The following is a 72,089-nucleotide window of genomic DNA, read 5'->3' as shown; positions in this document are numbered from 1 at the left end:
TAGATGACATAATTTAAGGAAATACCATTTTTGAGAGCACTGGAGTAAAGTCATTTTAAAAATTCAGTTTTCATTTTCTTAAGTAGGAAAGCAGAAGGTCTGTGATATCTAAATAGCTACTCATTTTGAAAATACTGGACCACACTACTGAATACTGATGCTATATATAGAATAGCTACAACATACACTTGCTATTGTGACAATAGACATGAGTATACAATTACAAAGTTTGGTCAAACAAAAAGAAATGTTCCTATATACAGATAATGCAGCTTATCCAGATTTAAAAAAAAAAAAAAAGGCAAAACAAATAAAACACAAATATTTTTGAGAGCAGAATTCTTTCTACCTATAGAAATTCCTTTTCCAGTATTTTTATCTTAATTTGGAAAAATTCCTTCTTTGCAGACCATATCTTTTCAGTCTTCTTTCACAAATGAAAATGTAAGAAAATTTCTAGATAATTTTCTGGCAAAAAAAAAAAAAATTGTGTGTGCCATAGGACAAATTTAGTCTCTAAGTTCAGTTATTTTCCACAAATTATCAGAATTCAAGCAAATGAGCATTTACTAGATTTGTAGATGTGTGTGAGTTGTAACAAAAAGAATATTTATGTTAGCAATTTGCCATAAATTGCTGTGTAGGCATTATGATACTTTTTAAAACTTAAAGTACTAGGGCTAAGGGAAGTTTTCCTTTGTGCCTTGTAATGCCTGTTTTGCTCTGGACTAGATTGACTCCTGCCCCAGAAGACTTGGCCTTTTCTCAAGAACAACTGAGCAAGCTCCACCGGAAGAAATATGTGAAATACACAGTTGTAGTGGGTTGATCTTGGTTGGATGCCAGACACCCACCAAAGCTGCTCTATCACTCCCCTTCTCAGCTGGACTGGGGAGAGAAAATATAACAAAGGTTCATGAGTTAAGGGCAGAGAGAGGTCACTCACCAAATATCATCACAGGCAAAACAGATTTGAACTGGGAATTGAATTTATTATCAAAAAAATCAGAGCAGGATATTGAGAAGTAAAATAAATCTCAAAAATATCTTCCCCCCACCTCTCCCTTCTTCACAGGTCTACATCCCCTACCCACAGTAGTGCAGGGAGATGGGGAATGGGAGTCACGGTCAGTTCATTACAGGTTTTTCCTGATACTGCTCGGGGAGAGAAGTCCTTCCCCTGCTCCAGCATGGGGTCCCTCCCACAAGAGACAGTCCTCTATGAACTTCTACAATGTGAGTCCATCCCATGGGCAACAGTTCTCCATGAAATGCTCCGACATGGGTTACTTTTCCACGGCATGCAGTCCTTCAGGCACAGGCTGCTCCAGCATGGGTCCTGCACAAGTCCTACCAGGAAACTGTGAGACACTGGATCAGTATTTAATTATTGCATCAGAACCAGCTCAAGTGTGTGTGAGTGCAGAAGGGCCAGGCTGTATCCTATATGGCAGCCCCGAGCCCACCTGGTAGGCTCTGCAGTAGCAACTGTCTGTCAATGGACCCCTCCCACACCATGGCCCCTGGAACATCCAACTGAGCCTCTGCTTGGCTACACCACCCTTCACTCTGGCCTGAAGGCACTGCATGGTCAGTGAGCCAGAAATCCCAGCTGGGAGGGGTGGTCACAGGTGGTCAAAGCACATAAATACAGGAACACATGGGTTCTATTTGTTTGTGCTCTCCTGAGACCTGCCTCCACTATGTGAAGCTGAACTTCCACAGTACTCTGTGGTGGTAGCTATTTAATAATCTATTTTTCTCTTATTCTCCTGTCTTATCAATCTCTCTTCTTCTCTTTCTTTACTCCTTTTTCTTCTCTTAATCTCTTTTCTTTATTTATTTTTTTAATCTCTTTTCTCACTTAATATTTTGGCTAACTTAAAAGCAGTGGGTTGGATTTCACTAAGTTGTGTGGGTTGGTGAGTCCTCTGTCAGTGCTTCATGGAATGCTCTACCTTGATTGTATGTTACCCCTTTTAAACTTCTGCCAAGATCTCTTATTTTCTCCCTAAAGTTAACAGTAAAATATCTCCCGGGAAAATGTGTGCAGCATTCTCTCTTTATGCTATCTCTAGGTATTAAAGAACCAAAAGCTCTGCACAGTTTCAGTTTTGGAGTCTTGAATATCTTTTAAAAGTAATACTCCCAGTTAAGCAGTTGGGCTTCAGGACTGGGGTCTTACAGAAACCTGTTCCAGCATGGGCTTCTTGCTCCACGGCTCAGCAGGTCCCTGCCAGGAGCCTGCTCCAACACAAGTTTCCCATATGTTCACAGCCTCCTTCTGGGCATCCACTGGCTCCAGTGTGGGTCTCCTCCATGAGCTGCAGGTAGATCTCTGCACTCCCGTTGACCTTCATGAACTGCAGGGACACAGTTGGCTCACCATAGTCTGTACCACAGGCTGCAGGGGAACCTCAGCTCCACCACGTGAAGCATCTCCTACCCTTCCTTCTCCACTGACCTTGGTATATGCATAGTTGTTCCTTTCACACATTCTCACTCTGCTCTTCTCTGGTTGCAATTACTTTTGCACAATACTGGGGTTTTTCCCTTCTTAAATATGTTATCACAGAAGCGTTACCATCATTCCTGACTGGCCTGGCCTTGGTCAGCAGTGGGTCCATCCTGGAGCTGGCTGGCATTGGCTCTATCAGCCATGGGGGAACCTTCTGGCAGCTTCTCACAGAAGCCACCCCTGTAGCCCCCCAACTACCAAAACCTGACCATGCAAACCCAATACAACAGTGACTCAGGCAGAGAAAGGCACACAAAATTTAGAATTTTAAATATGAATAGAGCCAAGAGACTTAAAAGAAAAATAAGGAACAAACTTAAAGTGGAGGCGAACAAGTAGGATCCAGACTGTATAGAAATTGCTCAGTTTTAGTGTTGCTGGCTGACAAGCAAGACCTCGTTTTCTAGTGTGATTTCATTTTGGCATTTTTTGTTTGTTATATTTCTTACAAAACAAAACTTTAAAGACTGAAAGATAAAAAGATTGACTATGCTTTGTTTTAGTTTGCTCTATAGAAAGAATGGACCAGTTCTATTCCATGGCCTTGGCTGCCTGTGGTCCTATCACTTTTGTAAGCTCTTTTTCCAGATACTAAAGCAAGCACAAAAGAAACTCTGCCATAATATCTGCGATCTGATTGTAGACTAAGAAAAAAAAATAGAAATTATCCACCAGAGAAAGAAAATTTGTACTGTTTCGTGATGGTATAAAGCCAAAGTTGATAATATGGGACAACTCAAAGATACCAAGTAAATGGAAAAAACTACACCTTGTACTAATTCTAGAATTTTGATAGGAAAATTATAAATATGGATATGTATTGTTGAATCATACAATTTAATCAAGAAATAAAATTTATTAGCTGATGAGAAATGTTGAAGAGGTGACAGAATAGCTCTCAGAATAGAACCTATGTCCTAATCAGATCAGAAACACATATTCTATCAAGCAAATGAGTCAAACTGTAATTCAATAGCTTTAAAACACCAAGCTAGATATTATGAATCACCCTCACAAAAAAAGGGACATTGTCTACCTCCACATAATAGCGTGGACATTCTCTTCAATAACTCTTTTTTTGTGTCATAAGCCATGTTATTGATGACCTGATGCAATAACAGACTTAAGTTCCTATCTAATGTAGATACATTGTAACATTTAATTTTATGCATGGTTCCCAGAATGAAATAAAAATCTCAGAGCTAAGCACATACAACCTATGTACAAGTCATGAAGATCATCTCAGAAGGGTAATAAAAATAAACCCATATGATGAAAAAGAAGCCAAAAATAAGACCCGAGGAAGTGCTGATCATTAAACTTGCCTGGAATTCAATGCTATGTCTGGAACTTGAGTCCCAGAAACCTAGGCATCATTCTTCATTTTGGATTCATGTCTGAAATTCATTCCTGGATTTAGACTGCAATAATTGCTTTTTCAAAGAATGAGATATCCTGGATAGGGTTTAAGGTACACTTACATTTTGGAAGAATGAACTGTGCTTTTCATGAGAAAAACATATGGTTAAACCCTCCTACCCCAACGAATTCTCTTTTCTTCATTCAGAATTTTTTGTGGGTTTGCCTCATGACTATTCCACTATTCAGCTGGTTTTGGCTGAGGTAGAGTTAATTTTTTTTACAGTGGTTAGTATGGGGCTGTGTTTTGGATTTGTGCTGAACACAGTAAGGATAATAGAGATGTTTTTGTTATCTCTGAGCAGTGCTTACACAGAACCAAGGTCTTTTCTGCTTTTGTACTGCCATGCTGGCAAGGAAGTTGGAGGTGCATGGGAAGCTGGGAAGAGACAGCTGGCCCCAGATGACCATGTGATATCATGCCCAGTATTTAAAGCTGAGGGAAGAAGGAGGAAGGATGGGATGTTTAGATTGATGACGCTTGTCTTCCCAAGTCAGCATTGTGCATGATGGGCCCTGCTCTCCTGGAAATGGCTGAACACCTGCCTGCCCATGGAAAGAAGTAAATTAATTCCTTGTTTTGCTTTGCTTGCATGCATGGCTTTTACTTTCCCAATTAAACTGTCTTTATATCAACCCACAAGTTTTCTAGATTTTACCCTTCCAATTCTCTCTCAGGGGAGTGAGTGAGTGGCCATGTGGGGATTAGTTGCCAGCTGGGCTTAAACCACAACATCCACACATAAACAAAAGCTGGCAGAAAATAATCACTTATGATCCCCTGGTAGGGGACTGGTTCAACAACTGTACTGTGGAGCTATTCTTCCTTAGAATGCTTTTTCTGATCCTGCACATCTCCTACAGTTCTGCAGTCAACAGGGCCACATCAACAGGATCTTGGATCTATATCTCCATATAACTCCACCTGACTCACCCTTTGCTGCTCACTCTGTAAATTGAGTTTTTAAGTGACATTCCCAGCAAGTGGCAATATTGGGTTTCATCTCCTTTATGTTAGAAAAATCAGAAAGACTGTGATCCTCTATTTTTTCAGTGATTGCCCTACCTACCAGAGAGAAACATGAGGTGGGAAGGAAAAAATTATTCCAGTCAGATTTTAAAAAGAAAGCAGATTCAGGAGCATTTTATTATATGCTTAATTCAACTTCATTGAATTCCTACATTCTAGATCCAAATAAGGTGTAGGTGGATGATCTTAGCCTGAGCAGTTCTGGGTATGCACAAAAAGAAAAATTATAATAATAAGGACATTTGAGGCTGGACATGAACACTGAATTTTAAACATTTTTACATATAGTCAGATACTAAGCAAAGATTTCTTTACATAGTAATACTGGCTGTAGTGTACAATTGCACTGCTCAGCAGAGAGCAGGTTCACAGGAAGGATAATGCATGTTCCTTGGAAAGCAGCCCATACAGTTTAAATCCATTACACTCTATATGACTTAAAATGAGTCCTAAAGTCCCTATTGATCAGTTCCATAAGCATCAAAGCCACCTGCAGCATATGGTATTCAGCTGTACAAAATAGCCCAAACAGACTTATCTGCTCCATATTCACCATAAGGCATCACCCCAAGAACCTTTTGGAATATACATATAAAACAGACTTGAAATTGACAAATTCAGGGCTGCGTCATCCCCAGGCCCATGACTGCTGCAAGAAGAGGAATGAAATGTCAAGAACGCTTCTACTGCTTTTCAGAATCACTCAAAAAATGGAATCGCGTACTTGGCGAAGGGCCTGGACCCACACTTAAAACTTTACACATATTTTTTTGAGACTTCCTGAGTCTTGTTTTGGGTCCCTAGTACCCTTGAAACTGACCTTTGAAAGGTTCTCATGGGCAAAAAAATCTCTAGCTAAACAGCCATTTAGAATTTACATATAAGCAACACTCAATTCTTAATTTCATATTCAAGTGGCATTGAAACATTGGTTGAAAAAGCCAGATAAAATTAAAATATTATTTTCATTTAAATGAAATCAGCAAAATTGATCTACAATTAACTGGATAAAAATGGTTTCACTGTGAAATTACATATTTTCAGTGTGTAGCAAATTTACACAGAGCAACAGAAAGGATTAAAAAATTTAAAAATATAATTTAAATGAAACAAATGCAATATAAGTAGATTCACATTCTGAATGATGACAATTATGTATCATTCAGAAAAAGAAACATTATTGGCATTACAAAACCGGGTAAAAAATAATTATCCTGGAAAAGTAAAAGAGTGAAGGAGATGTGGAGACTGTTAAGTAACATTCTGAAGTTCCTATTACACATAAAATATATTTAAAAATACCTTTACAAAATAATCACAAGCTCAGTGAAAGTGCATTTAATAAAATACTGTTAGTCACCTAGAATCTGCCTGCGGACATGAAATCTATTAATGTAGGAGATCTGTGACTGCTGAATCTCATCCCATGTGCTCACTCGCATTCCCCAAAAAAATCTGTTCTGATAATAGTTTATCCCTTTTCTGTATGGTTTTTATTTGACTATCATTTGTGTCAAACAACAGAGTATTGGGTCTTATAACTTCATCAGCTACAGATCATAACCCTTTTTCATTCAAATTAATCTGTTAGTTAGACTCAGGAAATGAATAGTGTAGAAATAAATTTCTTAAATACATCAGTACAATAGTAAGGTTTTGATGACAACTAAGGCCCCATTTTGTGTAAAAAGAAAATAGTAGTTTTATAAGTATAATGAGAAGAGAGAGGAATGATTCATTCTAGGATCCTTAGAAAGAAATGAAAAAGAATGATATCTTACCAGGCAAGGGAATTGTCCACCTCCATGTGATTACTAAGTTAAAAAAGGGAAGAGTAGGAAAAACTATTTTGGACAGAGAAATACCAATGCAAAGTAAAATGACAGATCATTAAATCTTATGGAATGTTTTTAAAGAATATTGAAATATTTTTAAATAATATTGAAATAGAATCATAAGTAGTATCATTTAAAGAAATTAGAAAATAAGCTTTGAATTTCATTACATATATGTATGTCTATATAAAGGCAAGATACATTAAAAAATAGTTATGACTATCTTATTCCTTAGTCAATCGTAAAAAAAATATCAAAATTGGTGAGTAAATACTACTATGTTACATACTCTATTACCTACCTCATTTGTCAGGAGTCAAACAGAAATGGTCTTCTATAGCAGTAGCAGCAGCCAAACTGTGTGTTTAATATTGAAGCAATCAGATGAGCAACCCACTGAATTAGCCCTGGGAGTCTCAAAACTCACAAGCAATGTTCCAGGTGGATTCATGCACTACTGCTTTATAAAACAGAAGAGGTAAAAATGGAATAGATAGGACTATTCCTACATGTATAAGGATCAACAGTCATTTTAGGAACCATTTTGAACTGTACTGTTAAGTCCCTTCTGTGCTTTAAACTGGGATAGGTCTGTTAATTCAATTCACTTATTTCATCTGCATTATGCAGGCATCAAAATGAAGAAAACCTGTAATGAGACAGGCAACTATTTCCAAAATTCTTTGGGGATCTCACATATCTATTTACTCTTCTTCCTGTTCCCTCTACTGAACAATCACTGTCATTGTCTTTGTTTTTACTCTTCTCCATCCATGCTTCTACTGCCTTTGACAAACTCCTTTGGAGTTATATTGCTTCCATTAAGGACAATGCAATGATTTCCACCCATTTTAATGGTCCAATACAAAGGTGCAATGTACTAACTATTTATAGAATCATAGAATGGTTTGGTTTGGACAGGAACTTAGAGATCATCTTGTTCCGATGTCCTGCTTCGGGCAGGGACAACTTCTTCTAGACAAGGTTTCTTGGAGGCCCATTCAGTCTGACCTTGAACATTTCTAGGGATGGGGCATCCATAACTTCTCTGGAAAATCTGTTCCAGTGTCTCACCACCCTCACAGTAAAGAATTTCTTCCTAATCTCATCTAAACCTACCCTCTGTCAGTTTAAAGTCATTACTCCTCATCCTACCACTACATACCTTTGTAAAAAGTTCCTCTCTAGATTTCTTGTAGGATCCCTTTAAGTACTTGGAAGGCTCCTATAAGGTCTCCCAGGATCCATCTCTTCTCTAGGCTGAACAACTAACTTTTTCAAACTGTCTTCATAGGAGAGGTGCTCAAGCTCTGTGATCAACTTAGTGGCCATCCTCTGGACCCGCTCTAACAGGTCCATGTTCATCCATGCAGGCCTCCTGGTAGTTTTGCCCAACTTTCTTATTATTGGGATGCATCTCTCCTGAGCTTGGAAGAGATTATTAACCAGTTTTCTTGGGCCTCTGCTTCCTCCAGGGCTTTATCCCATGGTAGATCAAGCAGATACCTGGGGAGGCCAAAGTCTGCTCTTCTGAAGTCCAGGCTAGTGAGCTTGCTCTGTACCCTCCTCGCTGCCCAAAGGATCTCAAACTCCACCACTTCATGGTCACGGCAGCCCAGGCTGCCCCTGAGCTTCACATTCCCCACCAGCACCTCCTGGTTGGGGAGAATAAGGCCCAGCATAGCACCTCTCCTTGTTGGGTCCTCTGTCACTTGAAGAAGGAAGTTATCATTTTTGGAGTAGAAGTTATCATCAATGCATTCCAGGAACCTCCTGGATTACATATGCCCTCTTGTGCTGTCCCTTCAACAGACGTGGTTGAAGTCCTCCATGAGGACCAGGACTTGTGAACATGCGGTTCACGTCTGTCCATAAAGCCCTCATTCACTCAGTCTTTCTTATAGGGCGGTCTGTAGCAGACCCCCACTATGTTGTCACCTGTCCCTGCCTTCCTTTTAATCCTGACTCAGAGGCTCTCAGTCAGCTCCTCATCGATCCCCAGGCAGAGCTCCATGCACTCTAGCTCATCATTGACATAGACAGCAACACTCCCACCTTTTCTCCCCTGTTCTTCCTAAAGAGCCTGTATCCTTCCATTCCAAAATTCAGGTTATAGGAGCCATCCCACCATGCCCTGCAAGTGTGTACATGTTCCCTGACTTCTCTTGTTTATTCCCTGTGCTGCATGTGTTTGCTTAGAGGCTTTTAAATTGGGTTCTGATGAAGCTGACTTACTGGCTGGAATGGCTGGAATTCCTTTTTTCTGCCCTTCATGTGCTCTGCTGACCTGTGATCCCTCTCCAGGCTCTGGGCATCTTTTGCTGGTCCTGGCATCAAACTGGTATAAGTGGAATGGTTTGATGTTCCCATCCCATGGCAACTTTAAAGCCCTCTTCACCCACTTGCCAAGTTTATGACTGAAGATGCTCTTCTCTGACAAATGGAACCCATCAGTCCCCGGCAGACCAGGTTTCTCAAACTGAGTCTCGTGGTCATCTTTCTCTGAATTTCTAATTTTTTTCACTTTTTGAAATAGCTTATGATTGCATTCTCTGTCTCCATTAGAAAATCTCTCTATTGCTACTGTATTTCACTTATACCCTATAACATTTATATTATTTAATTATGAGAATAGTTCTGGGAAATAGTATAATGAAAGGCATTATACAAAGTAAATGTACATCCTGTTATAATTTGGTTTGGTTACCGCACTGTGTTTATATGCTTCAAGTCTTTCTTCCCTAATAGTTAAATTCATTTATGTCACAGATGCTTGGTTATTGGTCTCCTGTCTCTTCTTAGAGGTACTGTAATTGAGCACCTGCGTGTGGGGACAGAGGGAATTGGGGGTTCTTGATTAATTTTCTCCAGCTATAAATTATTTATTGTCTTGTACCAATCTCTTGTCATCCTCTTTGGGACTCCTTTAAACTGTCAGAGATACCTATTTACTTCTAATTGATTGTTACTCTGTGCTCATTGAGTTTTCCTAGATGACAAACACGGAAGAAATATTAAAACTAACCATACCTATTTACAATAGGAAGAGGTGGCGTAGTATCATCATCATGGCTAGGCTTCGTGAACGAAGATTTGGGAAAGGCTCTATCCACATTTGTTACAAGCACGCTGGTGGCTAATAAGGCCAATACGAGATAGACATGTCCAATTGCAAAAGGCACAGCAGAAGGACTCCTTAGGTGGTATATTCTGCAAGACACGGTTCTTTCTGCATTGTCTTTTCTCCTCAAGAGTGATCCTGCGTGCGTTCTCAAAGGAAACAGCAACGTTATAGATGGTGTGTCTCCAAGCCTCCTGATTTGAGGCCAGAGTAGACCAGTTATGATGATCAATATGGCCGAGGCTGAGATGTTGTTTCAGGGAGTCCTTGTATCTTTTCTTTGGGGCTCCTTTCTTGCAGCAGCCGGTGGCAAGTTCACCATAGAGCAAGATCTTAGGGAGGCGGTGATCTTTCATCCTTGAGACGTGCCCTGCCCAACGCAGCTGTGTTCTCAGCAGCATGGCCTCAATACTTGTTACTGCTGCTTGTTCTAGAACAGATGCATTGGTCACATAATCTGACCAGTGGATGTTTAGGATTGTACAGAGGCAGCATTGATGGAAGCATTCTAAGAGACGCAGGTGGTGGCGGTAGATGACCCATGATTCGGAACATATAAAAGAGTGGACAGCACAATGGCTCTGTAAACACTGATCTTTGTACTTTTCTTCAAGTGTTTATGATGGCATACTCTTTTATGGAGTTTTCTGAAAGCACTATATGCCTTTGCTAACCTGTTGTCTATGTCTCCGTTGATCTTACCATCCGAGGACATGAGGCTGCCTAGGTAATGAACCTGCTGGACTGATTTGAGCTCTGATTGGTCAATGGTGATATGGGGATGATGGAAGACTTCCTGAGGTGCAGGTTGATAGAGAACTTGCTAACGGTGGAGTCTAATCTTTTGAAGTACTGAATTCCAGGCAGGAAGATCACACTAGTCTCAAAGAATGGCTAGTGAGTTTAAACTTCCTGGACAAATTGCTGCAGCTGACTCAATTTGAGCACAGGGATGTACTATCTGAACTCCAGAGGTCCCTTCCCACCCCAGAAATTCTGTGATTCTGTGACAGAGCTGTCTAAACATCAAGTTATCTTTCTCATGAAAAATTAGGAGAGTGAATTTGACTCCTTACCATCTCATGCACAAAACTGGGCAGTCCCACTACTTGTCTGATCTGTTTCTCTGCATGTAAAATGAACCTAATGGTACTTGCCTTCTTCAGTATGGCTCTTGCAAATATGTTTAAAAAAAGTTAAATTCTTACTACGTTTTATATTAATGTCATATTATAACTGTCTCTGTTTTAACATACTCTGTCTTCAGAATCTGCCAATCATTTATCTTACAAGATTAATGAGACACTGAAAAAAGAACCCCAGCTCTTCAGATGTTAATTTTGTCATTCTGGCTTACAAAGCCCTTGAATAAGAGGAGAAAATAATTATCTTGCCACAGGAAAATATTGTCCACTGTCATGTGGAAAAACACTCTACATGAAAATATCCAGAGAACAGCAGTAGTTGTTGCCTCATGAGAGCCAAATCGTTCCCAATCAATAGGAGGTCAAAGGTATGGCACCAGAAAAGTCAGGAAGATGATAACGACATTCGGAGGAGCCAGTGGAACTGTTAGCAACATAACATCAAACTGAAGGCTCAGTACACTTATAAATGGATTACTGTGAGCCAACATTACCTGTGGAAAACATCAGGATACAGGCAACTCATAACAGGCTATGTAAGTGACTTTAGAAATATTGTAGGGAGCCATGACAGAATCTATAAAAACCTACAGGAATATTTTAGTTGTATCAAGAGTGGGCATTTTTTTAAAGCATTCAAATCAATATAGCTACATTTTACTACATTGAAATTACCAGAGTTGAGAAAAATGTCACCATTCACCATATCATCTCTATTGGAAACTGTGGATCCTACGTCCTGAAAAAATGTTCTTGTTGGAAAGGGAAACTTTAAAAATTAGGACACTCATATCTGCCTAGAAAATATTTATTTATATAGTACAAGGGGACAGCATACTCAAAATGCACGTTGTCACACAGGATGAGTACAGGGGCTTATCAGCAGGGATCCAAAGCTATACCATCCCATTAGGTTTTAGTGGAAAGAAAAAATGATGATACATAACATACCGCTATATCTGAAGCCCCTGTCACAGTGCTGCTGGCATGTTGTTGCTCAGCTTTGATCAAATTATTTTACATCCATATTTTACACACATGATGAGAGATCCACAAGAAGATAATGGAACTCCTCTTTCCTGGACAGTCAAATAAATCCTTGCATCCCCTTTTCAGTTACTACTTGCGTGCATTTCAAATGGTCTATTGCAGCTAAAAGTGCTCACTGGAAAGTAAATTATGTAGTCCCTTCTCCGTATTAGTACCACACAGCATTAGCACCCTTTTCTGAAACCTATAGGCAAAGAACATGCGATGGAACACAAAACCTGCAACAATTACTTATAAATTACTTATCCTGACTATTTTTCCAATAGTATATTCATCTTAGAGTATTATTAACTCCATTCAAAAAGAATGAAGCTATTTAGTAGAACACAGTTTTACACATTTTAGTTCATAGGCATTTGTAATTACACTTGAATTAAAAAAAGATGTCTGCAATGGTATTTGTTCATTCCAATGTATATTCACTCTCTTTGAAGAACAGAACTCTTTCAGAGAGAGATGACTCTTAATGCCAAACATATTTTTTATATTTAAGCACAATTACACCAAAAATAAAACCAACATAACAGAGTACCCATGTATACATTGTAATTATTTAAAGGAAGAATAAGAAGATTCAGTCGTTTAAATATAATGCATGAAAGACTGGGGTTTTCATTTTCTAACCAAGTATATTGATAGTATTTTAACTAAGCCATCATCTTTACTGCACTTCTGCAAAGACCTAATCATAAACCAGTGGTGCTTAAGGCATACTAAAATTGTAAGCATTTTCTCTCTCAAAGAATTAGCACAGTGCCCCCATGGCACTGTTTCGAAATTCTTCATTTGCTCCATAAACATTAAAATGCTGGCAGAGCACAAGTGTAAAGAGAGAACACCAAATAAGCATTATTTAACAACATTCAAAATCAGCCTAATTGTTCTAAATGATTTATTGAAGGTTACTATCACGTAAGACAACTAATAATACAAAATAAAAGGACAAGAAGTTTTCAAAATTCAAACCAAACTAACAAAAATTGTAGATAGTAGTGCTTTTGCATCATGACATAACTACTTTTCATTAGCAGTGCTAAAGTAGTGCTATCACCCCTTCTAAAGCAACTACAATTCCTATGGATCAGCCCTGCCTTTTTCTCTTCTTCATTTTTCAATTAGTCTGTGTAGGTAGACAACATGAGTGATCTTACACCAAGCTGTGTTTGAATCAATGTTGAAGTAAAAAGCATGCCACTTTTCTTCTTATTCAAGTCAGTTTTAGTAATTTCACACCCGTCCTTAGAAGGCAGCTTGGAGCTTTTTCAGCAACTTGATCAAAGGGTATCGACCTCTTGTTCCAGCTGACTCCCAACTAGGGAGGTTCACACACCATTCAACAGGAAGATGGAGATCCCAATATAAGTACTGAATCTAGAGTAGATCTCAAAGGGACAGCATTTTGCACATATGGGAGCAAGCAAATGTGGACCAACTATTCCAGCTCAATGGAGACCTCAACCTGGTTGGAACTCCTGAAGATGGATGCAGCTCTGCAGAACTGGGGACATGATCTTCATAAAATTTTCTTCCCTCTGGCCAATACAAGTCTACCCTCCTCCCTCTGGAACCACTCTAAGAGTATTTTTCCTCTGCTGAGGACTCCAGAGCTGGATGCAGTACTCCAGGTGGAGTCTCACAAGAGCAGAACAGAGGAGGAGAATCACCTCCCTCAACCTACTGGCCACGTTTCTTTTGATGCAGCCCAGGATACGGTTAGCTTTCTGGGATGCGAACAAACATTGTCAGCTCATAACCAATTTTTTTTTCACCGATCCTTATCCTCAGGACTTCTCTCAATCCATTCATCTTCAGTTCATGCTTGTACTAGGGATTGCCCTGACCCAGATGCAGGACCCTTCACTTGGACTTGTTGAGCTTCACAAAGTTCACATGGACCCAGTCCTCAGTAATGTCAAGGTCTCTCTGGATGGCGTTCCTTATGTATCAACTGCACCGCTCATCTGAGTGTCATCTGTAAACTTGTTGAGAGTGCACTCGACTGCAGTGTATGACTGCATTGATGAAGATATACTTCATTTGTCCCAGTACAAACCCTTGAGGGACTCCACTCATTTCTGGTTTCCATTTGGACATTGAGCCCATGATTTTAATTCTTTGCATATGAGTGTCCATGCAATTCCTTATGCATATGACAGTTCATCCTTTAAATCCTTATCTTCAATTTAGTGGCAAGAATATTGTGGGAGACCATATCAAAGGCCTTACAAAAGTCTAGATAAATGACATCTATAGATGACTTCCCTTGTCTACAGATGCAAGGGAACTGCATCTACAGATGCAGTTACTCCATCGTAGAAGGCCATTATATTTGTCAGGCGAAATTTGCCCTTGGTGAAGCCAAACTGGCTGTTTCTAATGATCTCTTTGACTTCCTTATTTTGACATAACTTCCATGTTTTGACATATCTTCCAGGAGACTGTCTTTCAATATCTTAGTAGATATTGAGGTGAGGTTGAGAGGCCAGTAATTCCCAGTGTCCTCCTTTTAACCCTTTTTAAAAATAGGTGTGATATTTCCTTTTTTCCGGTCACTGAGGTCTTTGCCTTTGTAGGATGCACCTGCTACAAATTCTGAGGAAACTGTCTGATGTCATCATGATGACAATCTCAATTACTTTCGAAAGGTCATGATGATCAGTGGAGGTTCCTTAGGGGCTTGAAGAAGGCAAAGGTCACCCCTGCCTTCAAGAAAGGCAAGTAGGGTCCAGAGAACTACAATTCAGTCAGCTGCACCTAAGCCTTGGAGAATGCAATGGAGCAAATAGCCCTGGAAACCTTTTCGAAACGTTAAATGAAAGAAAGTGACTGGACTGGTCAGCATGGATTTACAAAGGAGAAGTTATGCCTGATCAACCTTATAGCCTTCACAACAAAAGGACTAGTTCAGCGGGGTGGGAGTGAGAGAAGTGGCTGTTGCTTATATCTGCTTTGGTAAGGCTCTCAAGACTGTCTCCCATAATATCTTCATAGGCAAACTGAGGAAGTACTGATCAGTGGAAATTAGTGTGGAATGAAAACTAACTGAACCACTAGACTCAGAGGGATCTGACCAGTGCCACGAAGTCCAGGTGCAAGCCATTCTGCAGTGTGTCCCTAGCTGAATGAAATTTCTAATGCCTGAGACACTGGTATGTTTGTGATAAAATAATTTCTAATCACAGGTTTCAAACACAAGTGTCTCCAAAATCCCTTTAGAAAGAAAAGCACTAGTGCCAAGCAAACACCCATTCAAAACAGTGTAGTTATTTATATATGGTATTTCTCAGACATTCCTTCAAGCATTTTTTTTCAGTTAAAGGTATCTTCATAATAGCATGTGAAAATGAAACTTACACAAAGAGACAGGCATCAGACTTAGTCTTAAGATTTTCTGTGATTCAGTCTGAAAATAAATGCCATTAGAGAGTTCATATATTTAGAAGTGAGCTTTAACCTTATCTTTTTTATTTGGTTTATCACAAATGGCATAATCCCAAAGGAGGTCTATCTATTATGCTACCCCCAACAGCGTAAATATATGGTTAGTTATAGGAGTTTACACCTACGCATAGCTTTCATACATTCTTAAGACCTGCAAAGTAAAATAAATTTTAATTTTGAAATATAGAGGGTCAAATATGGACCTCTGAGTGAGATGGTCTAGTGAAAGGTGATCCTATCCACAGCAGGGAGGTTGGAACTACGTGATCCTTAAGGTGCCTTCCAACCCAGGCCATTCTATGATTACAATTCTATGAAATAAACCAAATGCCACTCCCTAGTAACTCCCAACAAAAGCAGAGTGCATGCTTATGCAAGGCAACTGCAAAATGTAGTTCATTCAAACATTTTCTTTTTTTTAGATACAATTAGGGCAAAAAATGAGACAAATGCAATCGTAAGGAAAAGCAATGCAAAGAATAAGAAGGGTAACACAGCTGAGATGCTAAGCTGATGAGATCATAAAGACAGGTGGAAAGGAGGAAAAAAGACAGAAAAAGAAAGGGGAAGATGATCTGCATGGGGATTCTGTGAACCAACAGTGTAGAACGAACAGCAAACCTAGCAGCTCTGGGCCACCGTCTCTGAGCTCAGCTGTGTCATTCTTCATTAAGGGATTCTGAGATCTGAGTTTCTGCTACAAGTAATTGCTATATATTTCCAAAATTATGCCAGCCAGTGCTAATTCTCTATGTGGTGAAGATAGCTATTGCCCTTGAGCATGGAATGCTCTGGGAAATGAGTTATCATCATCAGAAGAGGGGATATGACTCTAGTGGAGGAACAGACACTGGTGTATGCAGCAGTCATGGATAATGCTTCATTTACTTCAATAGCTCTCTTTTTCCCTCTCCTTCTAAACTCCTTCCCAGTTACTGATTATTGCTGCACTGAGGTGAATTAGTGGTGCTTCGAAAAGAAGGGGGAAATGGCATAATAAAAGAAGACCTGGAACGTAAAATACGTGACAAACATACTGCATTGAAAAATAAAATTGTTAAATTAATAAATAAAAAGCATGAACCTACAATCTTACCACTTACTCTTCAGTTACATCTATGACTAGCAGCAGCACATAGCACAGTCCTTGTTTCAAATGAATAATTTAATTAATTACTAATTTAAAAGAATGCATTGAAACTGTATATGCATATATATAAATAAATTAAGATAGGTAAATTAAAAAAAAATTAACATAACCCAAATTAAAGTTTACATTTATGAAATACTTTTGTATCAGTGTGTCATCCCTGCCTACATCAGTGGAATTGGAACTAGATGATCTTTAAGGTCCCTTGTAATCCAAACCATTCTATGATTCTATAAATGTTTGCATTTATGTAATACCTGTTTTGTTTCGGGTAGAGTAGTCACATAAGGGAAATTTGAATATGTAGTGTAAGTCTTAGCCCTGGTAAACAATCTCTTCAAATGGAACTTGACTGCCTTTTCATTTGTTCAAGCATAATTAGGAATAAATTCATTGAAGTTGCAGTTATAATGTTACATACACCTTGTGATATATGAAGAATCTACTCTATTGCTATCAACAACAGATTTATTAATTTTTATGAATTTATTAAATATTAAACAATGATTTTATCTAGTGCCTTGTTCTAGAGCAAAATATGTGATTCAGCCCAGGGTAGTTTCAGTCATCTCAAAGCTGATATCTTTAACAGGTATCTAAACAGGTATCTAAGTAAAGTGTGACTTCATGTATGCATCAAATGTGTCTTCATGTCATGATAGACAAAAGGATATGAAACACTGACTTGTCCTTTTGACTGCTTTGAGCCACACAGAGCAAAGATGTTCAGTCAAGGAAATCATGTAAAATCCAGTGCAAAGCTAAAACTCCAGACTTCATGTATGGCAGACATAAATGCCAACATGACCTGCTTTGATCTGTTGATCCTTCCCCACTGGATTGCATTACTTATTAATGTAAATTTAGTCCATAACTTCTGGTACTTTACATTCAAATTCCTGCCCTTAATGAGTTTTATATAACTATAAAAAGGACTGCTCCACACTAAAATTCTTTCTATCCACAAATTACCCTTCCTCCTACCTCCCCCAAATCACTTGATTAACATCTCAGATCCACTTTAGAATTTATCTCTGAAAGAATACATCTCTTGATTTTTTGTGGCAACAGGCACTAAACTCTTTGCAATCCTCTGAATGCCAATGTTACATGTCAATGTTCACCTCAATGTATCTTCACTGATCCAAGCTGGTTTTGATCAGTCTCACTCTTCAGTGTGTTCTCGGAGATATATCCATTTTTTATACTACATGGTTGTGCAGTGAATTAATTCCTTAATTTTGACACAACATCCTTGACAGCAGACCCCTTCTGTGTGAGGGAATAAGAGAACCTGGGCAGCAGGATCCGGTGCAGTACACTGCAGAGGAATATTGTCCCCAGTTTAGACAGCTTTAGAAATCTTAACTTTTATTTCTTTGCTCTATTAAGTCTCGTACAACCATCAGGCTGAATTTGCTGTGTCTGTATGCTTCTCCCTAATCTTCTTTGACACAATTCTCTTTCTCTTCCTATCTATTCAATGTTATTCCTCCATTCTCGCTCATATTGTCACCAACAGGTGGGCAAATCAAGTAAACCTAAGAAACATGTTCAGTGTAGCAGAAAACAAAAGCATCCTCATCAAAAAAAGAAAAGCAGAAAAGAAAAAAAATGTACACTGGCTCACAGTTTCATTAATGCACTCAGCCTTTAGCTGAGATTTCATGAGGTAAATGGCCCAAATCAGGCTACAAAGACATTTGAAAATGCATATATATCTTAAGGCTCTATATGGTATTTGGCTTTAGAACAATTATTGGAGAATTCAATTAATTTTGCAGAGTACTTTATGCTGATCTGTACATGTCACAAAAGAGAACTTCAGGCAAAAATAGTGCTGTCTTTTGGCATGAACATTGCAAAGCAAAGCAACTCTCCTGGGACACTCTCTATTGCTAGCATTTCCTGTAGGCAGCTTGGGAGATTGGAGAGCAGGCAAAGGAGGGACAGAGTGTGCTGTTAGCACTGAACACCTTTCAGCTTCACAATTACCTTTGGTAATGACTCTTAAGTAGCCATTTTGGGGGGGTGGATCCTTCAGCATAAAGGCAATTTGTGCGCGGTCAGTCTGAAGAAACAAAGAACTGTGTGGGTGCATTCACAAGTCAAAACCATCAAGGTTTTCAATTAAATATTGCAATTTTCTGTATTAGACAAAGTAAAACAACTTTATATAAAATTCCTTTCTGTATGACCTCAGACAAAGGTCATACAGTGCTATTCAAGTAATCTGAAGAGAGAGATAACGTAACTGATATTTCTAAATTACTTTGGTTTGTTCCAGTGAATGCAGTGAAGGAGCAGGGGGTTTGGATCTCAGATTAAAGATATTCTTAAACCTCACTTGTACCCACTGAGTAGAATATAGAGAAGTCCAAGAGCATCAGTAAATCTGCCCAGTGGGTAAGAGCCTTAACAAGTCCATTCTGCAGCTGGAGGAAGCCATGTCAAAGCAAACCACTAGAACCCAATAATGTCCCTCTTTAAATTAAAATAACTGCTTGCTTTTCATAAAAAGTAAACCTACAAGGCGTTAGTGAGGAGACAAGTCTGACTTCATGTTTTTGTGTCTTTCTATTCGATGTGAGGAGGCATGAGAAAGAAACACTTTGCTGCACAGTTATAAGCATCCCTGATATATGCCTCTTTCCACTTCAGGAATCCATTTTGGGAAGGATACAGTTGCCTAAACGTTAGTGTCTAATGATTTTTGAGATACCCTAGGGAAGCAAATATGTATATGTAAGGCCGACAGATACCACACAGGACTTAAAAGGGACTTGTACCCTTCAGTAACAACAGCTGGGAGCCAGGCAGCATAGCCTACAACATCTCACGGGTAAGAGGTTATTCATACATGACTCGGGTGCATAGAGCTATCAAGGTATTTATAGATAACCTGACTCTGTCAGAGACACAGAGCATAAGGACAGATCTGATGAGTAGGTCTGAAGGACAGTAAGCATGAAATTAGCCCAAAGAAGGAATTTCCTTCCCATCCTTCCTTCTCCTTCATCACTGGGCTGTTGGCACTGTTAAATTCTGTTGATATTTAATAAAAGCTAGCATCTGTGCCTTGCTTGCCTCCAATTACAGAGCTTCATCCTAGGGCCACTTCAGAGCTTCTTGCAGACACTGATGCTTGAAGCACAGCTATAACAAAAGAATGGACTGACAGCTTTTTTTCTGCCTCTAGCTACTTCTGTGTTCTTTTTGATTTCATTTGCCTCAGTTTTGTTTTTAGTTGGCCACCCTAAATGACCAGCCTGCAGCAATGGCACCCCTGTAAGAGGCCATTTGATCAATACTCTCTCTATGGAAGGCCCTCCAGGAACAGAAAATATTAGTGAAGGATGCTTCCATGCCCCAGTTACACGCAAACACACATCACCACTGCTACAGCACTGACGCAGTTTCTGAACCAACTAGAGAGAATAACAGGGATTCTTTGTGTATAAGCCATGACAGATAATGTGAAAGTACAGTTTATAATTGTTAACAATGAACTTCATATATGAAGGTTCTTTAAGAATTTCCCTATAAAGCTACTTTAGGGATAAAATTCACTTCAGATCATGGTCAGCATCTGTCAGTGAGAAGAAAAAGATGGAGAAAAAAAACTATTCAATTTTATCCTTACTTATCTCTCTAAGAGTTTTCTTGGACAGCTATATGACTAAGAATAACTGGTTTAAAACCTCATATTTATAAAGTAGACAATGTGAAATAAGAAAATAGAGGAAGGAAGAGAAAATATAAAAGGCAAATAACAGTTCAACTGAAATCGGAGTTATATTGAACCAGGCATGCCTTCACTATCTTGCACTTGCTATTTACTTAAATTCAAATGTTACTTGAGTTTTCAGGCTCTAAATATTCCAGTTTTTCTGCAATGATTATGTTGGCCTTTCCTGAGTCATCACTGCTAGTGCTGATCATTTGATTAGACCATCAGTAAGTCAGCTATCATGTAAACCAAATATTTAGGCCTATTTTCCTACATAATCAATTATACCTATAACATAGAAATTCTTAAAACTGTTGTATCTTAAAGGAATGTGTGTCTATTTCTACAACTTTTCTGTACAATTATCTAACATACCTATATACTACAGATACTATATATTTCTTGTAGACATTACACAGGAAATATTAAAATTGCTGTAAACTAAAGTGCAGTTTGGTAGATAAGTTCCTGAAGTTATCTTGAACTGCATTAACATAAACTAAAGAATTTTGTTCTCTCCTTTTTTTTCTGTACCATCCAAGATATGATTTTCATAATGCTGTGAAAATTCACATTTTAAAAACAAGGCCTTTCAAAGGTACCCAGGCAGAAAAATAGTGATACATTTGGCAACTCCGAAATTCTTGAATTTGAGTTCTCTTCTATAATCTGGCATGTACAATATCAAGGAGCATTATTGATCCAGCTCAGAAATGTATATATAATTTCCTGTGCAAACTTACAGATAACTGCTTTATTTTTTTCTGCTGTACTGCAAAATGTTACTCTGGCGAGATGTCTGATATTCCCATCACACTAGTCAAAGCCAGGTTAACACAAGGTATTGCAAGAAAGAGAAATAGGCTACTTGTATGCCAAGAATTCAGGTTGAAACCAACACTCTCTTAAACACAGTAGATTTTTCCTCCTTTCCCCTAAGGACCTCCAGGTTATTCAGCAAATGGAGCTGAACCACTCTACCATTTTTCAGTCAGTGTGAAATAGGCCCTAAATGGAAAAGCAGTCTGACTGTGACACACAACTTCAGACACTGATTCCTCATCCAGCTCAATGAAATTCTTTACTGAAGAGAACTGAGGAAGTAACTTTCTTTTCATATTCATATCCGTAATTAATTACAGATTCAGTCTCACTACTAAAAAAACCATAATAGACAATCACTACTGATGAGCACTGGGTCAAAGAAAAGCTGAGCACACACTACATCTGTATTATTCTCTTTAATTGAACTTCCTTCTTAATAGCAACAAATAAAATCTCCTTTCTCTGCTCATAAAAAGCATATATGTCTGCATCTTCAAACTCTAGTTAGACTCAGAACTACATAAGTAGGTCTACTTTTTTTAAATATGAAGTTGATTATAAGATAATTTGTGGGGGAATGCAAAGACTATGAATCCTGGAAAGAATGACTCTAGAAGCTGGTCCATCACAGCGGCAGCTCTCTCGGATCAAGCGGAGTGGAAAAACACCAACTACTTGCGTTTTTATTTTACAGTTTTCCCCTGAATTATGTAATTCCCCTTACCCACGCGGTCCCCCTGCACAGTGCCATGTTGTCTCCCCTCCCTGAACCTGTCCCCTGCACAAGCATTAGTGGTTGTCTCATCCTCTTCTCCCCAATCCCTGTTTTGTTACTGGACTTTGGTCTTCCTGTATCCCCCATTGGTTAACAGAGCCCTCAAGCCACTCCCTTTTTCCTGGACTTTTGCCCAATCACGTTCCTCTTTCTAAGCCTTCCCCCAGAGACCTTAAAAGCCCGCGTTTCAAATAAACCACTTTTTGCTGCTGGAATCCAGAGAAGGAACTTTGTGGCTCTTTCTTCCTAGTGAAGGGGGATCACGCCACTGAAACTTTCTCTGAGAAGCTGCGAGCAAGGAGTCGCTAGCAATCAGCTCTGTTAATAATTTATATATCTTTGTGAGTAATTAGTATAGTTTTTATGACCTAGACCGCCTCTTATGAAAATCATAACTATAGAATGCCTGTAAAGAACTAATAGGGACTTTTTGTCACTATTGGTAATTGCAACAGGGAGTCATTAATTCTTACTCTTTTTAAACCACTAATCTTTCTTCAGAAAATATGGCTTCCTAATATACAGAATAAGCTGGACTCAGAAAACCTTTTTTATATCTGAAATGTCAGAAGGTAAGTCCATTTCTTTGAATACTTGTAAGGCTAGAAATTAGAGCTCTATGCTACTGGAAAGAATCAGTTTCCCAGTTTCTAACTGTGGAGTATCCCAAGATACTGGATGTTAATGTCATGACATTTTAGATATAGAGAAACTCTTTCAAGCTATATTTAGAGATTTCAAAGGCTCCCCCTGAAACTTTCATACAATTGGACCTACAGTAAACAGGAAATCTAACTTTATATTAACACTACAAGAGATAATCCATAAACATACTTTAATGCTTTGAAATGCACCTAACATATGTGGCATGTACAGAAAATATGATATGATTATACATTAAAGGTTTTCCCACCATAAATATAGGTCATCCAGAACAAATACAACTGATAGCAAAGACTTTGTGAAAAGGTAGCCTAAAGTGAAAAATTTTTGTCCAGGCTGAGAGTTCTGAAGAAGGCAGCCTTTTTATTTATGCAGTTAGTTAGTTAAGTCCACAGAGCCAATATTTGTCTTTAAAGTTGCAGCTTTTTTTCACAGCAAAGAAGAGACTATAAAATGACATTCGCCCCCACCCTCCATCAATCTTTCTTGGTCCTTCCTTCAGCACCAGAGGTTACAGACACACACACACACACACACAAAACAAAAAGAGATTGATGAGGAAACATGAGAGTTCGCATAATTTTTTTATTATTTCTTCTGCTGTTTAGCTATGTATTTATTCAATTCAAGCCTTCAAGCCTGTGCAGTGGATTTTTTAGGTGAGATGCAGTATGTGCAGAACTGAACCCACCCTTTAATCCTAAGGTTCATCTGCCAGGGCCGAGAAAGCTTGGACAGTAGTATATCTTAAACTGTATGGAGAAATATACATGCTTTTAGAAGGTGGAGAGGCGAGACCTTTGAACACTTTCATGTATAAATTTATTTTTAAAGTCCACTAGTGTTTGATTTTATTTAATAGATAGTCCTCACCATCCTCACCTAACTTATTTAATACCTCTCACCTAGTTGTAAAAAAATTCCAAGCCACAAACATTGAAATTTAGCCAAATAAGAAAAGTCTAATAGTTAATTTGATTCCAACCTTTCATAAGGGGATTACATTGACATCAAATTCTCCTGTAGTTGTCTCATTATTCCTACGGGACAATCATTTATTCATTTGTCAGACCAGATAGAAATAAATATAATCCTATGCATTTCCCTTAGGCTAATATTATTTCTGTGTGATAAATTCTCACTACAAAATATTTGCTCTTAACTTGGTTTGTATGGTTCTTTAAAGAATAAGCAGTGATCAAATATACCTCTGTTATCGCAGTAAAATCCTGTGCAAAGCAGCAGTGCTTTACAGGTGCAATGATGAGAATTTTCATTGGTTTGAAAGAACATAGCAAGCATGCCTTTTTTTCTTTCTTTTCTTCTACAAATATTATAGGGTCATCAATATGCAAGCCTATCATAAGATACTTGTTAGATTATTATGTTATTATTCAGCAGAATGCCTAAAATTTAGGAAGCAGATCTCCCAACAAGTCAGCAATTTAGAGATTGTGTTACAAAGCACTGCAAAAATAGATGTTCACACACAGTCAATTTTCCCATAAATGAGGTTAATTTGTGTTAGCAAACTGTCAAAGAACCTGTCATATTCTATTGTCTTCCAAGTACAAAAAAGTTAAACAGATTAAGAGACTGAAATAATACCCCAAAGGAATCCCAGACAATGAAGAAAATCAGCTGGTTTATAGCTTCTTATTTTGAAATTATACTTACATCTGATTCGAAGGAGTGATTTTTTCCTGATTGTGCATATTGAAGAACACTCTTCTGGATTTTTATTTTCATAACGCTTTCTTTAAAATTTCTGTAATAATAGCAATAGTTCTGGAGAACTATTTGACCTTGTACAAGGACAATGTCAAATATTTCACTCAATTATAAACTTGAATAAGTAATTTGATGGTTTTTGTTCCCTGCATTTTTAATGAAACAAAAGATAAAATTTCACATTTTTGTAAAAACAACTACATGGTACAATTAGTAATAAGTGTTTATTAAACACAAATCTTTAGAACCGTAGAAAGAACACCAACATGTACTGAAAGTGTTCAAGAAAGAATCTATATGTGTTGTAGCTACCACAGGGCTAATACAATTATTGATACTAGTTTTGTGATTTTAGAAGTTTAAAGTATAGACTGTACTTTTAAGAAATTTTAGGAGGAGTTAGCAATGCAAAGATATATTTGGAGTAATTCTAAAGAAATAGAAACCAAAAGTAACCTGACATATTAACAAGGGGGAACAGTTAAAAAAAAGCTTAAAGCCCAAATTCACAATTTACTAGGAAACGCCATACTTAGTGTGATAACATGAAATTCCAAATATGAGACAAATTCTGGCCCCCCATCTGGTTTCAGCATGGTTTTCAGAATAATTGCTTTGATTTCCCAGGACTTCAGTGAGCACAGAAACACACAGCACATGGTGAAATACACACCTGTTCTCTTGAAGGTTAATAAAACCATTCAGTAAATATGTTAAATTTCATATCTATGTTACCTTTTGGCAGACATATATATTATCACAAGTATAAGAAATTGAAGTTTTACTTACTTTTTTCTTTCCCCTTTTTCTACAAAAAAAATATTATCCAGTTAAATGCTTGATGGGAATATAGCATACTGTATAAATAAGTGAATACTTTTCTACTAAAATACCTCAAAATTGTTTGTTAATAAGAAATATCTGAACACAGCAAGTGCATGCTAAAATCATACTGTATTTGCTTTTCTATCACTGAAAGCAAACAGCTATCTTCATAGTAAAGTTAATGAATCCAAGTAATGAGTCTCTAATACATGGGAGGAGAGACAGCAGAAAATAACACTGAATTCAGCTGGGTTACCACAGGGAAGAAATTGTCTTATAGTGCCTTTAAACTATATTTCTCTTTGATAGCTACATTGTCCAATACTTTAGTTTAGTTCTAGTTTTACAAAAAGACATTTGAAAAGTTTAATAAGAATGCAGTGTCCTTTCAAGACTGAGTCTTCTAACATATCAAGCACCAGAAAAATCTTCAAAAATCACAGTGTCTACTGGTTAGCATTCATTAGAGTGACATTTACAATTTCACATGCCCAGGCCTAATTCTTATAATTTCCTATGACGTTCAAGTACCTTGAACTCTTATTGATTACAGGCCATTCAGCATTTTTCAAGAATCAAACAGAGACATGAACATGCAATCAGACGAATTATTTGTCTACACAATGACATTAAAGCAGTGCAAACTGTGAATTTGAAATATTGTAGTCATATCTGGAAAACTTCTGCATTTAGAATTTTTCTGAATAAAGTGTGTATATACACATGCTAATACACAGGCACATACTAATAGAAATCTCCAGGTAGTTTAGAACTGGATTAGGATCATCCTCAGAATAAGAGACTTGATATAAACCTTTATATTGGTTTGATTCAGCTTACTCAGCCACTGCTATCAGAGCAACATATCTGAAAAAATCTTCAGTGAAAAGAGATATTTACGATGCAGGAATATTTCTGGAATATTTCTAAATGGTGGAGACGTCACAAGAAAAAAAAATGCAATGTGTTATTCCTTCAAGTGTGACTACTCTTGAAAAATATAGCCTCTGAATTGAAGTTTTAAGACTTTGATTTGAAAATACAAAATATTTAGTGGATGAACGAATTCAAATGTGTCTGCCATTGAAATTGTATTGGGACACATCATTTACCTTTTCCAGTCATTTCATCTACCAAAAAAAGCAGAAGTGAATGCATCTCTTTCTGTGCACCTAAATGCTGTCCACAAACTCAAACAGACTCATACTCTAGAAAATATTTTCTCTAAAGTACTTTTGTTTTCATTCATTGCACTAAACACAAAAGCAAAAGTATTTTTAATCCCCATTTTTTCCTTCATTTTTGTTTCACAAACTGCTAATTAGAAAAGATATTTCATACAAATGATTAGCTCATATCTGCTTTGACACTTGAAAGGTTACAGCAATAGGAAAAGGAAGAACTTTAATTAAAGAATGAATTATTGACTACTCCATTTTAATTGATGTAGCCTTCTGCTATTATTTTGTGTGTTTATAGACATTTTATGTGATTCTGTAATCAAGATCACACACAAAAACAAGTCTTTAACTACTGAGGCTAAAGAATGAAGGGCTGCTGTATGATCGCATTCAGCCATTTAAGTTCAAGAATCATGTGAAGTGCAGTTTCCATGACAACAAGTCACTAATTGCTAACAGAAAATAAAGTAAAAATCAACCTTGACAGAATTTGGCAGTGACATGGAAGCTTAAAAACCTTCAAATCAATTATATTACAATTTTCATGTATGATGAAGAAACATAAGCAACCCCACCTTCTGAGACATGGTGCAAGCACTCAGAGTTCCAGGGTTATTTTGGATTTGGCAAAGCTGGCTGCATACAGTAGTCATTGTGCATAACACTTGATAGTCAACACCCACCTTCAGTAACAGATAAGAAGAGATGTTTGTGATGAGGTGATGAAGGATTTTTTGCATCCTTGGGCTACAGATCAGCAAAGGAAAATGCTGTGGAGAATCCATGAAGTAAAGAATGATACAAATAACAAAATTTTAGCATAAATTCACAGGGTAAGAAGAAAAACAGATTAAAGGAGAGCTGAGAGGGAAGAAAAGAACCATACTCGTACATGCCTCTCATGCTAACTTATTAGTGAGCGTTTCAGACACCTCTAGGTTGCAGACAGAAATAGTCTTTTGAGACTAGGGAAAACTACTTGAGAAGCACAATGGTGCCATTCAAAATTTACCAATTTATGAACTGCTGCATATCATTTGTAAAAATTGCTTCAGCCTGAGTTACCTTTCACCAGCTCTGTAAGTCGACTCACTGGGTCACTAGGAGTGAACAAGAACATTTTGATAAATTCAGTTTCCATGACAATGAATTAACCATGGAAAAGGGGGAGGTGTTGAAAGATCTGTGTTCTGTAGAATACTCTTCAAATGTTTGCCTGTTTTCATTTTTAGCCATTTAGTTCTCATGGCTCTGTTCCAGGACTCTTTAATTCACCAGTAGCTGTTTTTCCTCCACAGATTAGAGAAGAAATTCATCAGTGAATGTTTCACTCAGTGGCCCCATCTAATGTAAAAGAATATAAAAATGAATTTTTCCAATTATGCTTTTTTGTTTATTTAGAAAGAATGCATCAGTCTCTTGTTGTTGTTCCACTCTAACCTGACTACAGAATACTTAATCTTTCTTATTTATTGCCCACTATTGTATTTAGGAGTACAACTGTAACTTGCGATTCATTGGGAGTTCATTTTAAATACCCTTGAGCCCCCAAAACAAAACAAAACAATGATTTGGAGCTTTCTTCAAAAGAAACAAGCCGATTAAAGTATGTCATATTCCACAGCCTGCTATAGCCTATATCAATGGGAACGGCTGAGAAAAAGACCTCCAAAAACAACTGGCATTTATTTCTGATAGAACTGCTTAATGTTATTTTTCATTTGTCTGCCTTTTGAAAGGTTAAGCCAGTGGGATATTTGTTAGAGTCAGAACCGAAGTCTGCTCAAATTTGGGAATGTCTTTCTGCCATTTTCAGTGGGTCTGGTGTGAGAGCCTTATACTAATAAGATTAAGAGTGAAGTTGTTTAACCATTCACAAAAGATACTTATAATTCAGAATAAAAAGTAGCAGGAGATCAGGAAAGCTGTTTCAGCTGGCTACTGGGATAGATCATTTTCTATCCCAAGGCAATTGAGACAAATTTGACTCCTTCAGAAAGTAAACCTGTTCTTAGTACCTCCAGCAATATGCTACCCGTTGCCATAAATAAAAATTGAAAGGACTGAACACCTTGTTTCCGCTGTCTGTCTACTGAACAGCATCATTTCATGTGCTGCACAAGAAATGGAAGGGGGTTTCGACAAGTTTTTAAGGTCTGTGACAGCCGAGCACTGGCTAAAGTGTCTGAATGATTTGCAAGAAAGAAAATGCTACTAGCAGGAAAAAAAAAAAAGAAGTGGAAAAAAAGGGAAGAAAAGTAGAGAGAAGGAGAGTAGAGAGGTCCACAGGAAGAGGGAAGGGAGATTGAAATTTAGAGGGGCAGTGGAGGAGGGGAGAGGGAAGGGGCTAAAGAAGGGAGGTGAGCAGGGGAAGAGACAAGAGAATGCAGGGGAGGAAAAGAGGAAGGAGATGATGAAAGAGAAGAAGAGGCAAGGTGAGAGAGACAGAAAAGGAAAGGAGATATCACTTTTGTACATACCTCTGCAAATCTCTTTTATGTGTATGTCAGTAAGAAACCAATTTCTATTCACTAATGTATACATATATGATATTTGAATAGCTGTTTTGGTTTATCTTTCCACAGGTAATTCACATGCACAGGAATATTCACAAATAACTGTATATTTTCACTCATGCCCATTCACTTATGGACGCAAAGAGAGAGAGGAAAGGTTATTACTGGGCCACAAAGATGATCTGAGGGATGGGGCATCTCTCCTATGAAAACAGGCTAAGTGAGCTGGAGTTGTTCAGCTCGGGAAAGAGCAGGCTTCAGAGACCTTACGACAGCTTTCCAGCCAGCTTATGGGGGCTTATAAAAAGTAGGGAGAAGGACTTTTTATATAGACAGATACTGACAGGACAAGGGTAACTGGTTTTTAACTGAAAGAGAGCAGGTTTAGAATAGATGTTAGGAAGAAATTCTTTACTCAGAGGGTGGTGATGCACTAGAACAGGTTGCCCAGAGAACTTATGGATGCCCCATCCCTGGAAGTGTTCAAGGCCAGGTTGGATGGGACCCTGAGCAGCCTGGTCTAATGAGCAGCATCGCTGTCCATGGCAGGGGGTTTGGAACTAGATGATCTTTATAGATCTTTCCAACCCAAGCCTTCCTATGATCCTATGATTTAAAACTGTATTGCATGTGAGGCATTCATTCCACCCTAAAAAACTTCTAATTGAAAAGGTATGACAATTTTTCAAAATGCAAATGCCACTAATACTAGACTTTTGAAAATATTACAGGGTGGAGATCAAAGTCATTGTTTTAGCCAGTGAGACTTAATTGTTCTGAAGGAGCCCCTCCCAGAAGAAAAATAAAAACAAGAAAAGATGAATCCAGGTTGATTGATACTCAGGAAATCAGTAGCCTTGAGTCTCTCAGTCTTTATTTAAAATAGCAGGGGCAGTTGCCATCAGGCACTGGAGTGTATATGGACAAGAATAAATCTAACGACTTCTTTGGTATATCTACCATGTAGAACTGTTTCAACATTCTTAATTCAGATGTGAATGAGGTGTGTTAATAGCTCCACACTTCCACTCCTGAAGCCGAGGAATGCATGCAGGTAGCATGCGTTCAGGTCCCATTGATATTAATGGTGAGAAATCGCTCAGCCTGCTGTTTTCAGTGAAGCATGGTACAAAGCCCACTGTGAGAGACAGATGTCTGGGGCTTCTTCACTCCATCCATGACCTTCAGTTGGCACCAGACACTGTGGTGCGTCTCGTCTTGTTAACATTTTAACAGGTGAGAGATGGATAAACAACAGTTCTCTCAAACCTGTAGATTGCTAATAAGTGTCACAAAATACACACCAGAGCTCAGGTGCAGATCATTAAAAGGGAAGCAAGAATGGGAGGAATAATGACATGTCAATCTACCTCAAATCAAGTTTGACACTCCCATGATACTAGTTAGCACCATGCACAGGGAGTTTTGCCTTCTGTTCTTTCAAATTTGAACCAGGAGCACAGCACTGGAACTTATTTCCAGATGCTTTTGGTTAAACTTTGAGCCCCTGCTCAGATTAAAGAAGAAAAGAATAACATTCAAAATTTCATTTTTTTTTTAATAAAGGTTTAAGTGATCTAGTCAAGCACTGTGAACTTTAACTAATAGTTTCATGCTACAGTAATGGCACCTATTATTTGAATTCATTTCCCATACTGACAGCACAACTCAGGCGTACTCCAGACTATGACATTTTAAGTGACTGGTGGTTTTCAGTTGTGCTTCGTACAGTACACTCATATAAACTACAGAGTGGAATATACACATATCTCTGTAGTCTATGTAGACTACAGCTTACGCTACTTTTACTTTTTCTGCTATATAGAGAAATATAAACTTTAAAAAGTGCACTATCCATGGAATATATGTGTTTTTCCACGCTAAATTTGATCAAAAAAGGAAATACTTGAGATATAAGACAAAAATTCCAAAGTTTTCATTGCTCCAGTAAAGCTGCTGCTATTCTAGCCTTTATCCTTATCCACTGCATTTTATAATCTAAGGATATGAAGAATTGAAAATAAATAGGAATGGTATAGAAAATTAGTCAGACATATTTTTTAATGGATCATTCATGTCTCATAGCTACCACACTATTTGTCATCCAATTTGTATGTGGTAATTCTTACACATAAAAAAACAGGTCACCAACTTCCCCCTCCATTGCACTCCGAGCAGAGGTATAACTACAGTTTGGAAAGCTATACCTCTGAATGGGAAGAGACTTTTTCTTGCTGCTTCTTATGGAGTGTTACTTGAGGTGCATAAAATTGGAAGCTGATTACAGACAATTCACAGAAAAATGTGACAAGAAATACCTCATGCTTCTTTTCTTCTTTCATCTCACAAATGCATAATTGGAAATTTTGTTTCAAACTAGGGCAAGGTTAGGAAAAGAAGTCTGAAATTTGTCTGTGTTCCCCACATGGCTTGGAAATCCAGTCCGGTATAAGGCAAAACTTGGCTTCAGTATGTGTTATTCTGATGCTTCATTATGTCTTGGCAAGACCACTTCACAAGGATGCTTGCTTTGAGTTAATTTCACTTAAGGGATAAAACCTGCAACTGAAAAGTTGACAGCTTGTTTCTCCTGAATTTAAGATATGGAATCATGTTAACACTCAAGTATTACCACTGACTTGAAGCTGACCTAGAAACCAGACCGTAGACATTATTTATAACCATGGAACAGAGACCAAAGTAGCTCTTTGGAATGACCAATCTATATATTTAGTAATCAATCTCTTTTCTTTTTAATGAGTTTTGCAAAAAATGAAATCCATTAATTTTTAAAAAATAATATTTTCTTTAAATTATACCTTTTTAGGCAGTGTGATATTAATAATATCTCCATGCATCAGAAGGTGAATTAGCATTATTCATCTGTGCTATTTCCAGTCATGTTATAAAAAAAAAATAAATTGGGGACCCCTGGTGGCCTAGTGGTTAGCATGCAGGACTCTCACTGCTGCGACCCAGGTTCGAATCCCAAGTCCCCCGGGCAGATGGTAGCTCGTTAGCCCTGTGAGGCCATCCATCTATGAGAACGTCACTCTAAACAAACCTACGTCCTGAGGACCTCACTGCCATTGTCCAAGCTTGCTTGGCCCCGGCAGATGAACCTTAGGATTAAAGGGTGGGCTCAGTTCAGCGCAGGCTGTGTCTCACCTAAAAAATCCATTGCGCAGGCTGGAAAGGTAAAAGACCTTTCCCCAAATCTTCGTTCGCGAAGACTGGCCATTATTATTATAAAAATAAATTAGACAATGTAAATATGTTTTCCCCCTTTCTGTCATGTCTGTTATGAACTCCTATTTATAGTCTTCACACAATTGTGTGTGAGGTTTTTATTTTAATTTGAGGTGGAGGTGTTTGTTTGGATTTTTGTTGTTGTTGGCATTTTGAGAATTAGAAGTTCCTGAGAAATACAAACTAAACCTTTCCTAGATCTACCTTTGCAGAAATCTTGTCAATGTTCAAAATCAGCAAAACCTAACTTCAATAAATGGTATTTGGTTCTCTATAGTGCTGAAGTCAATAGCTCTCTTGTAACAGTATTATAGTTTAAGCACTGCTGCAGGCCTATACTAGTCTGGAACATGGGATCAAAGAGATAAAAGCACAGTGACAGGATCTCTTTCACTTTATATTCTGCCACTCTAAGGATCTTTACATGAGTTCAATTCTCATTGACATTTTGTCATTGATTTTTTTAATATATCTTTCGCATCAGTGTTTTTTCAGGAACCTCCTCTAAGAAAGATGACATCAGAACTAGTTAAGAACATGTGTGCCTAATGCATGAAAGACTGTGGGACGTTTACCCAGCACCTCTACTAAAGATCTGTAAGCAGTGTACTGAAAGAATGATCTCTGTATTCAATTGACTGAATATTTCTGTGTCATCAAGCATTAAAGGTAAAAGTTTTTCATTCAAGAATAACAAAACAGTACCTATCAAAGTACAATCCTCAACCAGGTGAATTCAGTGGCAAAACTAACATATCAAAACAAACATTGATCTAACCAGTTCAGACTTTGTTCAGACCTATTCTGACTTATTCTGACCAGTTCAGACTTTGTTCAGTCTACTGTAAGATATTACAAGCTGTATTTTGAAGTGAGTGGGTGACTCTCATTGTAACTTCTTGTCCAGAGCTGCATGATGTACATATTTTTTCCCCAAAGCTCAGCATATTCACTGCTGAATACTTCAGATCTGGCTATTTTTTTGGTGAGATAAATAAAAGATGAACTCTCTTTAAAAAGCTCTTCTTACATATCATAATAAAAAAAAAGTAATACAACTTTTGCTTTTCATTGCTTATAATCTTGTGTAAATGGCTAGGAAACTAAATAACAATACAGAACTCAACATAGACAATTGACAAGTCTAAAATATAAGTTATTATGAAAAATGCTGATGTTCAACTACTTACTTTTTGCTGTGATTTAGAAAGGAACTGGGACTTGAAAAAAAAAGTCACAGAATATACAGAATGGCTGGAAAGTAGAAATGGACCAGGGGGTGCTGATCAACAGCTGGCTGAACACGAGGCAGCAGTGTGCCCAGGTGGCCAAGAAGGCCAATGGCATTCTTGGTCCTCGACACTGGACTGTATCACAAATAGTATGGCAAGCAGTACTATGGAAGTGTTCCATTGTATTCGGCACTGGTGAGCCTGCACCTTGAGTACTGTGTTCAGTTTTGTGCACTTCAATTGAGGAAGGACATTGAGGTGCTGGAGCATCTCCAGAGAAGGGCAAAAAAGCTGGTAAAGGGTCTAGAGGGTAAGTCCTATAAAAACTGGCTGAGGGAGCCAGGTTTGTTTAGCCTGGAGAAGTGGAGGCTCAGAGGAGACCTTATCACTCTCTACAACTATCTGAAAGAAGGTTGTAGCCAGGAGGGTGTCAGTCTCTTCTCCCAGGCAACTTGCAACAGGACAAGAGGGTGTAATCTTAAGCTGTGCCAGGAGTGGTTTATCTTGGATATTAGAAATAATGTCTTCACAGAAAAGGTAATTAGATAGTGGGACAGGCTGCCCAGGGAGGTGGTGGATTCGCTGTCCCTGGAGGTGTTTAAGGAAAGACTGGATGCGACATTTAGTGCCATGGTCTAGTTGACAAGGTGGTGTTTGGTCTAGATTGGACTCAATGATCTCAGAGGTCTTTTCCAACCTAATTGATACTGTGATTCTGTAATATTAAATCTTCTGATGCCAGTTTGTATATCTGCAAACACATTCAACTTTTATCTATGTAAGCACAAATCCATCCAACCTATCTATCTACTCAAAAATGAGCAGATAATTTCCAGAAAGAAATTTGGACTTCAGGAGAACTGAATATTCTGTTGGGGCTTTTTACATCACAATGGAAAAATCATGAAAAAAAAGGGACCACTAAATCAGAAATTGGTAGTGTAGATATATTGGTTAAGTGCCTAAAATCAAGAACGAATGAAATGGAGACCAATCTGGTTCCCTGAACACTTCATTATTCACACAAACAATCTTTACAGAAGAAGCTAAGTCTGGCAACTGACTTAGTCGGTAGCTGACTCTTCCACAGTTCAAGTGAAATCCACAGACACTGAACTACAGACCATTCCGGAAATTCTCTCCCATGGCATAAATTTCATCCACCCACAATATCTAAATTTAAAAAGCACAAGTAATTTAAAATTACATACTTTCACAGAAGATTTTTCTTGAATCACTTTAGATTGAAGACACATTATTAAAAAACATTCTGAAATTTCTTTTCCTTATTAAATATGCAGTTACTCTACGCAATCAGATCTTGCTTTACAAGCTATAGCCAGCAGCTCCATGATTGGAAAAAGGGAGTAAAGACAACAGTCTCTAGGAGGACTGAAGTCACTTAAGTATTAGAACCAAGTATATTATGTTACCAAAAACAACCATGTAGTACACATGGAACTTTTTCATCCTGAAACATAAAAAACCCACCAGATGCAATAATTGAAGAAAGAGCCTCTCTTTAGATACATAAAATCATGATTCATCAAAAAATAACAGGTGAGAACAATATAAGAAATATAGCTGGGAAATATCAGTAGTAGTATGAACACTGTATTTGGCCCAGCCTGAACTGGAAGATCTATTACACTCATTAAAGATGACTGCCAATAATTTTTTAACAAGTTGTGCTGGTTTAAAAGTTAACCAGCAAGGCAAAATGAACTCAATTCAAAAGAGAGATTTATAAGTCAGAATAACAATTTATTAAAATAATGCAATAAGTACAATTATACAGACAGACAATTGGTTTTAATCCACAAAACCCAAATGTACAAACCCAGCACCCTGGGGTATGAACAAAAGTGGTGTACCTTGGCCCACCCCCCCGAGTCCAAAGCAAAGGGAGAGGGAATAAACCTGCTGGTGGGAGAGCTGCTGGAGTCTGGTCAGAAGTGGTGATTGCAGTCCAGTCGAGGGTGGTGGTCTCAGCCTGGTTGGGAGCAGCGGTGGTCTGCTGTCTTCCTCTGGGTCCCACGAGAGAGAGCCCCAAGGCTCTGAAACTCCCAGTTATATACTCTCCAGTTCAGGCGGGAGTGCTCAGTCCCTCCCTCAGAGTAGGGAATTCCATAAAAGGGCATGTGGATGCTCAGTCCCTCTTATCAGAGCGGGGAATTCCATATAAGCATATCAGAGCGGGGAATTCCATAAAAGGGTACAGGAACATCTTCCCACCTTGCAGGCCTCTACTGACAGCAGTTCTTGGGAAATGGCATGGAGGCTATAGAATACACAGCCTTGGGCTACACCCACCCAGGGATGAATTGGTCCCAGCCGTTCTAACCAGGACACAAGTTGATAAAAGAATTAGAGTTAGTAAAATTAGCTGACAGTTAAGTCTGGATATCCTAAGCCCAAGTAATAATGCACTGGAAAGTAATTATGTAAAGACAAATACAAAAATTTGTCATTATTATTTGTCATATATTTGTCATTATATCTAAGCCAATGCCTTGTGCCTCAACTGCTGTGCATACTATATATTTCTATTACAAGTTTGTCTGTACAGAGTTCTCACTCAGCTCTGAAAATGTAGTTTTCTTCCCACCTTTTTTTTTTTTTTATTCAAGGATAAATGTACTTGTTATGATCAGTTCAAGGAAAGTCCTATTTCTTACAGAGATAGTATACCAACATGTCTCAGCAGAAAAATACAAGCCTTCCTTACCTCAGGAGCCGTTTTTTATTTATTAATTTGAGTTTGTGCTTGTACCATTTGTACTACCATTTGTATGGTGGTAATATCTCACAATTTTCTATATCAGTAGGCAGGTCCCTTTGGCACCACAATCCACTATTTTCTTTCAGAAGACAAGTAGTAATATGAAGCAATATAATCTTTTTTTTTTCAATAAACAAAATATTGGCAATGTAACCAAACTACTGTATGTGAAACCTGCTGTGTAAGCAGACAGCAGAAGCAGCTTTTGTAGATCCCATAAAATCCTTTCAGATGCCTTATTTACAATAACATTACAAGCAACAATGTTGCAGATGTGGTGGTTTCAGCAGGTAAGAGGCAGGAGGATAGGGATTCACGTCATTGGAACATACAGAATGTAAACATTTGAGTCTTTAGCCTTCCTTCTTTAAACTTAAAGGTGAAAAAAGGCCTCTAGAAGTAATTGCTCCCACCTGCCCTAAATGTCTCCTTTAGGATGAGGTAAATTCCCCTTTGGAATTGTTTACTTTTACAAATGCAATTTACAGAGGGTAATGCAGATATTGTAACCTAATCATGAAATCCTTATCAGAGGAGAAAGGGTTCTTAATCAATGTTAGTTGGGAGAAGTCACATATATCTTCCAGTAAAGTTAGAAAAAGCAGATGTCTAACCCTGTAAATGGACTTTGTGCCTGGAAGTGTACCTACATGATTTTTTGCTCCATAAACTGGCCTGAAAAGAGGTCTCTCCTTATAGACATTGTGCTTTTACAGACCTTTATGTTATTCAGCTTCATAACACTTTCAGTTTCCACTGGATCTCTGGGTTCCTCTCTGTGTTGGCCAGGTGTCATGGTTAGGGGTTTGAACCCTGTACACTATGCAGGTTATTGTTAGTGTCAGAGTTTTCATACTAAGCTTAAAGCCTTCTTTCTTTGCAGCACTTTTGCTTCCTTTCAGATAGGTTGTTTTGCAATGAAGAGTATTTTATGATTTTATATCTTATATTTGCATGTCTTTCCTGCTCAAGGAGATAATTCCAGTACAGCTTAGGCATATTTTACTGAAGGATCCAAGAGCAATTGTACTGGATCAGTCCAGATTTAATATTCTTCAGTGACTTTTTTCTTTTTCTGACTCAAAAGAACCAACAGCTTCATCATATGTTTACTTTAAATGCACATGGAGGGGACAGGAAGAGGGAATTGAAAACAATTTTCCAGTCCCTTGGGGATGTGTGATTATTACTGCTCTGCAGCAGCCCCTGCTGGAAAAGGACACGTGCCAACCCCACACTCTGCCTGCCAAACCTCCTGCTTCATCGCTGGTTAGTTGTGTTCCAGCAGTCAGCAATGACATCCAGGTACACCAAAACCTGGAACCGGTTCTCTTGCCGTCTGCATTGGGGTAGCAACTGCTCACTCTTATTACAATGAGGCCTGGATGCCAGAAGAATAAATAATGCTTATGATCCTTGTCTGACATATTCATAGCCTCAAACAATAAGGAAACTGAAAAATATTAGTGTAAGAGAAGCAAAGCCATACAGTGTAAGATAAAGCACTCGAGAAAAGCGTTACTTAAAGTACATGTCATGACTTAGCGTCAAGGAACATTTTTCACCGAGTGAAAGCATGATAAATTATGCTAGTACTGTTTTCTCTTCCATGTGGTTGCTGACAGATGTTTGGAAAAGAAAATCTTCCTTTCTGCTTGACCTTAAAAACTGTATATTGTAGATTTATAATGCTAAACAGTAAAACAGTGCAACAAAAAAGGGAGTTCTTTTGTGATAGAAACAAAACACTTTTGCTTTGTTGCTCAGATTACATCGAAAAATATTAAAAGTTGTTTGTCCTAATAATATTAATGACAATAACAGTAAAAATTACAATAATAATAATACCACTTATCACTTGAAATGCATAACGAGAGTGGGAAAAAAAGCCATTGATTCCAATTTGTTTTGCCATACATCTGCAATGGAAAGAGGATTCTGCAGGCAGGTTGTGATAAAAACATATCTATTTTCTCGTATTTATCACCACATTTAATCCATTCTTCCCAAACAGTGGTGTAAAATGTGTACATTTCTAATAGGGGTAATATTGTCTCAGGGTTAGGCTGAGTGAAAACCAGTAGTAATAATTTACATGAAAGTGATTCATGTAATGGGGAAAGCTGAAGGAGGCGGGTGTGGGGAAGAGAAGGGATGGAACAAAGGAATACATGGAACATTACACAGGAAACAAACTGATCTAAAGGCATTTTTGCACTAGGAGAACTTTTTTAAAGAGGAAGAGTGATTAAGTTTTAAACAATGACAGACACAAAAATACAAGTAGCCTCAACTGGAAGAGCACCCTGCAATAAAAGACAAGTGCCTCTGGGTTACATCCATAAGGAGTTTCATGTCTTGGAGTTGTTGGAGAAGCAAACAGTATTTTTGTGTAATTTCTCAAGTTTAAGTGGACAAGCAGATTTTTCTACATTTTAGGAGAAAATCACAGAGATGTCAGTTTTTTCACATTTCTCTGATACGTAGTACACAGGCAACACAGGCAACACAGGCTTGGACAATAACCACACTGAGTAACACAAACATAAAAAAACAGTAGTAAGCTCAGGAAAAGTAGGACTACCGAATATGTGGAGTTTGTCAAAATATAAATAATTTCCAATGGAAAATATTTTCCTTTTTCCTTTTTTTTCAAAATGTAAATTTCAAAGAACAAATTGCTTCATTACGTTGCCAGTATTCACATCCTTATTTGAAGATAATTACTTCTTGAATTTAAACAGTCTGGAAAGTAATTCTGTCCAAAGGCTCCTTAAATAATCTAATTCTATTACAACCAAACAGGGCAGAATAATTGCATCAAAGTATTTTTACTCCATTTATCTTGCAGCAAATATTTGATATGAAGTTCAGTAAGTATCACACTGAGAAGTTATATTGTTAACAGAACGTCTGTTCCTGAATGTAAGAACTGACTAGTAAATTTTGGGAAATTAATTCCTAAATGTTAGGTAAGAAATGAGAGTAAAAACATAAATGGAGGAGGAATAAGTAGGCAAAGATATCTGAAGTCTGACACTGAGTCTGTAAATATGACAGGTAAAGTTTACATCTGATGGCATAAAATGTTGCAGTTATTAAGGAATTTTCTGTGATTATCTTCCCAAAGTCAAAAATCCAGTGAGAAATTAAAGTTTACATTTTTTTTTCTTTCTTGTAACAGCAATATTCAATAGATAAGGATAGGTAACTAGCCTATATAAACAAAATCTGTCAACTTTAAAATCACCTTGGGTGTTTGATGTATATCCATCTTTTTAATTAAAGGACATATAATTTGTTATGCTGCTTTGAATAGAAATCAAAATACTAGGATAAAAAGATAATTTGCTTAAAAATGTAATGGGAACTTAGCATTGAAAGGCACATCTGGGTGAAACAGGGAACTTCGCTTCATGCAAGAGTCTTTTAAAAAGAAGTAGGCTACAAATGAGACAGCGTAAATCCTTCCTCCCTCTGCTTGCCCTCCAGCTGCCAGCGGCTTACCGCACTGCTACCCAAGAAATATCACTGCCACAGAGCAGTGCTGGAAAAATCACTAATGTATTACCATGGCCAGCCAGCAGAGCTCTCTAGAATTTTTTCATTGTTAATGAATTAGTAATACTTGGAAATGTTTATATGGCTTTTCACAAAAAAAAAAAAAAATAAAAATAAAAGGTTTCATTATGCCAATGGGTATTTGTACCTTTGACAGCCTTCTTGGCAACTGTTATAAAAGCTATGTCTTTGAAAAAAATATTGTAAGGGGGCAGCTTATTAAATTTTGTAAATCATAAGGCCGTCTGCAAATGCAGAGCACTGCAGCTGATTTAGTTGTTGGCCTAAAAACTCTGCTGTTAGGACCATTAAACAGGTCCAGAGTTTAAGTTGCACAGTAAATTACACACAGAAGGAACAGGCACAGCATCTTGCCTTGAGTTTCCTCCTGTTAAAATGCTGGACTGGTTGTGTTGCAGCATCCAGAGAGTCTGATACTATACACTGTTGTTGGACTACGCTTTAAACAGTGATACATTACTTTCCACAGCCTTGGTCAGTCCAGACAACTGAAAGTTACCACACTTTTCCTGAAGCCAATGACAAAAATAAAAAGGAATAAACTGGACTAAGAGCAAAACTGGTAAAATGCCAGTGAGGGGCCCCAAGCCAATGCCCTATTATGGGTCTTCCTTTTCTTACATCATAAATTACTTAAAATGCTATCTAAATCAGCCTTGTGTGGTCCTTATCATCTTGATCTCTGCAAATACTCTAGCTGTTATTCCTTAACACCAGATGCAACTTTGCAAATAAACCACACAGCCTGCTCAGTTTGCAAAATACTAAAACACAAGGTAATTACTGGAGAGAGTGAGATAGCAATGTAAACTTTAACTGAAGACAAAGGAAACATTGCTTTTCTATTTTTTCTACAGTGTTAAAGGTCAGTATGCAGTAACTGGAATATAATTAATAAAGTTACCTACTCTCTTTTGATGAATGTCGACCTAGATGCACGTCAGCCAGCAGCCTCAAACAAAAGAATGTTAATTCAACTGAAGTGCAATATGGATTGTTTTGGTTCATAGTTCTTAACCAGCTGCTTTCTCCCTCTACTCTGACTTACCGTGCCTTGTGCTGAAGTGCAGTGTGATTAGAAACTAAGACTGTGGGCTCTTGTGAGCAATGGAAGCAAAAAAAGTCACTCAAAGAGGTTTGGTTTACATTGACTCAGCAGCTCTCTTGGAGCTTAGTTTTCTAATATCTAGCAAGTAATTTTTTTCATAATAGCCAATACAGGACTCAAGATTTTTACATTCAGCATTGGGCAGGTTGTCCTTTCATATTTAGGTTAATAACTGAAATACTAATCTTCCATATTTTGAATAAATAAATGAAAATCTGACTACAAGCTAAAAAATGTAAATCACTGTATATGAACTGTCACCAGGGGGAACTATTAATTCATATAGCAACTTTCAAGGTTGGAGTGATGAGGACTGGCACACCATAGAAGTACACAAATGTTTAGAAAACAGAGAACTGACAGCTGTGTAATGACTAATCAAAGATTAAAAGCACAGAGACATGTAACACAACTTGAACTAACATAGCAATTAAAAACAGGCAAAGAGTATCTTCTGAAATATTTTATAGATTTTGTATGAAAAACCTGTTACAGTATATGACCACGATGTATTTAAAAGATTACTTTTGTTGAAAGGAAATAAAATGTGATTCAATAAAGACAAGTCCACTGTAGGATGGCATAAACAAACGAACCCATCAGTGACCCATTATAGATTTTAACCAAAAATCCCCCAGTCTGAAACAACAGTATTTTGATGTTTCTTTGACATTATTCCTACCTGTCTTGGTGGAAGGTTCTGCTACTGGTCATGTAGAAAAAAAAAGAGAGAACATTCCCCAGAAACATTTTCGTCAAAGCTTCTCAGAGTAATTTGTTTTGTTAAAAAAAAAAAGACAAGGAATTGTTATCTCTGTAACAGGGACATTTGAAATGAGAACATAACAATGGGTTTGAAAGCAGAGATCTCAACTGAGTAATATGCTACTGAAACAGTAGTAGTTTGACAAATTCCACCAAACTTCTCTCTTCCATCCTCTCACATTTGCTCTCTAGTCCACCTGAATCTCAATGAATCCTACCCACCAGTAGTTGACAAGACTTACTCCAATTCAGATTGGTCAGAGACAGCAAATACTAACAGTAATAGGAAGAATAAGGAAAATATACTTACAGTGTCAGTCAGTACAGAACATAATGGCATGTTAGCAAGAATAATATTATATGAAAAATATTGACTTTGTTGTAAATGAAAAACTAAATGCAATTTCACAACAGCACACTGTCACAAAGACAAATATTATATTGAATTGTAATAATAAACATACATATAAAACAAGCAAGGTAATTATTTTTCATAGAATTATAGAAATATAGAATGGCTTGGTTTGGAACAGACCTCAAAGATCATCTAGTTCTAGCTCCCTAGCCAAGTGCAGGGACACCTTCCGCTAGACCACGTTGCTCACGGCCCCATCCAACCTGGCCTTGAATGCTTCTAGGGATCGGGCATCCACAACTTCTCTGGACAACCTGTTCCAGTGTCTCACCACCCTCACAATAAAGAATTTATTCCTAATATCTAATCAAAACCTACTCTCAGTTTGAAGACATTCCCCCTTGTCCTGTCACTACACATCCTTGTAAGAAGTCCCTCTCCATCTCTCTTGTAGGCTCCCTTCAGGTGCTGGAAGGCTACAATTAGGTCACAAAGCCTTCTCTTTTCCACACTGAACAATCCCGGCTTGGTGGTCCTTGGTGGCCCTGCTTGGGACTCACTCCAACAGGTCAAGGTCTTTCCTGTGCTGGGGACCCCAGAGTTGGATGCGGTACTCCAGGTGGGGTCTCATGAGAGTGGGGTAGAGGGGCAGAATCACCTCTTCCAACCTGCTGGTCACACTCCTTTTGATGCAGCTCAGGAGATGATTGGTTTTTCTGGGCTGCAATTGCACACTGATGGGTTATGTCCAGCCCCTCATCTACTAGCACCCCCAAATCCTTCTCATCAGAACTGCTCTCAATCTGTTCATCTCCCAACCTGTATTTGTGTTGGGGGTTACCCTAATCCAGGTGCAGCACCTTGCATTTGGCCTTTTTGAACCTCATGAGATTCCCATAGGACCACATCTGGAGCTTGTCCAGGTCCCTCTGGATGACATCCCATCCTTCAGGTGTGTCAACCCCATCACTCAGCTTGATGTCATCTGCAAATTTGCACTCAGGCTCTTTGTCTATGTCATTCATGAAGACATTAAATAACCCTGTTCCTGGTATGGATCCCTGAGGGACACCACTTCTCACTGATGTTCATTGGGACTCTGAGTCATTGACTGCTATCCTCTGGATGTGACCCTAGTCTATGATGAGACTCTGGTTAACCACTCTGGTTAACCACTTTCTTATCCATCATGCAATTCACCCATCGAGTGCATTTCTCTCTGCAGTTTAGAGAATATGTTCTGAGGGACCACATCAAAGGCTTTACAGAAGTCCAGAATAAATTAAGTCAGTAGCCCTTCCCTTGTCTGCTGATGTACTCACTCCATTGTGGAAGGCCACAGGACCTGCCCTTGGTGAAGGTCTCGAATCACCTCCCTGTGTGATGTGCTTTAGCATATCTTCTAGTAGGATCTGTTCCATGATCTTCACAGGCACAGACGTGAGGCTGACAGGTTAGTAGTTCCTGGTGTCCTTATTTCTATCTCTTTTAAACATGGGACAATGTTTTTCTTTTTCCAGTCACCTGGTATGGCTTTATTAATATAATAAATAAATAAACACACATTGACCCAGCTAATCGAGGGTTCAACCACCAAATCCATTTATTGGAAGCAAACAACACCTTTTATATGCATTTTAAAACAACACGTGATTCTCTTAACCAATCACCATGTGGTAACACAGTGCTCATGTGTGTGGGAGTACATTCGGGACTTCATTTCCCAGGGTACCTCTTCTAGCATCCCTAAAACATGCCCCCCACAACCTGGGACTTCACCTGACTGCCATGACTTTTCAAATATCATAGAGAGTGGCTTGGCAACTACGTCAGCAAATTCCCTCAGGACTCTTGGATGCATTTCACTAGGTCATGTAGACTTACGTACATTCAGGTTCTTCAGGTGGTCGTGAACCTGATCTTTACTTGAAGGGGGAAGGACTTTGCTCTCCCAGTCCCCATCCTGCTGTCCATCTGCTGGAAAGGTGTGGGAAGAGACATTACCATTGAAGACTGAGGCAAAAAAGTTTTTGAGTACCTCGGTCTTCTCCTCATCTATTGTTACCAGTTTACCAGCAATGTTTATCGGGAGAGTACCCATTCTTTGACCTTCCTTTTCTGGTCTACATTCCTGTAAAAGCCCTTCTTGTTATTCTTTGTGTCCCTCGCCAGGTTCACTTGCAGCTTCACCTGGGCCTTCCTCACCCTATCCCTACACAACTAAACTTCATCTCTATACTCTTTCCAGGTTACCTGTCCTTGTTTTCACTGCCAGTGCATTTGCTTCTTTGCCTTTAGTTTGACTTGCAGTTCCCTACCAAGCCATGCCAGTCTCTTGCCTTCCTTACCTGATTTATTGTTCCTCAGATTGCTGGGGATTGCAGTTTTCTTGACAGTGATTAGGCCTCTGTCAGGTTACTGAATTTAGTTTTGGGCACAACTTTTTCAAAAAGGTAGACAAATTGGAAAGAGTTCAGAGGAGAACAACATAAATGATAAAAGGTTTGGAAAATAAAATCTATGGGAAAAGGTTAAGTGAACTGGGCATGTTCAGACTAAAGAAAAGAACACTGAAGTGAGGCATGACATGTCTACAAATACATCGAGTTGCTCTAAAGAGGATAGGGACAAATTATTCTCATTAGTCAATGAGGACAGAACAAGAGCTAATGGGTTTATACTGCAGCAGAGAACATCTAGGTTAAATGTAAAGGAAAAACTTTAACTAATAGAACAGTTAGAAATACAACATGATGTCAAAGCATCCTGAAAAACTCCCTCTGATGTTCAAGTTTTAGCTTATTCTTGCTTTATATCTGGTAGAGGGAGGATCACATGGTGGTTAGGGCTCTAGTCAGCTTCCTTCTGCACTGCAGATTTCTTATGTGACCTTGGGCAAGCTGGTGAGCTTGCATTTCAGCTCCCTAGCTGTAAAACAGTGAGAAAAGCAATTCCCTAGCTCTCAGAGATGCTGTAGGGATAAATAGTTAAGGATTCTCAGACACACTATAAGCCACCTAAGCAACTATACAAATTAAACATTCAAACCAGTCACAGTGCAAACATACCTGTAGGTCCCTTCCCATCCAGAAGGCTTCTGGGAGTGCTGCAATGGGCTTTAGCTAGCACATCCAGACTAGGATGTATTAGGATGATCCAATCTAAGCTGTACCTGAGGAAAGTAAAAATACAGCATTAACAATAAATCAGTGGCTGATATGACAGCTCACTAGCAACTCAGCCTAACTACCTCCTGAAATCAGTGGACTCTGCTGTCACAGTGGAAGAAGGATCAAGACTGAGTACCAGTCGTTAAGCATGAAGAGGGACCAGTTATCAGGGTTCTGTCCTAGCCGTCTGCATAAGTTCTACCACAGTGATGTTGCTGAGATCACTCCTGGAAAGCAGATTAAAATCAAGTTAGAAAAGCAGAGAATATTAAAAGTAAAAATAAAGATATTAAAGAAACAGATTTTTTTTGTTATATTTTTAGTCAAAGGTTTATTCCTATTTGTTACTTGATTTCATGAGGGTAGTTTTGATGGCTAGAAGGGAGTTGCATTTCCTATCTTAAAGTAATTAACAATAATAAATTCTATTAAAACATCCTATGAAAAGAATTGAGGTTTTGTGATACTAAAAGTAGGTGAGACTGTAAAAGATAAAATACCATAAATTAATGTAGTCAGTTTAAATTTGTGATTTATTTACTGTATTTTACCCAGCAAAGAGTTTAATTGCATTGTTGTTGTTATTGTTGTTTTGTTGTTGTGATATTCCTGTACAACAATTATGCATTTTCGTCTTACTTGTTTGGCTTTACACACAGACAGAATACACATCTCCCTGGCTGCCAGTACAGTGAGACTCCCAATAACAAAATGTTGTATTTTCCAAGCTGTTTTGTCCTGTACCTTCTTCAGTTATAGCCCAACTATTCCTGCTCTCATTAGCTCAGCTGAGACATCAGACTGGGGTTACCTATAATACATGCAGGTACAAGAATTACTTTTCCAAACATGTCTCACAAATCCAGGCTTTGCTACTGTAGTAGAAACATTCCCTTTGAAGAGTTTGTACTTAAACTATGCAGTGTAAAAAAAATTAAGCATCCTCTAACTCCTCCATTGCAATAGAAAACCCTGAATAAACATGTAAATAAAAGAAACTGATTTGCTATTAGTGTGTAGAACTCAAGAGGCAACAAACTAAGTAAAAAAAATTGCAACCTAAAACACTTAGGTAAAAATAAACTGAATTTCAAGAGCTGATTTCAAGAGCTGAAACATAAAACAGAACACATTTCAAGAAAAGAATAAATGTGTATCCCCATGGGACAAGTGGTTTCACTGACTAGCAGCTATGCAGAAAAAAGTGATGTAAACGACAGAATAACTGGAAAGTAAGTCACGAGCCCAGTTGGAGCAAATGAAAAGCATGACACAAGATCTCAGAAGACCTTGACGAGCTACATTAACCCAAATGCTATAGGCATTTCATCTAGGAAGTTAAATGTTTACTGCATGAGTTATGTGCTATATGCTTATTCATATGCATCTCTACACTCACTACAAAAGCCTTTCAAGTAGAATTGTGTGAACTGTAGATGGTGGGGGTTTTTATTCAGTTGAGAAACCTACAACAAAAATTCAGCTTAATATTTGGCTTTATTTTCAAGCTATTTCAGCTATCTTCTAATCCTCTGGGGGGAAATGTAAAGCAGAATGTGAAATGAAAAATTTGTTTGAAATAAAGACCTATAATTTTTTTTTCAAAAAAATAAAAATTAGAGACAAGAAATAGACTGGTAAGGAAGGGAAAAATCTCCGAAGGGAAAAATCTCCAAAGGGAAAACAGAGATGCAAGTCTAACTTTGAACTTAGACACTTCCCACAATGTAATCAAGTGACTTGCCAGCCAACCACACATATACCAGAGAAACAAGTGAGAATGAAACTGTGGGAAGTGTGGTAACAGTTCTGCACTCATAGTACTTTTTTTCGTCTCATAATACATATATTTGTGCAGTTGATATATTAACCAGCTGTATTTTTTCATGTTGCGGACAACAGTTTGCCCAATAGTTTGTAGACAGTGCTCTGCTAATAAAAAAAAAAAATTAAAAAAAACCCAAAACTAAAAAAACAAAGTAATTAAAGAGTTCAATAACATAGAAGCAGCTTTTGTGCACACACTACATGGAAGATGATCTATGAGGGTTTTCACACATGTACTCCTCAGTGACTCAGTTTTAGTCTAATTATTTTCTGGATTTAGATCAAAAAGGAAGTAATTAAATCCTTACTTTTCTTTTTGAAATGTTTTTTAAAGATTATTATTCTTTAAGGATTATTTATCTTAGCTCCTATGGAATAATACAGATATTCTACTTCAGACTTCAAGGAACACTGGATGTCATTACAAAAAATAGGATGTTTCAAAGTATTTCCTGGCATTGTTTAATATTGAATCATCTTGCAATACATAGAATCATATAATTGTTTAGGTTGGAAGATCATCGAGTTCAACCATAAACTTAACACTGCCAAGTCCACCACTAAACCATGTCCCTAAGTGACACATCTACACATCTTTTAAATACTTCCAGGGATCATGATGCAGCAATTCCCTGAGCAGCCTGTTCCAGTTGATATCCCTTTCAGTGAAGAAATGTTTCCTAATATCCAATCTAAATCTCCCCTGGAGTAACTTGAGGCCATTTCCTCTTATCCTATCGCTTATTACCTGGGAGAAGAGTTTGGCTACCACCTCCTTTCAGGTAGTTGTAGAGAGTGATAAGGTCTCCCCTCAGTCTCCTTTTCTCTAGGCTAAACAGGCCCAACTCCCTCAGCTGTTTGTCATAGGACTTACTCTCTAGACCCTTCACCACATCCATTGCCCTTCTCTGGACTCGCTCCAGCACCTCAATGTCTTTCTTGTAATAAAGGGTCCAAAACTGAACACAGTATTTTTGCCTTAGAGTTTTTGATTTTTTAATTTTTATAGATTTTAAAGTAGCTGTATTATATCCCTCATCCTTTAGCACAGTAGTTTACACATTTACCCAACACTGTTCCCCATTCCCTATCACTCCCTCAAAATTCAGTTAACTCCATTAGTTGTTTAGTCTTCTTTTCAATGTAGATTTGCAGAAAGTACCTTAACACCTGCCCCAAAGAATGTAAACATGGGCACAAAGATCTTCAGGCCCAGAATTTTGGAAGGCCTCCAAGGGCCGCACGTGCTGATGAAGAGGAAGATGATGAAAGAGGGGTCCCAAACTCCCCCAGACTCAATTCCCGAAGGGGTGTGCCGAGGGGCGGAACAGGGCAGAACCGGGGGTGGACGAATGGAAATTGGGTGAATATCATTATAAAATTGTAACACCTGAGTCGAAAGCGTGTACGCAACAATTATATTTCTGGAGCCTGGTAGTTCATTAAAGCTTTCTGCTTTCTTATCTTATCTCCTACCTAATTGGGCCTGGAGGTTTTTTTTCTTGATCTTTTAGGCATTGGTATTCAAGATGTGGCCTCACCAGTGCCGAGTACAAGGAGATAATCGCTGTCCTGCTGGCCACACTATTTCTTATACAAGTCAGGATGCCTTTGGCATTCTTGGCCTCCTGAGAGTACTGCTGGCCCATATTCAGCTGGTATCTTAGGCTAAAGCCATAGTTAAATATTTCAATAAGTTTCATGTATTTGTTTGTATTTGCTTTCCTTCAAGCTTTATGACTTGAATGATGCCAGTAATAGAGGGGAAACATATTTGTCTTTCTTCACTGTGACATAGATAAGTAAAATGGATGTACGTGTTTCTGTTTTGTTTCTCACTACTGAGGCTTTTCTAGTGTTTCAATAATGAAGAGTTTGACATTCAAAATGTTTGCATCTGTTGCCCTCAGCAGGGTATGTTATGAAGAAGAATCCCAAAGTTTTGTGCTGATAAGAAATACAGGGGTAATCCAACGAAGTCAACAAGAGTTAAGGAAAAAAAATATGATGAAATGTAATCCCTCATGTTTAGTGCAGCAAAACACATGTGAAGGGTCCCTCTGACCTACAAATAATGTATTGCCACCAGCGCAGCTAGGGATTGGTTAGACATTGGAATGACAGCAGAGCCCACAGGCCTCTCAAGAGCTAAAATGAGAGAATAAAGAGGCAAAAAATCAGTATTTGCTGTTTACTGCTTTAATATGTTCACTTAGGGCAATGCCAACTATTCTACTCCCCTGTGTACTATTAGATTATTTGACTTGATCAATTAATATAATTTTACACTGCTTTTGGGGAAGGGAAAATCAGTTAGAGGAACATATTGATGGTTCAGATATGTTTGATTCAATCTTCTCTATCTACAACTGTCTCAGTTTAATGACACTGAAAATGTTTTGCTAAAGAGGATGTGTTATGAGGTAGACCAAACTCCTCTCTCTAAGCAATTGTAAATCCAAAATTAAGAGGCTCCAATCGAGGAAGTATGGAAAAAAAGAAAATAACAATCCCTTATTAAAGGATATATGTATATTGGCAAAAAAACCCCAAAACAGCAAAAGAACACAAAAACAACTAAACAATAGTCCTGTACCCAAAAGTCCTCTTCAAAAACGAAACAGTTTGATACTTCTCTGTCCTCTAGCACGATTCTAATAACCGTTGGCAGGAACACTGTTGGATCACTGGAGGACCAGAGCCTGCAGTGCTCGGTATTGGTCAGCAGGGGACGCTGTTGGGCTCTGGCGGTTGCTGCATGGGGGCCCCCAGATTGCGGGAGAAGCCAAAATGGAGATCTCCCCCCCACCGAGGAGGGGAAGGGGAAAAGAGGAAAGAAAGACGGTTTCTTTCCCACGAAACTCACGCTGTCTGTGGCTGGCTACGGTCAGGACTCCCCCTTTCCTCAACGAGCACAAACTCTCCAATGAAAACCAAGCAGGTCCAGCTGGCGACAGAGCAGACCGCAGGCAAGCCAAGGCCGGAGAGCAGTCAGACGACCAGGTCAAGAGCAAAAACGGCCTCAGAGCTTTTTTCAACTCACACCTTGCCCCCGTTAAGGCAAAAAGTGCAGTGTCCCCTGTTTGCAAGGAGAGGAGGAGAAAAAACTCCTCCCCCCTCCCTGCAGTTTTGGAATGCAGGTCTGTCAGCTAGTTCTTTTGTACAGTCAATCACCCCTTTCCCCTCCTTGTTCAACATCCTTCTCTTACAGTGGGACAGGGGAAAGGAAAATTTCTACTTGGATTTTAAGAACAAGTAAACCTATGACAACAACAAAATGCATGCAGCACAGTTTCCTTGAGCTCAACAAGAATCAGACAAGGCAGTTTCCTTGCTAACTGCTTCAAGCTCTTGGTAGGTAACATTTATCTTCAAAAATAACTGTTTCATCTTTTTCTCTACTTTGTGTTACCAGGCACTGAAAACATGTGTGTTCCTTCCTTGCTGGCATGTTTCTTTCCTTTCTTCTCTGAGCTTTTGCTTCTCTGTCACAAGGTTTCAGACCCCTAGAAACACAAAACCCAAGAAAATCCTTCCACAGTGGTAAGTATTTCAAATGTCCTGCTGGTGACTGCTATTGTTTCAGTTGTCTGATTCCACTGAGGCATTTCACAGGTTCCCACCTTTATGCCCAAATGAAACAATGCTGTTTACATTCCCTAATGGAAATAAAAGGCATAACTAACATCGAACATATCATGAACAATTGTTGTGCATTAAGAATCCTGATGAAAATAACACAGCCCCAAGCTAAGCTACAAGAAGAGGGCTGTTTAGAAACAGCATCTTAAATAATAATAGATCAGAAGATCATTTTTGCTAGGACTGGAAAAGAAACCTAGCATATGAAGACATGGAAAGGTACTGTCAGAAATAACATTGCTTAGACCTCCAACCTTCTAGCTGTAGCATTGGCTTAAGAAGGTAAGAAAATCTGTTTAAAATGTTGACTTATAACACTTTTTCTTTGATAAAAAAAGGAGTGCAAGGAGAACAAGGACAACTGACTTAAAAATAAAAAGAAATCCTAGCTCAACTTTACTGTCCCTAATTTTTCCAAATTTGTTACAATTTGTTCAGTTCAAATGCATTTGTTCTCTCAAAAACTGAGTAAAAGTTATGAACTGAGCTGTATTTGTTCTCTTCCTTCATCACTAGAAGATACTGACATCCCTCCCTGCACCTACACAAAAAGGAAATGCAGTAGCTCCTTTAAAAAATCCAATCCCTAGAAAGCCAAGTGATACTTGGCAAAAGCAGCCTTTCCTATGGCAGAGATTGAGCTTGCATCAGCACCATTCATGGAAATAATGCTACATAAGACAGCAGATAACAAAATGGGTTTCATGTCACTTCCTTTTAGATGCCTATACTACTTTTAGACTTCTGCTATTAGACACATACCTTTTTATTATTCATCCTTTTCACTTTTTACAGTGAAGAGAGAGGAATAGGCATTTTTGAGGTGTTTCTTCTGACCTGTTTTAAGTGTTTACATTAGGATGAGATAAACTGTACTCCAGTAGTGTCTTACTTTCTCTAGGGTGAGTCATATGAGTTCAGACATGGACATCTACGTTGTACACCTTCACTGTAGATATCTGTATTTTGTCATATAAATCCCAGCCAAAATGAAAACAAGACCAAGGGAGAAAAAGAGCTAGAAAGACTAAGGAGATGCAGTAATACTAGAGTCCCCAATATGTAATGTGACCTAGAATTTAAAAGCCAAGAAATAACAAATTGAAAGTTAAAAAAAGTTAAAAAGTCAAACAGCAACTCAAAAAGAACTCAAATATTTAAGTTCATCTTCATTAAATGGGTCAGAAGAAGCATGTAGTCTTTTCCCCTTAATTTGAGACTGAAAGGTCACTCAGCTCAACACCCCATCTGTGGTACATCTGTTAGTGTCCTCATAGGTTTCAAAATATATGAACTTAAGAAATGTTACTCTTTTCCTAATGAAAAAGAGTGAAACCATTTTCTAAAAACATCTTCATATTATTCTTTATTTCTGAAATTACTGTGAATATTCTTTTTCCTGTTTTGGTTCCATTTCCTTCTAACACGTTCAAATAATTCTATTTGTTTTCACACATATTAAGCTACTTGCAAGCATTAATTCTGGAGGAAAGAAAAGGGGTTAAACTTAATTACAATACTGCTATGGCTGGACTCAAAGTCATCAACTCAGCAAGGGGGTTAAAGTGCAATTAACAGATTTATAGATGAAATCATATCATGACAATGAATTACAATTACTACAGGGGATTTTTTTAATTTTCAAATTACCATATCATACAAACTCAACAATTTGAAACATTTCCTTTTTTTTCAGAATAGAAAGGAAGTCAAACAAGGGAGAGTGCAAAATAATGTCAAATAAAGAATAAAGAATAAATAAAGAAAGAATATTAAGAAAAGAAACAATGCAGAAAATTTTCACTCTGTCAGTAGAGAAGACTACTTTTTTCATCCAATTATGGAAAAAGGCACATATCAAAACTTGTCTTTTTCAAATTTATTCATGTTACACTTTTTCTCATTTTGCAAATAACAAGAAGCATGTAGTATTTTGTAAAAGATCACTGCTTAAAAGATCACAGTTTTTTAGCACTATTTTTTAAGTTTGTAAAGTTTTGTAACAGCAGCAGAGGTTGATAGCAAGAGTATTAGTGGGAAGAACTGAATATGACAGGGAAGTTTGTAGAGTCTTTTGTCTCTTAGACTTGATATATTTCAATATTTCAATCGTTTCTAAATACTTTTTTTCTCTAAGAGTTTTAGCATTCAGTTATGCAATATTGCACTTCAGGTAATCTTATTTGTAAATGAATCTGTAGCATTGATGCTAATATGTAGTTTAATTTGTTAGACGCAATCTTGGAAAGTCGTAAACTCACTTTGCATCTTTACCTACTCATATATTAAAGAAGTATAATTTATAATAAACATCTGCTTTACAATACCGATGTGACAGAAGGCATTAGACAAGGAAAATTGACTGTAGGTGTGAGACACCAAACACAGATATGCATGTATATAAGTAAGCCTTTAAATATAGCTGACTGATTTTCTTATGCCAGTCCAAGGATTATTAATATACATGTCAATGTCAAATTTAATAAAGCTGTTCTGTTAATTGTGACTATGGTGTCTTGTACTAACACCTGTCAAGGTGTTTCTGGTGCAGAAAATCTTTGTCATGAATGAGCTAGATAACATAAATTATAAGGAAACTAGCCTTTTACCTTGGAAGATCCAAATTCAAATACTGCTTTTAGTCTCAAATGAGTTGTTTGTCACACACCACTGAACCTCCAAATATGGCACAGTTTTGCATGGCTGGAAATCTGGGCTCAGGAGACATGAAGGATTGGAATATCAGGCTGTATCACTAATCAAGATTATGGTGTACTGGCAGAGACAAGTAGGAAAGTGTCTATGTGTGTATAGCAAATGTCAGCTCCTTCCCTCAGAAGCCAGCACTGTTCATGTCTTAAATTCCATAAGCAGGATGTTTGTCAGCAAATTTTGGACAGAAAAATAAGATGCTGTTACTAATGACAGCTTTTGCAAATCAACCTTATACAACATATTCTCCCATCAGAAGCAATGGCTTCCATGTGTATGCCAGTCGGTGTTACTTACCTCCGAAAATGCTGAATATTAGTTTTGAAGCCTGAAAGCAAAGATCTATGAAGACTGCAGTCTTATAAGTTTCAGTTTTCTACAGTTCTACAGAACAGCTCTCAAATAAAATAAAATTATAGGGAAGCACCTCATTAATGAAAAAAAAAAAGGGAAAAATTCCCAGTGGGAAGTCAGTAAAAAGTATTTTTAAGCCAATAACATCATATACTAATATCTCTTTGCAGAAATTGTACCCATTTAAAACTAATCCATCCAATTTTCACTGGAGGTAAGACGCCATGCAAAAAGACTGTCATGGTGCTAGATCTGTGCAAACTCACAAATCACGTTCATTTGTACAAACATACAATGCCAGCTAAAGGCACCTCCTGACATGTTCTTGCATACAATATACACCAACCATGGGAGGATAACACCATCTTTACTCACTAAGTAGAAGAGAGAAGAAGTATGGCAGCATGCTGGACCACACAGACTTTAGTATAGGCTATAGTAAGCCACATTTCAACTTCAATATCTCATCATTGCATGTTCTCTTTTTTACACATCTAACTAGACTTAAGCAATACATCATTAAGAGTCTCTAGACTGAACACAGAGACGCAAATCTCCAACTTAGGAGTAAAATGTTTATATTTGTAGAATAAATCACAGAAAACCCTTATTAGCACAGGGCCAAGTTGTTAATTTGCAAAGCACTAGGTTAGCTTTCAACACCCCAAACACAGGCTTGCTGTACTACCTCAAAGAAAGCAAGAAAGAAACAACATACTCTCAGCAACATCCTTGCTTGCAGCCTTGCCTGTCTGCTTCTCTGGAGTTGCATCTCTCTCACAAATGCACACATCTTCAAAATCAGTAACTAACAAAACTGTTGCATCCATATGGGCACATGAAGATGCTCTCAGTGCTTTGGATAGTGACAGGTGACTGAATTTGGGGTGGAGGGTGCTGTTGTTTCAACTATCTGGTGACATAAAGTATGGTAACTATTGATTATAATTGTTTTAAATGATCTGAAAGTCAATTTTGTTCAATGAATAAAAGATGCAGATTTAAAAGTATATTTTAAAAAAACTCATGCAGAACCCCAACATTACTGCATTTATTAGAGGTATGAGAGACCAAAACAATTTTAGAAGTTTAATATTCTCTTTCAAAGAACAAAGAAAATCTCAAAATTAATAAAGACCAGTCAAGAATGAATCTAACTCATTGCTCTAAGATCACAGAGTTACTAGAAAGACCACCAAGTGAGTACACACAGTAGTTAGTCATTGAAGTGAAAAAGAACCCACAAGTTTTTTACTGAAATATAGGTAAAAGAATTAAGTGAGCCTTTTAGAAAAGTGGAAAGAAATGCTTAAGAGAAATACTGAAGTATTTAGACAATACAAATATTATTTTGTACTATATATATAAAAAGATTTCTGGCAGATTTTTTTAGTAAAAAGCCTACCTTAGTCCATTCACTTTGTCTTTTGGTTCTGATGGCACAGAAATTTCTAAGAGTGAGAAAGCTTATGTTTTGATCCGGAGAAAAAAAAGGCACAAGAATATCACCCATATCTCTGGAAAGCTTTGGAGAAAAACAGAGCAACTGTTTCAAATTAAACAATCAAGCATGCAGATTCTTGGGACTAATGAATCTGGAAAACATGGCAAGACAGAAAAGATTATGAGTGTGCTTTTGATGTGGTTAAGGCTGATCATCATGCTAGCCCAAAATGACAGAGAAGAAATACAAGGAGTCCTCAAAACGGTAAAGCGTGAAAGAACATTTATAATGAGAACAGGAGTGTCTCTGTGAAAAGAAAGCCCAAGACAGATGTTTGCAAACCTTCATAAACACTTTCAAAGAATTTAAGAAAAGAGCACCTAGTCCAAAGGGGCCTTGGCAATGAAAAGGAAATTGCCACCAGATTCACACCCAGTCCAGTAAGGGCAGTCTGGTCCTCATCAGATAATGAGTCATAACTGTTAATGAAACCTGCATGTCAGTACAGTGAAACACAGAAGGAGACTGTGTACCCTTAGTAACAGGATATGGCATGACTCATGTCTTTAACTGCAAGAAACCAGCACTATTTGAAAATAAATTGTTTGTTTTAACATATATTGTTAAAACTTAGGCATGTGAAACTCCAGCAGACAGGATCTCCCTCTGGAGGCGTTCACAGCTACTGTTCTCTCTTCACTGTTTTTTAGTGACTTCAGAGAAGTGAAACATCAGTTTTAGAAAACCAGTTCACTAGCTGAGAAAAAGTAGTTGCTGGTAAAATGACTAAGCTGGAACAAGTGGATCCCATTCCCTAAAAATAAAAAATGTATTTTTTTTATTACAGTTATCAGATCTGCAAATCAAACAAAAGTCTAAGAAAGATTCAAGAGCTGCAGACTCTCTTTCTGGAACATTTGATAGGAGTGAGGTAGAACAGATTAAAGTGAGAGATATTGGTAAATCAAACTGAATTTTTAACAAGTAGCCTAGGAAATATGGAAATCATGATTCTCAGAATAATTGTGGCACAAAGTGGTCCCAATTCTTGAGATAGGAATGATCATCACCTGTCTCTAGTCTTATCTGAAGCCAGAGCTCTCAGGTTTATGTGAAATTCTTTAAAGATACCACACATGGTGAACTCAGGAGTAATATATGAAAAAATGTTGAAAAATGTACAATAAGACCATTTAGGACTACCAAAACAGAAGACAATGATTGGAAACAATATCTGTAAGGTAAATATCAGTGTTTACCTCATACAGCAAGAACAAAAGCCAAGCTAGATAAAGAACTCATGTTTGTGACAAAAGGATCTGCACATAGAGAGCAAATCAGGCACAGATTTTTTTTTTATGTTAACTGAAGAAATTCATTGCTCCTATGCTTATAGTCTTATTTCCCTCAGCCAGCTTTGCAAATGGATATTACAGCTGATTACATGGTTATGTATATTGTACCCATTCCTGCCAAACATACTATGTTTAACACAGTAACATCTAAATATGGATGTGAGGATTTTGGTTACAGACAACAAAAAAACTTGCAGAGGAGTTTGACATAGTGTTATAGTTTGGAGCTGGCTCCCTGCCAAGTCTCCAAACCTTACCACAAGAAATCCGTCCCCCCCCCAAACCAAGGGAGAAGAGGGGAAAAAAAACCAAAAGAACCGAAAACGAGAGAGAGACAAAGCAATATATATATATAAATATATTTACACTTATATTTACAGTTATGTACAGTTGGAATATATATATACAATTTCACAGGGAAAAAGGGAAAGGGGAAGGGAAGAACAAAAACCAAAATAATATATATATATATATATCCCGATCAGTAGCCCAAGGTCTATCAACTAAAAGAATTAGCAGAGAATATCTTACTACTCTCCTTGGGACAATGGAGAGTCACGTTGGGGTGACTGCCGGCAGCCTTCGCCTCCCAAGGTCGACAAGGCCTTACAGGCCTCACTCTCCAAGCCAACAGACTCAACAACAGGGAGATCTGCACCTCCAAAGCCGCCGGAAGGAAAGAGAGCGAAGGTCTTTCCTCCCTTCTTCTTATACCCCAGTTTACATAAAAATCGTAGGGAATACCGGGTAAATCTGGGCACTTCCTTGGTTACAAGCTGGTCACCAAGGAAGGCCTAGGCCAAACTACCACACATAGCCATACACATGAGGGCAAGCAATCTGCAACCTCTGGATCTAGAGGTGTTACATCCCACTTTTAACTGTCTTTCCTTCTAAAAGTTTAGACAAGGCTTTTTTCACCAGTTGTTGGAATATGTTGACTGAATATATAGCTCAGTCTCAGAAAGCTTGTGAAATCAGCCCCTGATCATCTTATAACATAATTAAGTTCAAGGATAACATCAGTGAAGCATGAGATCATTACATCTTGACAACTTATTTTTTTATGAAAATTAATTATAAAAAACTGAAAACAAAACTGTCTTTCATGTAAGAAACTTATATTAAAGAAAACCAAAAAATTTGCATAAGGATGTGTTATAGGTTATAATCTGAGAGAGGAATTTTTCCTTCCCTGCTTCCCTGTAAGAGAAACGGAGCACCAAACAGGGAAGGGGGAAGGGAAGGCGATTAGCCTAACAAAAGATTTAGCCAGCCTGGCTACATTTCTAGCTAATGGCCCATTGGAAGGTTGGCTCTGCTCGGACGGGAGAGAGGCAGTTCTGCTGGGCCTTCTCTGGAGGACAGAGACAGTGTCTGAGGGCAGAGCATTTGGAGAGAAGGCCTGGAAGCCTGTTTGCCTGACTGCCTGCCCTGGCCAGCCCGGACTGCTGATTTCAGCTTGGCCTGAGAGCTGTCTCTTGGCCCCGGCCCGGATCTGCTGTGTTTCATCGGAGAGTCTTTGTGCTCGCTAGGAGGAAAGACAAGCTTCTTGAGACGCTACCACCTGGGAACCACAGTGAGTCCCTGGGGGCGAACTGCCTTCCTACTCTTTTCCCTCCATTTGAGGGGTAGGGGTCCCCCATCTTCCTTTCGGCTCCTCCCGTGATCTGAGACCGGCCCCAGGCCCCTCTTTCCCCATGGTGGCCACCGGAGCCCGGCAGCGCCCCCTGCCGACCACACCAGCGAACTGCAGGCCCTGCACCTTCAGTGACCCAACAGCGCCCCCTGCCGACCACAACAACGAACTGCAGGCTCTGCGCCTCTGCGATCCAACAGCGCCCCTGCAGGCCACGATTAGGACTGCGCTAATAGGACAGAGAAGTATTTACCAGACTTTGCTTTTCTAGGACCACCGTATAGTTTGTTGTGTTCTGTTACTGTTTTTAACTGTTTTGCTAACATACATATATCTTTTAATAAAGGGTTGTTATCTCTTCTGTTCTCCACACTTCCTTGAGTAAAGCCCCGTAAATTTTGGATCTGCAATTGCTGAGAGAGAGGAGTTTTGTTTTGTCCCGTAACTCATCCTCTTTAGCAAACCTTCCAGTCTTTTCAGACGGAGACAGGATGTAAGGACAAATTCAAATAAAGAAGTGATAAGAATGGCAAGTTGCCAACAATTAATGTAAAAGTTAAATGAATCTAGCACATAACATCTCTTGCACCTAAATAGTTTTCCAATTAATTGTTGTTCATCAGACAGGATGATAGAATGGGTGAAACTTTTTCAAGTTTTCTGAGAAGAGGGAAATAAGAAATGCTGTCTGCCATCTTGTCTTACATGCTTTCAGCAAGGGAACAATTTCATCAGAATAAGTCAAATAAGAGATCATGCTATCTATATGAACAGGATAACTGGTTTTTGCCAACAGCACTTTCATATCTCCAGAGAAACTTGCAAATACAAATTACTGTTGAGCAAACCCTGTAAGGCAAAAAAATTAAGATGAAAAATGAAGTTATGAGGAAATTTAAACTACACATAAGTATTGCTCAAATGAATATGTTGAATTTGGAAAAACTAAGACACTTGAATGTATTTTTCCATTTTGAAATGGAAATTATATTGAAAAAAAGTTGATTTTATAAAATCTCTGGAAAAGACAAAGAGGCTAATTTTCAGGATATAAATTATTTCTTTTTCATTAAAAGAAATTTGTGGAACTTTTCATTTTTCTCAGACCAAACATTTGCCTTAGAATGAAACCAAATGCAATTTTTCCAGTGTTGTGATTTAGCCACAAAACTAAAAGAAAAAAAACAATCTGAACTTTTCATGATGATCCTTCCTTTATTCAAATGGAGAAGGAATATGTAGCCATTATACTTTTCAGATGCTCACATCATGTAATGAGAGTTACATTACTCAAGCTGAAGTACTATAGACATAATTTTAACTATAACACAAGTGAAACAACTCTCTGTTGTCCACCCCATTTTAAGATGACCAGTATGTACTTCAGGAATACCTCAGCACTAGCACTCAGCAGATAATGCTTCCTGATATTCCAATATTTCAGCAAAAATGCTGGCAGAAATATTAGCAGAATATTAGCTGTTTCGTTATGGAAGGAAAATTTAGAGGCCATTGGTCAACAGTGTGAGTATGAGTCAGCTAATGAAAGACTCTTTCTAAATCCCCTTTCAGAACTCTAAAATAGAGAGGCTGCTTTTGTATGAAACCTTTCACCCTGAGTTTCATTACTTTACAAGCATAGAGGAGAGACTGATAGACTGGCACAGTATTTGGGTGTGTGAACAACAATATGCAGTGCATAATTAAGTAAAAATGTGGGTACTAACTGCAGGATCATTGATGGGACTATATGCATCACAAAATCCATACCCAGCCTACGGACTGAGATTTTAGAAGTAATATTACTTCAGTTCTTTTAATAATATGTATTCTTCTTCACAGAATTTATCAGCACATAAGAATGTAACTGCATGCTTTTATACAGCCTATAGAATGTAGACTGACTCTATCTGGAGCTGAGCCTAAAGGTATAAATCAACAGATCCCTGCTGGTGTGATCAAGAGCCTATCTTTCAAAAATACCAGGAAAGTGAAGGCCCCCATACAAAGAAACACTATTCACAGCTCTCCATCAATGCTACAGACACTGCTTCCCAAGGCTCCATCAGATTTTAAACAAAAAAAAGGCAGGTCAATAACACAATGATCAGAAAATTGAAAGAGTTCCTCTCTACAAAAATAAATCCCAACACATTATGTTGTTGTTGCTATTTCAGCTGTGATTAAAGATTGTGGATAATGTTTTTATAATGGATTCTGTAGGGTTAACACTGCAAGACCTTACCTAGCCCATCACCAAACAATGGGTACAGCTGAAGCCTTAATGAAAGCCTGTTTTGATTTACCCAACAAAGTTTAACTTCCAACTGTGTCAAACCTTAAATGATGTATTTAATGGGTGCGGGGGAGGGTAATATTATTGTAATGAGCATGTGTATACTTTCATGACTGCAAACCTAAACCTCACACAGATTACATGTGTTCATGTATTTATGACAGAAGTGCACACATCTGTCTAAATAGATACAATCTTTATGTATGTTTATGTCACTTTCAAGATACCAGTTAGTCCAACAAATAACAAAAAAAAGCATAGGTGGCATTTTCCTCTGAGACATTGAACAACTTTCAATAATGTCAGTATGAAAATAAAGACTAGTCTAATGAAGTAATCAATAGCAAATCAAGACATTTCAGGCATATCTACAACAGGCAATGGAGTGTGATATGTAAACTCTGGAATAGCCTATCACTATTATCTCCTGAGCAAGAAGGGGTATAGATCAACAGAACATATTTTAAAACCAGCTAGCTCTGCTGAGAAGTTGGGATTGCTAGCTCAAGTCACAGCTGTCACTTGCAGCACTGCTTTGGGTATCTGAGCTCATTCTTTGGCACAGCTCTGCTCTTCAGGATGGCACACCAACTAGATGAGCTCTAGTGAAGGGTATCTCCAAAGCCAATGTGGTAGGTTCACCTTGGCTGAATGCCAGGTGCCCACCCAGTCATTCTATCCCTCCCCTTCCCAGCCAGACAGGGGAGAGAGTAAGGTGGGAAAAGAAAACAACACAAATTGTGGGTTGTGATAAGGCAGTTTATATTGATGCGAAAAAGAAAGCAAAAGCAGCGTGCACGCGCACAAAGCAGAAGCCAGCAGTTAATCTCTCTTCCCATCAGCAGCAATGGTCGGCTACTTCCCTGAGAAGCGGGGCTCCAGCACGCGTGACGGTTGTCAGCAGGCGGCCATCAGAGACAGTGAATGCCTCCGGTCCTGCTCCTTGCCTCAGCTTTTATATCTGGGTTGATGTCATATGGTCTGGAATATCCCCTTGGTCAGGGTGGGTCAGCTGGCCTACTTGTGTCCTCTCCCAGGATCTCACCCTCGATTGAAGAAGGAATGTTTATAGTGCTGTGATCAGCAGTAGCCAAAACATGGGTGTGTTATCAACACTCCTCTGGCTACCAATGCAGAGCACGGCACTGTGACAGCCACTATGGGGAAATAAATTCCGGCTCAGCCAGACCCACCACAGTCAACATGTAGAAATGTTGGCTGTTTTTATACTTGACCTTGTGAGCAATCTTGAGTGTGCTCTCCAGTCACTGTCATATGCTGCACCATATAATATTTTCCTTGTGTTTTCTCCTTGAGACCAGCACACACATGAACCCTAACCCACTTTTCTTGCAGTGTAAAGCAATTGACAGATTATATCTTCAACTGGTAGCCTTTCTATACAGAACACAATTGCTGATTTCTCCGAAAGGTACGATGTATACAGGAAAAAGGTAAAAATATATGCTTAGATATTTTTCTTGCTTGCTTTATAGATTTAGCTTAGAAAAACACAGTATCTACATGTCTGGACTTTAGAAATAGGGAGGCATTCAGAACCATCCCTTTCTTCCACGTTTCCTTATGGATTGCCTCTAGACAGGACCTGCACACTTGTGGTGGGGGAAAAAAGTGTTTTTCCCCCTGGAGTTAAAAAAATGGTAACCCCCAAGGTGGTGGTGTCTCTCTTGGGGTTGATCTAATCAGCACCCCTGCAAAATTTAAACATATCACACCAGACCAGAAAAGAAGGATGATGAGGTATTTGGAGGAGAAGTGGCCATGTTGTGAAGCCATGAGGAGCTGAGGGGCTAGGGAGCCCCGCTGGGGGCCACGGCCTTCCAGCCCCGGCTGGGGTCGTAGAAACTCGGAAACAGTGTTAAACTGGACCGAGTTCTATGACTGAAGAGCTGGGGGAGTCTTTCTCCACTGTGAGTGGGCAGCAGAAGACAGAAAAACGGCGGCAGAGGCAGCACTGAGTGGAAGGCTATGGCTGAAAGCCAAGAAGATAAGAGGGAAGCAGTAAAGACGGCATGCAGCAACACAGAGAGATATCCTGCAAGGAGAGAGGGCTGGCAAAAGAGCAGAGAAAGCTCAACAGAGACAGTTTTGGGGTAAGAACTGAACCAAACCCTTTTGAGACCCCTTCTAAGAGGAGGGGGTGCACTCCTACTTGAGGGGAGTCCTAAAATGCAGCATGCAGCAGAGAGAGAGAGGAGCTAAGAAGCTCAGACATCCTGGAAGCTGGACCAGGACGGCCAGACGGAATGCGGAGGAGGGCCTTGCCCCCCTGCTGCTGCTGCCAGGTTGGCAGCTGAGATAGAGCAAAGGGGCTCTGATAGAATGCTTGAGGCAAAGACTTTCAACTGAAAGCTGCCCTAAACGTTCTGACTCGAGGGAATTCAACCCCTCGAGGAAGGGACCTTGATATGACACGGTGAGGCGAGCTTTTGTCCCGGCAATCGCAGTCCACGTGGGAGAGACCTTTGCTTGGAGCAAAGGGCTGAGAAGGGTGAGAGGAGACCCCCTTGTGTATAATGGAAAGAGATCCAACTACAACTCCAGCCGCAACTGCTGTAATGGCCAGTCTTCGCGAACGAAGATTTGGGGAAAGGTCTTTTACCTTTCCAGCCTGCGCAATGGATTTTTTAGGTGAGACACAGCCTGCGCTGAACTGAGCCCACCCTTTAATCCTAAGGTTCATCTGCCGGGGCCAAGCGAGCTTGGACAATGGCAGTGAGGTCCTCAGGAAGTAGGTTTGTTTAGAGTGACCTTCTCATAGATGGATGGCCTCACAGGGCTAACGAGCTCCATCTGCCCGGGGGGCCTGGGATTTGAACCTGGGTCGCAGCAGTGAGAGTCCTGCATGCTAACCACTAGGCCACCAGGGGTCCCCGACAACTGCTGTACTGAAGAGGAAAGAGACTGCTGCTCTGAACATGGAAAGGATCTTTTCCTTCTTCTCTTCTGAACTCTTATTGGAGGGAGAGGAGATTTGATCCAATGTAAATACTGCTTTATCATAGGAGAGATAGTTAGGAGTGTGTATATAATGTATTATAATATTTATTTGTGTAATAATTGTAATATATTTCCCTTCCCCCCATATTGAGTCTTGTGTTGTGTATGGAAAACCCCTCTGACACTGGGGTGAGTTGTGGGAGGGGGTTTGGACTTGGGAATTGGATTTCTAGGGGTCTCAAACCACCACAACACTATGCTACTTACTGTGAATACATTCTTCAGGCGTTTGTCTCTTCTTGCACATTGCACAGAGTGCAGGTGCCTTAGAGAATCCTGGACTGCAATCCAGGGTCTGAGACATAAAAGTTAGGCATTGTAAAGCTTAACATTATGTCTCCGTTTTTTTTTTTTTTTTGTTGAGTTTTCTAGCCTCAGGCATGTTCAGTCTGCATTGACACCCAACATATAAGCCATTGCAGCACCTCACACAAGACCCTTACAGCACTTGCACTCCACAGCTTTTATTTCTTGCCTACAGCATTCCTATTCTGCAACCCCATCACATAACCCTATACAGATTACTGTCTGACCTCAGTCACCAAGAATTCAACAGGACACTTGCACTGCACTGTGCAATGCCCTTTTGACTTACTTCTTGTGCTTTTGAAAGATAATAGCACGTAATTAGCAGGAAGGTCACAAAAAATTAAAATCTCATAGGTGCTTTTTCCTCTCTCTAAAACGTCATCAGGAATGGGACAGAATTTTACCTTTCACTTCTGCACTTGCTGTTGCTTCCACTAAAAGAATCATCATGTCATTACAAAAGCTCTGCCTCGCTGCTGTTTCCCAGGACTGTGAAAGCAATACATACTTTCTGAAGCAATAGTTTTGAAGCCTAAAATGTGAACTTCTTAGTTTATATATTTTCCCAGATTTTCTTTTACCTATGCTTCTGTGGTTTGTATGTTGTTAAATGGAAACAAAGGAATCTTCAGATTTTTGAGAGCAATAGATCATAACAATTCTAATCTGTTGTTATTGAGGAGAAACTACAGGAGTTTTAATATGCAGTGTATCGATATCATACATCAAACTACCTCCTTCAGAGCAGTTGCAGTCTATCATCACAAAATAATCTACAATCAGTATCCTACACCATACACAGGTAAGAAACCTGAATATTAAAGCTTTTTTGTAATGCAGTCACATTGTATGCAAGGCTGCTTCTTGATAGGTCTCAGTATCCAGTGCATTTACTTTTCCAATAAAAATATTCAAACTTTCATCATATGGTCTAGTACAATGAACATTTTGTCTTAACACAGAAATCTGAGCTGTGAAAATACATGAAAAAAAATTATTTCCTTCTTTACAACTTCTGTACACATTTCAGACAAGCATATTAATGCTATTTACAAGCACTAATGAAAACTTTCAACACTTCTGTAATACAGTAACATTAACTATTGTTAATGCATAGACAGGGGCTGTAAGCTGCAAGACCAGCAAGCCATAGTAGATATTGAATTATTGTCGTTGCTGTTGTTGTCATTATTATCATTATTATTATTATTATTATTATTATTATTATTATTAAATCCAGATCCAGATTAGTTCATTATCCAGATTACCCAATTTTTGTTGAATTCAGATCCATAACGGTCCAGATTATTAAATTATTGTTACCATTGAATTCAGATCTTGGATTCATATTTCTTTTTGCTAAGACAAATAACGTTCTGACAGGGTAGCCCTATACTGTGATCAGTAGGACCTTACAGAGTTCTTATTCCAGGAGGTTTTTGATAACAAACAACAACTGAAGTAAAGGAAGAAATAAGATCTGGGGGCATCATTGTCTTTCTGCTATGCTCCTCTCTTCCCTCCACTCCCACTCCCTGCCTCCTCCATGATCACTTTTTACAAGAAATTAATTTCAATAGAAATGTAAAATTTGAAACAAAAAGAACCAGAAAAAAAGAAAGAAAGAAAACCAACCAACCAACCAAACAAAAAACCCTAGGAGAAATAAAAGGTCACAATTCAGCTGCATAAGGAGACAAGCATGAGAAGAGCATTGCATGACTAAGTAAGCAATCTTTAGCTCACAATGGAAAATCTGCAAGGTAATCAATTTAAAAAGGATGCAAACTAAAACGGTCTCAAGATTGGAAGCCAAGACTATGCCACTTTGTCCTTTCCCTTGATTGCTCAAGCTGAAAGACAAAACTGAAGCAAACCATACCCCCCCTGCAAATTCAGATTTTTTTCAAATGAAAGCAAGGGCATGGAGAAGCAGGGGAGGAAATGTCATTCCCAAATTGGAATGACAGTACAACAGACAGATTCATCAGGGCCTGAATTTGTGAAGCACTGGTATACTCCTCAGTGTAGAAAAGCCCAAGATGATGTTCCATAAATTGCAATTCATGGTCCAAGATCTAATGGGACTTACGTATCTCAGTGAAAATCCTAAACAATCAAACAAATTCTCTGAGAAAGTTTATGTGGTCCCAGAAATTATACAAGAATTTTCTCAGTAATTTAAAATGAAGATTGATTAAAAAATGTCACTAAATTTCACAAGATGGCTGGTGTGTGATTCAGAGATTTTAGGAATGGCCTGGGTCTGGTTGGGATGGAGTTAATTATCCTCGTAACAGCCCATACAGTTCTGTGTTTTAGATTTTTGACAAAAAGAGTGTCAATAGAACACCAGTGTTTTATCTGCTGTTGAAAAGTGCTTACACAATGTCAAGATCTCCTCTGTTTCTCACTCTGACACCTCCACAGCAAGTGAGGTAGTGTGTGGGCAAGAAGCTGGAACAGCACCTAGCTGGTCAAAACTGACCAAGAACTTACCACATACCATACAACGTCATGTTCAGCAATAAAACTGTGGAGGGAGGGAGTTTTTCCAGTGTATCCATTGTTCAGAAACTAACTGGGTATCAGACTCCTAGTGGGAGGTAGTGAGTAATTACCTTTGTATCACCTCATGTTTTCCTTGGGTTTTTCCCCTTCATTTATTAAACTGTGTTTACCTTGACCTACATGGTTTTTTGCTCTCTGTTTCTCACCCCTATCCCATTGAGGTTGGGGGTGAGTGAACACCTGGCTGGTTCCAGGTGGGGTCAACTCAACACAAGAAGATTACTTAACCTATGATAAACCAGTAATAGAGATGAAAGACAGAGCAGCTGAAATGTAAATGCTCAGGAATCCCAAAGAGGCTCTACAGAAAGCAACAGGTACATGTAATCCAAAGACTAAGCACAACCACATGCAGAGCTTCAGTGGAGCAGATAGATGAGTAATTTACTGATATGCATGGAGAAATCATAGAAATAAGGAAGAAACATCAAAAACTTCCCAAATAATCAAACAAATACAACTCATAGAAGTATTAAGACTACAAGGAAGACTTGAAAGCTCAGTAGTGGAAATGCTTTGCCTATGATGACGTATACAACTCGTCATAAAGAGAAATCAGTCTGCTAAGTCAAAAAAGTAAGTATTGATACAAAGGATTTAATTTTTTTTTTTTCGCACATTTATCACGGTAATGCAGTGGAAATTAGCAAAAATAAATGGTTTACCTAATGTGGACTATCATCAACTGCAAAAACAAGATCACAGAAAACAGAGGCAATTTAAGGGCAGATAGCAAGTTCTCTACATGAAGATTTCCTTAGCATTACATAAGCAAAAGAGCCTGCAGTCAAGCTAACCTATTTTAAATTTTATGGTGATATTTTCAATAACAACTGGAAGCACAAAACCAAAGAAAACTATTAATGTTGGAATTTCAAGCATCTTGTTTAACACAGGAACAACGTTTTCAGATAAAAGGAGTTAATTAAAAAATTTGCTAGAGTTCAGGCAGAGAGCAGCGATTCACAGTCTAATCAAAATTTAAAAGCAAAGAAACCCCAAACACATGGAGCAGGCAAACCCACTGTGGTACTTGTTTGCTAAAGGTTAGCATGATGTTTTAGGAAAGCTGAAATGGCTTCTTCTATATTACATATGAAGATAGCTGAAGCAGTGTTGAAACAGCACCTGTCTTTCAAAATGTCCAGTGCATGAGAAGAAAAAAAAAATATACAAAGAAGAGGAGCAAATAAGGATGTCATAGCTAAAGACATCTTTGTGAAAGTCAGAGAAAGTATTGGCTAAGAAATGTGGTAGATATTGAAATGTCAGGCAAAATGCATGTTTGTGTAGACTCAAACTATTTGAATAAAACACAAAATGTGCTCACTGCCAAATGTCTACAGTCATGATATATTGCCTGTGTTGGCAAAAGCAAAAATTAAAAATTACAGGAAAAAGACCTGGTGCCAAACTCTAAAATGCAAAAGATAGATATTGGCAAGTATTCCTGAGCAGCAGAAGTGGCTACCTCACCACATTCTGTACAGCAGAAGTGTATCTAAATTGTCTGTGGATGTTCCCCAGAATGAAAATTAATCCAACTATATCATAGCTGATGTTAGACAGACACACTATTGTAGAGGGTATAGCAGACCTCAACCGTAAGTTCCTTTTTGTGACACAGGAATCAGGGAAATCAGTCACAAACTGCATAAGTACAAGAGGACTTCATGATGAACAACGCTCAGTGCAGTAAAGGTCACATAGAACTGTCCTCTTTTTCCCGACACCCTGCAATCTAAGAAAGTAAATACAAAGTGAGAAACGTCTTTACTTGAGATACTAATTACTCAAATGCTACTAGAAATTACAAAATGCATTTACTGGGAGGGGAAAACAACCTGTGTGTGCAAATCTTTGAAGCTACCGCTGAAAGATGTCATATGACAAATAGTTCAATAAAACATAGCCATTAAATGTGTCAATACAGGGATGTGAACAAAGAAACTGCTTGCACTGGATGCCAGTGAGATGGGACACAGGGCAGTACTCTTACAGAAGAGACCATCTGAAGTTGTGAAGTCTGGGATTACTAACATCACCCAAATCCAAATAAGTCAAAATATAAAAGCAATTTCTTGTAACTGTGTTTGCATGCAAAAAGTTTGAACAACATAGTCAAAGATAGAAAACCTATTCCACTAGGAAGTACCCATAAATCACTTGGGAGTGTTTTTTAAAAAACACTGTCAGTCACAGAAAGCCTTTAGTGTATGCTACCGAAACTGCAAAGTATAAGCATGAGAGAGACTGACAAATACATTGCTGATTTCTTCTCCAGAGCAGCCTTGCAGTGCATAACTACAGCAACTTAGCAGGGACATGAAATCCCTAGCCTGATATTAATGCAGAAAATGCAGAGAGACAGAAGCATCAGCCAAGTCTGCTATGTGCAGTTTCAAGGTAGAGGCAACAACATATCTAAGAACAAATGATACAAGACACAGATTTACAAGTTCTTGCATCTATCATTCTGTCACACTCTGTCAGGACAGCCAGACATTGTGAGAGAAGCCTTGTCTGCTTCCCAAGAATACAAGAACTGCCCAGATGAGCTGAGTATCCAAGATAGCATCATATATAAAGTCAATTGAATCATAAACCCAAGGTCAGTAAAAATAAATTCCCTCTGGTATACCTTGAAGCCCTACAGGAATAACGTCCTGTTCCTCCATAATGCAATGACATTGCATGCTCTGCGGCAGTGTTGCACTAAGCCAAGATATTTGAAATCTCAGGAGTAGCTTTGTAATGCTTATAATGAAAAAGAAGCTAGGCTACATGCTGGCTAAAGGTTCTTATTTAATGACAGTACTTGATAAAGGGCAATGAAATCACACAACATCCCAACAGGCTTTGGAACAGACCTCAGTCACAACTATAACTGGGTATTTTGTTCACAAGTCAACACAGATTATTTCTGCATTGAAGTCTGCTATATGAGAGGCAAAATTCAGATTCTCTAAATTCTGTTGTCTGAAAATGTAGGCACCTATATGTGAAGTAGAAGCACAAAATCCTGTTACAGTTACTGGTAATATAACCGACATAGACAAGAAAGTCCTTAGAACTGTTCATCTGAAGAAATATTTCTGCCTATTTTACAGAGGATAATTATTCTTCAGTCTCCAGACCAATGGTTGACAGGCCACTACCAACTATTTTGGAAGTTTAGACACCTGGTGCACATATAGGTGCATAGATACATTACACATAATTTAAATATTTTAACCTTGATCTGAATTACACACTAATGGCATATTCACATCACTTAAATTCAATTTTCTAGAATTCAGCATATAGCTTCTTTCTAGTGACTTCTTTCTTTCTGTAGTCACCAGAAGCTAGAGAGCTAAGCCATTCCGGAGGCTGACTCATCAAACCTACTAAGGCACCTCTCTTAAGGTATCATATGCCTATTTCTCCCTACTGACTAAAGAGGCAGTCTACTGAAGATTAGGAAGGACTAATGTGGAGTGAGTCAAATCCCACCCCAACACAATACCATAGCCACTACAGCCAATGCTGTAGTGACCCATTTTAACAAGCATAGTGTCTTATATCATATCTAAATACATTAGAGCAGGAGCAGAACAATTTGGGTTTGCTGCTATCTGTTGTGCCCACACGCTCTCCTAGTCAGACCTGAGGACTTTCCCCCATGCATTACATCTTTCTAAGCAGCAGAAGGAAGAGTACCCTTAAATGCTTCCTAGGAAAGAAACTAATGAAAGCACAAGAAGGAGAGGAGAGTGTTTTACTGAGCCCTGATGGCATGGATTGTCAAGCTCACTAGTGAGAGAGATGCAGGGCAAAATGTTCAGGGAAACCACATCAAAGAGAATCTAACATTCCATTCTGGGAATCAGACACTTAGAATTCACTTATTGAAACATTCTTTCATTCATTAGAAATGGATAAATGATTTGCAAAGGTTTATTAAATAAAATGGTTAGTCATTTTTTAAAAATTCTAATGGAATAGTAGACAGCTTGTATCTATCTATAATAACTTCTAATGAACAGATTATTGCCATCTATACAGTATGTATTAATAGTTTACCACTGTATTATGGACATTAGTACCATCTGCTGCAGATAATTAGAACCATGTTGATAGGTGTTTGAACTGATTATAAGACACATATGACTCAGTTAGACTTCATTATAAATGATTAACCATTTTAAAGAATAATTTTGTAAACTTATTACAAACTATTCATAAATTAATTTTTATTTAAAAGATCATCAGTTTCAACTCTTTTTTCAAGGTCAGATGATACACATCTAAATGTATGTTTTGCAGCGAAGAAAGACTACCAGGTTAAGCAATAAGCATTTAAAGTATATATTAGGGTCACACATTAAATAAAAATTGCCACAAATACACATAAAAAGATTGAATTAGGGAGTAGCCTTTCTTGATATGTGCAAGCTGGTATGCTGCTCATTTAAGTGATTGCCATGACTAATATATGTTCGCATTTAGCTTTTGTTGGCATTCTGAAAAATATGCTATTAAAATTACACAAACCAAGGGCATAAAAAGGTGTCTAGGTTGAGACTATTTATGCCAAGCTTTGTTCTGGATTGAAAAAAAAGTTAAATTAGAAGCTTTAGTTCAATTGCATCATGAAAGCAGTAAGAAAATCGAGGTTTATGACAATAACACTGACAACAATGACAGGATAAATGAGCACCGCTAAAATATCCTTATTGTTGGAAGAAAATGTTCACACACAACACAGGCTTGTACTACAGATGGACACAGCTTAGCTGAGACATTCTCAGTGCTTTAGCTGTTTACTTAGGCAGCAAGAGTTCTAAGAAATAGTTGCTATGCCAACCCATCACAGGACTATATATATACACATTCATGACCAGGGCTTATTTTGAGAGGTCTGTTACGCTTTCTTCCAAAAGTTTAAATATTCTACTGCTACATGGTTTTCATTAAGACAAAACTCTGTAGTCTGTGGATTACAATTCACAATCCTGATTTTTTCTAAGATAGCGTGTGGGGTATCTAGAATAACATGAAGACATTTCAAATAAGAAGCAGAACAGCCCTTTGACGTCACATTTCTACAATCACTGAACAGACTGTTCTATTTGCAAGCCTCTAAAGATTTGGTGTTCAGATGATAAAGGGCACTGCTTTTTATAATCTATTATTAACTGTCATGTGTGTATTACTGCAGGAGTTCTCTGAAGAGAAAGCAAAGCATGTTTTGGTGATGTGATGATGAAGTGCTTTTTTGTACTATTTATTAGAACAATTTTCCATATTAACTCCATCCAGTCAGTCTTCTTTTTGTAATGCAGGAACAAGGCATAATAACTTACCTCTAGAGCTTAAAAATTATGTATTCAGATAAACCATGCCTTTAAAAAGAATTAAAAATCATAGGCTGAGCTCTTTAATTACCTTATTCTGTTTATATTACTGTAGGTGCTTTTTTTTCCAAGGCATTTGAAATTTCTGTCTGTTTATTTCATAATTATTGGATGACTACATGCAGCATTGCCATTTCAATTAGATTTTGACGGCTGATAAAACCATTGTTGACATCAAGTACGCAAACGAATGAAGGGAAACCAAATTAGTAATGTTTGTGTCATTTAAATAAAACTAAATGTTCTGTCAGAAATGTGATAAAATCTGAAGAGAGAAGAAAAACAGTAAATAGCATGGGAGGGATGGGATCAGATCAGAGAT

At 38.3% G+C, this 72,089-nt stretch overlaps 1 long non-coding RNA gene across 6 annotated transcripts; it reads left to right on the top strand.

Moving 5' to 3' along the window:
- The first annotated feature begins 22,527 nt into the window (after positions 1-22,527).
- LOC113963344 lies at positions 22,528-53,097 on the top strand. Of its 6 annotated transcripts, none has more exons than XR_003532761.1 (6): positions 22,528-22,611; positions 27,738-27,788; positions 32,700-32,873; positions 48,758-48,838; positions 50,441-50,568; positions 52,364-53,097. It is a non-coding gene; the product is annotated as an uncharacterized LOC113963344 (long non-coding RNA). The 6 variants fall into 6 exon arrangements; XR_003532762.1 differs by lacking the exon at positions 52,364-53,097 and adding an exon at positions 50,877-50,887; XR_003532763.1 differs by lacking the exon at positions 48,758-48,838.
- Positions 53,098-72,089: the final 18,992 nt, after the last annotated feature.

The sequence above is a fragment of the Neopelma chrysocephalum genome, unplaced genomic scaffold (genome assembly GCF_003984885.1).
Source record: "Neopelma chrysocephalum unplaced genomic scaffold, ASM398488v2 Primary Assembly neopelma1_25, whole genome shotgun sequence".
Taxonomy (NCBI): domain Eukaryota; kingdom Metazoa; phylum Chordata; class Aves; order Passeriformes; family Pipridae; genus Neopelma; species Neopelma chrysocephalum.
Note: the sequence above shows the minus strand (reverse complement) of the source record. Positions and strands in the feature narration are given on the sequence as shown.